Below are 71,691 nucleotides of genomic sequence, written 5' to 3'. Positions count from 1 at the left end.
AATTTGTTTTGAGAGGAGAAACAATCTTAATGTCATTTTCCACACCGGCTTTGTGGTTTATACACTGCACGTGGGCATGATCACCCGCCTCCATCTCTTGCAGCCTTCCCATGCGTTAAGGCATCACATGCAGTTTGTAGACATATTATTTCACAAATAACAGCAGTGTGAACATGCGATTTCGTAGATGAGAAGAGTGATTTCAGATTTTGTTGGGAGTGTGTTCAGGACAGGCTGTCTTTCCTTCAGTGGAGTGAAGCACTGGCAGGGAGCATTTTACGCATTGGAAGTTGTGCATGTGCCGCATCTGGAGCTGTATGAAGTCAAGGAAACATTGAAGATGTTACGCAGGTTGCATAATAAATGAATTAAATAATTAAAATGGATTAAAGAACGGGGCAGATTATGCAATCGATGGAAACCCATAGTCTGTGGCTGTGCAGCGCTGCGCTTTGCTGCGGAGCGGCCGCTGCCAATTGGTTGGCGCACACACTGGGTCTCTATGCCAGCTATGAATGTAGGTCACATTAGTCCTGTGGGAGGGGGGTGAGGCGCCCAACGCTGCTGACTAGAAAGGCAGAATAAAAAAACCCCACCAAAATAAATCCTCGCCCCGCCATAACAAAGAAACGAGTCAGGCATGCAGGAATACAAGAATGGCACACTGATAAAAGTCCTGCACACTTAAAGAAATCTCATTTCATTTATCAAAACTTATGCAATCTAAAAAAAAAAAAATGTAGTATAAGCCTAGTCCTTTACTGATCTGCACTGTTGAGGCAACTGTGTTCATTGAGGTGTGATTAAAACCTGTCCCTGTCTAACTCAATAAATGACCTGGGAGGGGAGTTCATTCTCAGGAGCGTCTCCATTCTGTCCTACTTTGTGGCCTCTTGACTTTTCGTCGTTTCCTGGCACATGTAAGATGATAAAAGATGAGGGCCGTGCTTTGTTATTGTGCTGTGGTTTGGAGCCAGCACAGAGGCGAATTACAGCATTTAGTAGGCCACGGGAGCACATGTGACTGGTGCAACACATGGACTGAGTCACTCAGCTTTTTTTTTTTCCTTTTCCAGAGAGGGGTTATATGGCAGTGTGTTCGTGGAACAAGGATCTAGCTGGGATAGGACTCCGCCTTGCTGGCATGCTGCCTGATTCCTTACCCCCCTCCCTTCCCCTCTCCTTTTTCTTGAGAAGATAAAGTCAGGCCCCAGACTTGGAATTCAAGCAGACCCCACCCATGACCCCCAAACCTGCACCACGTGCCATACATTGCATTTTTTCCGGGGTGGGATCGGGGGGAGGGCAACAGTTTCATCATCCCCCTTTTTCTCTGAAGCGTGAGCCACCCCCCCTCTTTTTTTATTTTAGACCTGCTTCCATTTCCTGAAACACTCCACAGAAACACGTGCAGGGGTTTGAACTCAGTCCACTGTTTCCAAAGCTCATTGCCACATTTAGACTCTTGCGGCGTGGGCCCTGTGGTCGTGCGAACGAGTGCAACTTGGATTCTTTTACTGTGCTATCATTCCACAAGTGCCACAGAGACCTAGTGATGACACGTGAAGAGTATATGATAAATTGGAAAGAGTAATCTAGGGCAGGAATGTGTGCAGAGGAGCAGGGCTGTGATACGCTGTAGCTTCGCTTGTTTCAGTGGGATGTACTTGTGCATTTGAGCTGGAAAAGGTGATTTATGTGTGCAAACAAAACGGCTGCAGTTTTAACTTGCTTTTTGGCAGCGGTGATTTATTCGCCATGTTTCTGCTGTTGTGGCTTTAAGCAGCTGCGGAAACGTAAACCTGTTGTAATTTTGGTGACAAAGAGGGTGAGTGAAATGGATTTACAGGCTGAGCTGTGAAGGAGACACGTTGGAGGTCGGTATGATTCAGGCTCATTCAAATGGTTGGATATGGAGGGGTGTTACAGAGGCAGAGGGAAACACACAGCAAAAAGCCAGAACCACCACTGTGACTTAATTAAAGTGACTGTAGGAGAGATGTGAAATATACGCACTCAGTGACGTCAATCACCCTCCTTTTGTTACAGAACGCTGTTTTCTCACCATCTGCTTTTGGCCATGTCCAACCACTGGTTCAGAGGACGGGAGAGAAAGTCTGATATGATTGGTTGCCCTTTCTGTTTTCCCCCCTTTTGTTGCTATGGGTGACACATTCCTTCTATTGATGCAATACCAACATTGTCGCAATTGCCTCTGGTTTCCCCCCTACCCAGCTACAGTGTAATCTCATCTCCAGCCCTCTCTTTGTTTTAACTCTCCCTCATTGATTCCCTCCATTTCTTTGTCTCCGCTCCACTTGCTCTCACCTCCATCTATATTTAGACAATGCTCTAATTCTCTGTGCCTCCTTGTTCTTTTTTTGTCTTCCCATCTCTTTTCATCTTTTTTTTCGATCTGTCCCTTGTCTCTCGCCGCCTCACCTCTCCGCAGCTCGACTGACCTATATTCCAGCGAGCCGTTCAGTGGAAGCAGCTAGACTTCTGTTTACAGAGTGCGGTCGGTCGCCAGTTTCTGGGTCAGTGGGACATGCTGAGAAAAAAAAGTCTCCCCCTTCATTCTTTCTCTCTCGTGCCCAACAGCCACATGTCAAAGGCTCACGAGGATAACCTTAAACCAGACAGCAAAGCAGAGGGGAAAATTCTGGACACTTTTAAACAAATATGGCGTGAATGTAATGTAGATTCTTAGATTAGATGTGATTCACTGGAGAGAAAAAAAATTAAAACATGTGTTCATTGTCTGCATTTCAGACATAAAAAACTCCTCTTCTGAGAATCTGGGCTCAAGTCCATATTCATTGCGAGGATATGCCTGTAGTTACGTAATGGTGTCAGATCCTGAGGAAGAGCAGAGTAGAACCAGTGCAAACACCTCGCCAGATTATGAGATTACAGGTTCAGACAGTGTAATAGTGTTTATGCAGTCTAACCCAGAGTACAGATGTTGAGTAACGTTTTTACTGCTGCAGGTAAAAATGGATGGGAACTGCTGTGACCCTATTATAATGCATACATTTAAATAGAAAACACCAATACATATGCGAGGGAATACATTTTGACATGTTTGACCTTCGATACTCGAGTCATTTTGCCAATCTGATTATGTAGGTTCATGGCAGTCCAAAGTGCAGAGAAGGCCATTTGTTTTTCTCTTACATGTCTGAAAGTCATGTCGAAACACAATAACAACATGTGTGACCTAATTATTTTCCAGGCAGAGTCTGTCCTGTGCTAGAGAAGCAGCTAAATGCAGTATATCCTGTCTGAAGTCAGGTAATCACCAATATCATTAGATTCATCCTTGGGGAAACATCAATATTTGTACCAAATTTTGTTGTTGTTTTTTTTTTACCCTAGTTGTTGAGATCTTTCTTGAGTGGTGGACCAACAGATGACTGACATTGTCATTGTCTACAGCCATGCTGCTAACATGGCTAAAAACAGAAGATCCTATTTAAGAAGATTCTTTGTCTTTTTTATTTCTTTGGTGTTATGCCATAATAATTATTCTGGTTTTGTCTGGAGGTCCACCTGTTCAGCTCATTACAGAGGTCTCGCTGCTCTATTTGTGCTCTGAGTCACCCATCTCCATAGTTATGAGACTTTCCGACCCGCCTCGTGTTTCACCCTAATGTTAACAGGCCGAGTTTTTCCTGCCTGTGTCCCGCCTCCCGCCTCCTTTCTTTCCAGGCGCCCTTGACCTATATTTATCAAAGCCCCACCTCTCAGCTGCCCCCACACCTCCAAATCTCTCGCCTCAGTCTCAGCGTCTTTATCCCTGACCTGCACTGGCTGCGTCTTTTGTCTGCCTTATCTGCTCACTCTGCATCATTGATTTGGCATTGAGTTGCTTTGGCGAAGAATGCTGCCACATTCCTGTGCGGATGAACGCATGGGGGTAGTGGTGTTTCAGCCGCGTTTGTGGATGGGGTTTCTCAGTGGAAAAGGGGGTTGGCCGTCCCTCATAGAGGGATTTTCCTTTTCGTGAAATGTTGGAAAACGGATCCCGGGAACCCCACAGCCCCACATCTGACTCACCCTATGCTCAGTCTGGCCCAGATACTCATCAGGCAAACAAAAAAAGCTAATCCTTAAACAGTCTAGGTTTGTGCTCTCAGCATGTATCACACTGATGCACTTTCTGTGGTGTGATGCTATTTTTGTTGCCATATATTCCATTTCTAATTACCGGCCTTTTATTTTTGCCTTTAGCTGCCTCAAAAAATGTGAGCTCAGATAGTTGTACATGTTTAAAACATTATACAGATGCCTTTATAACTGCTGGGTGACAAGATGAAACAGGACCGTCAACCTTGCAATGAACTCAATGCCCTCATTACATCACAAAAGTCAACATCAACCCACCAGGCTAAAGGTCAGGGGTCATAGGCTGCAGACGGAGCAGATCAATAGCGGGGCCTAAAGGTCAGACAGTGAGGTCTGGTGACCATTTATTGGTTGCCAGGGGTGACAACATCATTTAAAGCCAGACATGCCAAAACCGCAAAAGAAAGCTGCTGGGATGTAGAAATGTGTCTTTCATCATTTTGCCTGCTTTAAAGAATAACAAAATTAGGAGAAATGACAAAAAATGCCTTGAAAGATTCATTTTAAGTCCAATATGAGAATGCATCATGGAGCACCAGCAGTCCACATGGATTAACATATCTTTTTTCTTCTGTCTTTATCTCTGCAGCCTTTCATCTTGCAGTCAACCGCAGAGAGAAGAGAGACAGACAGAGGGAGCGAGAGCGAGGCTCCCCAAGAGACTGACACGCCGAGGTAGACGGGCCGACCTACATCCTGCTGTTTGCACGGAGATCTAGGACACTTCTCTGCAAGCTTAGCTCAGTGTGCCGTTTTTATGCGAAACCTTCAACAACCAATAGCGGAAAAGCAAGAGGAAAAAAAGACATTTAATTTTTCCAATCAATTTTAAGGACATTTGTGCTTTTTCAAGACTGATCTGATCCACTAAGGGTCCGTGATACTTTGAAGAGTCTGGAAACTGAACCAAAAACCCTTCAAGTGGATAAATGAGGGTTGCTAATGCTGAGCTCCAGCTGTTCTTTATCTTTTTGACTCATTTGGACACTTGAGTCCCCCACTATCATAACTACACCGAATCTGCAATAAACAGAACACATACTTTGGGAGAAAACTTTCAAAGGTTGTTTCTGTCACACCCCCTCCTCCCCTTCACCTCTGACCTGGTTTGCCCAAGAAACATTTCAAACTGGCTGCCACTAGACAAGAATGGAAAATCTGACTACAGCTCTCAAGACATTAAACAAAAACTCAGGGAATGACCTAGACTGCCTTGAGACTTTCAATGGTTATAAAGAGTCTTCTTCTGTCCAAGGGAGTCCAACTCGTATGGGGCGCCTCATCAAGCCCAAACCCAACATCACCTGCAGACGAAAGCGTGAGTTCATTTCTGATGAGAAGAAGGATGCCTCCTACTGGGAGAAACGTCGCAAAAACAATGAGGCCGCCAAGCGCTCCCGGGAGAAGCGACGTCTCAATGATATGGTTTTGGAGAACCGTGTCATTGCACTGAATGATGAGAATGTGAGGCTCAAGACAGAGCTGCTCCAGCTGAAGCTGCGCTTTGGCCTCATAAGCACTGCCTCCTACATTGAAAAGAGCCAGCAGATTGGTGGAGGCAACAACACGGGAAATGGAGGCTCATCCTCCTCCTCTACTCAGTACTACTCCAGTGGTTACTCGAGCAGTTCTCAGGTGATGATGAACTCTGATTCCTCAGAAACGGAGCAGTCGGGACGCAGCGAGGGCCCCAGGCAGCTGGTGAAATACTCCCCACGTGGCTCCCTCTCTGACATGTCTGATGGCTCCTCCAGGGACAGCCCTGAGCCGATTCCTTTTGAGATCAAACAGGAAGGTGACAGGCTGGAGATGGACATTGCCAATGGCACCACCACTCAGATCATGTTCAACATCCACCGTGGTCTGGCCTCTGTGCCCACTCACCACCAGATCCAGCAGCATTCTCAGGAACTGAAGGCTGCATATCACAGCCAACAGCAGCAGCAGCAGCACTGCCTTCACCAACAACAACAACCCCATCAGGAGCCTGTTACCGCTATCAACACTGTCAGCCAGCCTGCCCCTCACCCACCTGCTGCCCAGAGAAGTGTCATTCTGTATGGCTCCAGCAGTGCCTCCTATCCTGTGGACGCCCTGGCGAGGCCCCAGGACACTGATCTGCAAGCAGCCCAGAGGCAGAGCAGTGGCAGCAGTCGACTGTCCCAGTCAATTACAGAGAGCTCCACAGAGACGCTGGCTGAGGTGACAAAACAGCTGGAGAGGAAGACATTAGAGTCCCCGCCATATGAGCTTGCAGACAGCCGTAATGAGGCTGGAGAGAGACAGGTGTACAGAGTTTGCCACCTTCCACAGCAAAACCTGCAACAGGAGCAGCAGCAGCACCAGCAGCAAGAGAGCGATTTGTCTGCAGAGCTCCTCCACAAACAAGTGGAGGGGGTCAACCACTCCCACCTGTACCATCATCTCCAGCAGCCCCATCATTCATACCTTAGTGCCCAAGATGAGGAGCCACCAGTGCTTACCTATGAGGGTGGGCCCAGGAGTGAGCCTTACTACCAAGGCCAATCAAGTTCCTCTAGCAAGGACACCTCATCCAGTGATGGAGATCCCCGCAGCTCTGACAAAGAGGCCTCCACGGATGATGACGAGTCCCCCTCCTCATCCTGCTCAGATATGGGCAGCTACCACAACCAACATCCTACTGGTGTCCACCAGCCTGCTTCACCTCTGCCCCCCTCCCAGACCTGCTCTCAGGCCCAGGGACGGGATCCCCAAGGGGAGGTGAAGGGCACAGCATTGCCTCACAAACTCAGACTCAAACACCGGGCCATGAGCACCGGGAGCAGCGGCAACTGCTCCGGCCAGGAGTCCCCAACAATGCCTCTCTCTGCCACGCCACCTCCCCTGCCCCAGCATCCCTACTTGTCCCTAATGCCACAGCAGAACAGTAAGGCAGAGAGTCCAGGTGGAGCCTGTAAACAGACGGCCTCAGGGGAGGGGGCCAGGAAGGAAAGCGGGAAAAAGGAGACAGGTGGACGACGGAACAAGAGGCGAGATTAGGTGACTTGAGCTTTTAGAACTTGTCACAACTTAAACAAAAGACATTTCTCCTCTGAACACTACCCTGCCATCATGCCTTTGCCCTATAATCAAATCCCCTCCTCAAGCCCTTGGGACAGGAAGCTGGGCTTTTCTAAACCCCTACCCCCAATATCACCAAAAAGGCTGGACATCTTGTAGGGCTGTACCATATTTGTATATATTGTACAGATTTGTCATTTCTTACATCCTTTACATACTTAGAGAAGCACTTTTGTTTATGTAATGAGAGGAGGAATGGAACTGCCTGCTTTTCTACTTTTGCCATCCAACAATATACAGCACAGTGCATCAGCATACATCAACATTTTGATCACTTACAAACAAGAATGTAGGAAAACAAAAAGTTTTGAGCTTTATCAGTACTATGAATTTGGTACATATCTGACTGTAGACAAACATACACATGTATGGCTATCTGCCTTAATTAAAATCAAATGCAAACATACACTGGGGACATCCCCTCGACCAAAGAAGCACCAACACTACAAATAATAAGTTCCATACCTCTTCCCAGACCCTACCTCTACCAACCCATACTCTCCCCAGCCATCTCCATTATTTCACAAAAGATCGCCATCACCTTTATTTTTTAAGCACTTGGTTTGTATATTACTGTGATATATGAATATATGTATCTATTATAAATATATATTTTACAAAGAAATTTGAATACAAATTCAACAAAAATGCGACAAACCTGCAATGGTTAAAGAGGGTTTTGAAAGTGACCATCTTATTATGAATCACAATTACTGTACAGCCACATTGTCCACTGTTGCTACAGGACCCATTCGAATTCAAACACCTCTCTCTTGATTGTTAAGCTTTAGCATTAATCATTTGTTAATGCCCTGTTTACACAGAAATGGCCGTCCAGTTTGGAGCGCCAACAGCACTGAATGGAGAACATGTTGTTTCCTGAGGCTAGGGCCTCATTAAAATGTTTGGATTTCTTAACCTTTACCCAGCCTTTAAATATTCGGTGGAATTCACCAGCTGCAGGCTATAAGCCTTTAGTTTATTTGAGCTTTATCAACCATATATTGTTGTTGTACCCATTCACTGGCCCAGTGTATTTATTTCCCTCTTCTCCACACGTCCATCACTGTAGAAAAGCCCACAGGAACATAGACGGAGAATGTGTACAGACCTTTTTAGATACATACTTCAGCCTTGAGTTTGAACTGTAATGCAGGCATGGGATGCTTGGAGGCAAAAGCAGGAGGTCACATTCATTAAAACACACTACAATGCACTGAGTTCTGATCAAATTCCTCTTGTGTAACAAAGGAGAGCCCTCCATAGTTACTGTACATTTGTTGGACATGAAATTAGGTTTTGTAGTGTGACCAAACATGGCCCTTTAGGCCCACAGATCCCAGATAATTGAGTTACTGTGAAATAAAAGCTAATGCAAAACCAAATTTCTCCAACCCTCCAATTGGTGCCAGCGCTACAATTCCCCAACAACAATCTGAGCATAAATTAATGTAGAAAAGGACGCCCCTTGTTTCCCATGTGCCTCCATTACTCATTTCAGGGGTTATTCATCCCTTTCTCATGGTAGTTCTGCTACTGGGCAGTGATGAATTGCCTGCACTGGATATTAGTTTAACAAAAGTCTATGTACCATGTTTGGCTTTTTGGTGCTTGTGTATAAATGTAAAGCTTCCCCCACCCTCTGAACAACACTGTAATGTTGATTTCATTGGTTTTATATCCTCTTTTTTTTCTTCAAGGTGTTGTTCTGTTTCCCTCTATACTGTGTCTTTTCTCCTATTGACTGTGATGACATGTATTTGCCTCATTCCTCCTCCCTCCTCCCCCCTTTTCAGTGTGTATTAATCAGTAATGTTTGTGGTTTTGCTGATGGTTTTACGAAAACGACAAGAGGACAAAAAAAAGAAACAGGCAAAGATAGTGTGGTGTTTAGAGATGGGTGGTGGTTGGTCTAGTTGGTCATTACCATCGCTTCCTTTTGACATGAATATGTATGTAAAGACACTAATGTTCATTGTGGAAGATGGGAGCATTTCAAGATCGAAAAATAAAATAAAAGAATGTTGACCCTATCAACATATCATGAAAACAACCTGTTTCCTCTGTTCTTTCACCAGTGTGGCACAGCACAATGAAACCTGTTTGGATGTTATACACATTTGTTACTGAATCGCCAACCAATCAGTCCAAAAGCAAGACTAACACTGAGTTGGGCGGCCATTCTGATCAGTCCAAAGCTCTTTGGTTTTAAGCAACAGTGACTGTCTGTAGGCAGCACTCACAAACTGGAGGCCTGGCTCATCATCTTAACTACGGTGACGATGTTCTATAAACATTATGCCAGAACCATCAGTTAGGTAATATATTACTCATTGATGGACGTAACAGAATGACTCACCATCAGTGACCAAACAGAATAAACTAAGGCAATAGAGAATTTTAAACATACTTGGTTTTAATCTTTTCTATCCCTTGAGATCACTTTCGAAGTTTCTTGATACTGTATGCCATAAAGACATGGCCCTGTTTCCTGTAAGGTTGAGTATTTTTGAGCTTTTCTCAAAAACTTAAGATTGAGACAAAAGCAAACCTTGACAGGCACACCCTGTTTCCATTGTGCAGAGATATAGCCTTATATAGAGCTTACGATTCCCCATGGGCGATGCACTCTTTTTGGCATCTGAGGCTAATCTGTAATGAGAGGAGCTTCGCGTTGACACACTTTGCCTGGTGGGGCCAGCAAACTCCCCAGCAAGCTTGTCTGATGTAACACTGACATACTTCTACTAATAGACACAAGCTCAATGCATGAAAACACCATCAAATATTGTACTCACATTGGGCAGGAACCCTCTCACACACTCTGATTATAGCCTCTGCATTTGAAACTCGTGTTTGAACCTCTGATGAGTCATTACTTTTGACACACTCCGCATGACCTTGAGTGGACATTAAAAGGACACCGTGAGCAGCTCAAAATGAATCAAATCACTCCCACTTCTAAAAGACATCTCTGCTCGAACATGAGACACTGGACTACGGAGCCAAAGGACCACTTTAGTAGCAACTTGAACAGGCGTACCCCCCCTCCGAAATCCAGAATATTTATAGCAGAGGAGCAACACAGACTGGACCATGTTTCAAACTAAATGGCCTACATCTGAACTGAGAGAGTCAGCTCGGTGTGATATGCAGGACAAAGCCGGGGCAGAGACAGTCTGAGCCTCTGCTATACTGCTGCTGCCAGCTCAGCTGTCCCGCCAACCTCCTGTCCAAGTCCCCCTGCATTCTTTGTATTGACACAGAACAGGCTGCTGTGTTATCAAAGTCCAAGTCCAGACTCACAGGCCATATGGTACTATATTGTTGGAGTATGTAGATTGTCTATGCATGGTTAATAATCAACTAATATCTTACACAACTGGTCCCGAAAAATGATCCAGTAAGCATATGCAGTGCTTCGCTGTGGTCCTCCTGCTCTCTTAAAAACCAAAATGGGGTGATGTTCATAACAACATAAAGGGCAAAGGGAGGAGTGGTGGAGGGGGGAGGGGGGGGGGGGGGGGGGGATACAGGAGGGGAGGGAAGTTAACCCAGTGCACTAACTTGATCTAAGCCTGCAAACAAAGCACCTCTTTGAGGCTGACGCATCAATGCCCTTCACAATGCTCTCTGTCACACACACACACACACACACACACACACACACACACACAAGCAAGTACATGCATGCACACGCACACATGCCAAAGCATATTCCCTCACACGTACAAAACTGGGGAAAAAAGCACATAGACGGCCATTCCTATACGATTATGGCTGTTGGGAAGTCAGTAAACATGGAATTCCTTACAATAGCCACCCGACATAGCATCCATGAGATTGTGCCAAGGTGACACTCCCTGCAGCATTTTGCTGTGTCTCCCATTTTCCTGATTTGACTTGAACGGCTGCTGCACTGGAGCTTGCATAAACAGGTCAGGAAGAAAAGTAGGTCAGTGTGCGCGGGAAGGGAGGAGAGAGAAAAAGGAGAAGTAAAGAGAGGGAGAGGGAGTGGATGGATCGATGGAGGTTATGGCTCCATCCATGTCACTCTTGTTTGTCTCTGGCAGCAGAGATGCTCTTGGCAAACAGAGCAGAAACAGGGCTCTCGTGTTACCTGGTTCCACTGGGGAAAGTTTAGGTTAGTGGAACAGGAAAGGGGGAGGGAGGGGGTTGATGGAGAGTGAGAGAGGAATGAGAGAGCAGAGTGGAAGGCAGCAGGGAGGGGGGGGGTGGACCCCAGGACTGCAGAGACCTGGTTTGTTTCCAAGGTGGCACACTAGAAACTTCTGACACATTTCTGAGGCAGGTTCCAGGATGCCTGCAAAGCCAGGTCACATTCAAGTAACACGACCGAAGAATTCCCCTGCCAGCATACTGTGAAGTACAGCCATGACCGCACTTGCTTTGTCTGTCATTACATACTGCAGCAGGTGTACAGTGACCTGCACTGGATGCTAATAAGGAGCAAACCCAGGCAGCAGACCTGTCAAATATTAAAATGTTTCCCCCACTGATCTCTTTCTTACCTGCACCTGCGTACATTATTCTATAGCTTCTAAGCAAACACGCCTGTGCATACAAACTTGGATTGCATGGGCAATGTGTACATGTGAACAAACACATGTGCACAGTATGTTAAGTGATGATGTATATAGTTTCCACACTGATGTTGACATGACCTACTTCTTTATCATTCATAAGCCTTAAGGCCAAATTACCAACATTTCACTATCTGACACTAGAAGGTGTCATTACAAGGTCTCGTAGCCTTACAGTACAGTAAATTAAACATTATCATTAAATGAACAATACATAATGGATTCTTAAGAGAAGAAGGGTGTATTCGTGGAAATGTGTATTTGAAGCCAGTCAGAAGAACAAGCAAATGAAAATGTAAAGACCAAAAACTGCTTACATAACTAGCTCATAGCTTGAGGCTCAGTACACATCTCATTCCTTGTTTCGAGGAGGGTACAGGCAGCGGGAGTGATGTCTGATCAGAGGCAGCAACAATAAAGAGGCAAAAATGTGAAGGAAGAGCAGTGAGAGGCAAACTTAGCAGTGGATAAATACAGTAGAATAAAGTGAGGGAGGAGAGAAGGACACAAATTAAGTTTGAAAAATAGTTTGATTATCATAAATCTACAACATTTTATTCAAGTTTCTTCAGTGTGCAATTTCAGTGGGAGATAAACTCTTTAGGTGAAAGTAAAAACACCTCTCGATTTAGCAAAGAGCAGCAGAGAGAGACGAGGTGGATGACACATTGAACGCTCCGTGCAGTTGTTCACCCACATTCAAACTGGTCTGAAGCGGCTGCTGGAATGAATAGAGCTGCGACAGGGAGTGGCCTTCCCTGGATTTAGTCCACCCCCCCCACCCTTTTCACTGTCTTCATCATAAACTCTAGGTCATGCACACACATGCACGCACACACACACACACACACACACACACACACACACACACACACACACACACACACACACACACACACATTCACCAAAGAGTTGACCTGTATCCTCAACTGCACCCCCCCACCCCTACCATCAAGTACAAACTGACTTCAAAGTGATGTAAGAGGTACTGGCGCAGACTCTGTTTTGTGCATTTATCCCTGATAAATGGTTTATTTTCCTTTTTATAGTTTGTACAGTAGAAACAAAGCAGCAAAAACATGACAATGCAAGTTGTGCAGGTGAGATTTAGAAAATGCGGCATTGTATGCAAATATGAAAGAAAAATATTTTTTTAAAAAAGCAAATAAGCGATCAAAAAGCAAACAGAAAATAGGCGACATACAACAAAAGCTTCAAAATAAATTAAACAACGTAACTAGGGTGTGTGTGCTTTAGTGCATGTGAGGGTATGAGTGCATATGTGTGTGGGCACATGTGCTGAAGCACACGTGTGTTCAGTCAGCACTTTACAAAAGACACAGAAGGACAAAGGTCAGCTAGAGTCAGATATGACCAGTTCAGATAGTTTAGTCCACCAGACAGTTGCTTAAGCCTATATTTAAAATTCTTGAGAGAAGTGGACTGAGAGGCGATTTGAATATAACTGGTCCACAGCTGAGCCGCCTTTGTATCTGCTAGAGAACTGACAGAGCCCAATACAAAACACTGGGAGGTGTCACCCTTTGGTATGTCTCGTGTACTAATTGTGTAAGTCACCGGCATTCCATGCATAAACAAACACAAGCTGAGAGCTCGAAAGATTTCTGACAGCGTATGTGTGCATGTCTGTAGCACCATGTGATAAGAAATGGGAGCAGCCTGTGAAAAGAAACGAACAAAGACCTGACTCATCTAACAAGTAAGTTAATCCCCAACCTCTGATTCACTTATCGCTATATTCATGTGACCCACATTTCAACAGCACCTCCAGTCCTCATATCTCGTGCTGGAAAACCAAACGCCTGAATTACCGCCCACACCTGCAGTGCAGCGGGATCCCCACTACTCGTCGCCCCCCCATAGCAAAGCAGAATGCAAATGCAGCAGTGGATCCGCTGCTGACTGGCACACAGCAGCTGACCTGGGCGAGGGCCGTAACTGCAATGTCAGGTTCTGCCAGCAGCCCAGAGAGAGAGATGGAGAAAGAAAAAACAGGTGTATGAGCATGGATGTGCAATAAACAGTGTCCAGTGGGTGAGGAGGCACATAATGCACGATGATAGAGGCCCAGAGGGAGACAGAGGGGGTGGGAAAACATTTCAGGGAGTAATAACAAAGAGTCGACTGTGTCGTTCTCCCCATGGACTTCCTTCCTGTTACACCACAAGGCCATTGACTGACTGCAGCCAGAAAAAAACAAAAAAAAACAGAAAAATCTGTTCAGCATATCACCTCACTGCAGCCCCACCCAAACACACACTCACACACACACACAGCATCCCCACCCGCACCTCCATGCCAAACAGAGGGTTAACTCACAGAAATGATGTAAGAGGTGGGGGGTGACACAAATACCGCAAATTCTGTTGTTTGTGCATTCATCAGAGCTCTGCTGCACCCGCACTGCAGCTCCACCCCGAGCCACCTACACACTCACTGCAACACCGTGTGCCACCGCCCAGTCACTTTCTCAGGTGGAAATGATCAAGAGTTAATAATATATCTGAAAGGGGTCAGTTGAGCAATACTTGTGTTGAACAAATGTAAAACATTTAGAATCCACATACACGTCTAAACCAGCTATCACAAGCTGTCATGTGAAAGGCCAAGACAATAAATCTAAGAATGAAAAACACAGTGTTTGCCAGTAGTGAGGTAACATGCTTTCACCAAGATTACACAACTGCAATAACACTGAGCACTGAGCACTGATGCTGCTGATGCTGCCTTGTATCAAATGATCTGACATCTGCTGACAATAAATATGAAAAGAAGTTGTTTTCAACTTTCAACTTGTATTCATTGCATAGAAATTCAAAGAGTTGATGGTAAGTGTATACCCAGGGCTCCTCTTTAATTGCAGCTGAATCAGAGAGGATTTTTGAAGTAATTTTTATTTTGACAACTTCCTGGTTGAATGGTTTGCTATAAGGAACAAAGCACAATTAAGTAACTGAAGAGGAATGTGTTTATGTAGTGTGACAATAAGCCATAAAATTATTGCAAAATTCAGGGAAATAAAACACTGACATGGTGAATATTTGGCCTGTGTGTGCTGCGGCTAGAGGAGAGCGCACATATAAAACAGCCAGTGTCCTGAATGAAACTGTGCTAATCTGATGTAAATATTGACTTGATGGCTATCAAAGGGCTGATGACTCACATCATAATGAACCTTTTACTGGTAATGTGTAATGAGTATTACAATATTGCGGAAGCGCAGGGAGCCACGTGCAGATAAAGTGTTCCTGCATTATAAAGCAAACAAAAAGGTAGTGCCAAAGCCTTTCACGTGACACCTTAGAAAAACAACACTTGGGTTGTGTTAAAATCTGTTTTTAGTTGTTTGGTGTTTTGTCTACTATGAAAACACAGCTACTTTTCCCTTTTGGCTGGAAATACTGTATCCACAGAGGGCATATCAAGCCATCAGTGTTGTGGTGTAGGCTGGAAAGCACTGAGGAAGGTATTACACAATGCAAGGCAACCTGCTGCCTGTAGTCAGACTTGAGTAACATAAAGCTGCGTGGTTACTGTGGGATCCAGGCGGGGCGACTGTGGAATGTTTATTTTGATATAGAGGGCTCAGTTGGGGGGCCCATACGGTGTGTGACTGTGTGTGTGTGTGCGTGCATGCATGCATGGGGGTGGGTGGGTGTTTATCTGTGTGTGTGTGTGTGTGCATGTGTGAGGGGAGGGTTAATTCATGGCAAATTACCCTCACTTGCCTTGCCTCTGTTTTTGTTTTCAATTCCTCATCCATGGCTGAAAATTAGGTCAGCAGTCACATGTGATGTGTTCCAGCCAGAGGAGCGCCGAGAGACGGAAAGAAGAAGAAAACAAACACGAGACATTCTTAACGCTTTTGACAGATAATTCTGTGTGTAACTAAGCTTTAAACTCTAAATCTTAATCTTAAGCTTCATCAGCTTTACGGAGACTTTCTTTAGCCAAATCTTCTTCGCCTAAAACAATGTTTTTTTTTATTAAATGAAGTTCACGGAAGTGGCAGTTGGCCATGTGTTATGCTTATTGTTGACTTTGCATGGGCTCCAGCCTTAGTGACCTTGTGGAAATTCACAATCACAGGTGTTGGTGGTGTGTGCACAGGCAAAATTCCTGATATGAGTGTTTACAGGCAATCTAAGTGGCAAGAACAAGGAAACAAAGAACAAAACATGAAGCAGCACAGAGATGAAATCTGAATGTGTTGTCTTCACATTCTTTAATGATGCATATTTGAGATTAGTGCGAACAGACATCTCCTCTGAAAGGAGCTGCATGAACACAGGCAAAGAACACCACACCCATGGCCCACATTGGTACACTGACAAAACACATGCACACAGATTTGTAAAATAGTCCACCATGGATTGTGCTTAACTCAAGGACTATTTGCTGTGGGGGCTGAATGGATGATGTCAACAAAGTGCCAAAGGTAACAAAAAGGGACAAATGATAAATGCAGTGACGCAGCTGAATCAGAAGCTCTTGCTGACACTTGTATTCACCGTAATAGCCTAGTTCCAAATATAGAACTGAATAAAATACCAATATTTTTTTTTAAGTTTATTCACATTTTTTAATGTGAGTCAGCTAACTCACGTGGAGTGGATTAGATGTAGAATAGGCACAGCATTGATATATCTAGATTCTGACCTTGCACTCATCAGGAAGCACTGTGCTGAGCACAGTGCTTCCTGATGAGTGTGGGCAGTGACAATAAAAACTTTTCCCCTCAAAGAGAACATAGACTCAGAGTCTGCAGGTGGGGCTTCTGAAATGCTATATATAGCATTTCCGATCATTTCTGAACCTTCAGTCTTTCAGCTGTGATGTGTGTCTTCACAGACACGTGGAGTCACTGCTTCTTTTCACCTGCAACCAAGAAGCTTCACCAAAAGAGTAACTGTTGCAGTGACCACACCCTGATCCCTCACCTCCCAACCTATGAGCATGCTTACTTAATGGAGCTTTCTTGATAATCATACCAACCTCTTTTGTTTCACTTCATGCATTCAGCCTGAAATCATGTTCATGCTGGCTGCTATAGCCATTGCTACATAGCACTGACTGTATCTTAACATCTTTCACTTTTATCAATAAATGTGTTGATTTAGGAACTGTAATTGTTTGTCAGCTTACAACAGCCTCCACAGCTGTGTCCACCTCATCCTTGCTTGCAGCCATTTTTCTGCCACTATTTTTTCATGATACCTAGCTAGCCAACATGCTATGTAGAAAGATGATGTGTCCATTCTTGATCCTGCCTACAAAGCTCAACTATTTCTCCATCCACAGGAGAAAACAGCTGCCACTGGGCACAGCACCAGACCTATTTGAATCGCTAAACAAATCTGATATGTGGGCAGCGATTTCGAGGTCTGGAAGCAGGCTACAGGCTTGAAGCTCCTCAGCCAGGAAGTGGTCATGCACTGTTTACAGCAGCAGAGACGAGGCTGTACTAAGGCAGCATACGCTCATAATGTCAACCTGCTAATATTTAGCAGGTATAGTACTTATGATATTCACCATCTTACTTTATCAGTTAGCATGCTAACATTTGCTAATTAGTACTGGTCACATCTAACTCTGTAAATCATTTTGTCTTCTTTCATCAATTTAAAAAAACATAAAACTGTTAATTGCTAAATTGTCATCTGGTGTAATTGTACATCTTAACGTTGCCTGACAGCCATAATTTGAACCAAAAATAGGTATTAGTAAATCAGCCCATTGTGGGTATGCACACAGCGCTAAAGCCTGCACACGGGAAGCAGCTGGCAAAATGTAGGTCAGCCCCTCCCTCTTTCTTCAGCAGGGTCCCGCCTTGTTCTCGCCCTTCCACCAAATAAGTTTTCAAGCAGTGGAGCCTCAAGTGAACCCACACGTCACAGAGAAGCAGCTGAGGCCTGTGAGGCTGCGGGGATAACGGGGGAAAAGGGGTGCAGTTGGGGCGGTTGATCAAGAGGACAGCATGCTTAAAATTCAGATTTGGCTCTCCTAACATGGCTGTGCCACTTGGCAACCCCCCCTTCCATTTTTCCTCCCTGACTTCTGAGGAAACCTCCTGTCTGCTCCAGGAATCCTGACCATATACAGCAGCATGCGGGATCACAAACCGACAGACTAAACTGTAGTCACATGTCTCAGCTGGCTTTGATTCCATGCCTTCAACGCCTGACTACAGGAATGTCATGTCTCTGCTGCGACCCCTCTTAGGGGAGCGGCCGTTATCTGTCAGCAGATTCAGTTAGTTTTCCCCGGTGTTAATGCAGTGCCATGACTATTTGTCTATGAGGCAGAAACACGGTCACCTTTTAAGGAGACAAACACAAAGGTGGTATTTGATGTCTGGCACAGGAGTGGTGGGATGGCGTCAGGATAAAAAGGCGAGAGAGGGAACAGATGATGGGGTGATTTTTATTTTCTCTTCAGACTGGAATGTGAGTGGTTATGCCGTTTGGGGCCCCCTGGCAGCAGCTGACTGTGCCGGTGTGGGTGGGTGACTACAGTCTTCCGTTATGAGTCTGCTGTTCAGGGCAGTGTGTCACATACTGGGGGAAGCACACTTTCTCTCCATCACACCACTGGCAGATAGCACTGCAGCTAAGAAGATTCACACAGCAGGGAAGTTAAATCAAAAGTTATGCATCAACATCTGAGCAGTATGAAAATATTAAGGGGGAGGTGGAAGTCACTGAAGTCATGTTGATGAGTCATTGCCTTTAAGATGTCAATTATGACATGTTTATGTGAATCTAAATGCAGTTAGATGCTGATAAAGTAGCTCACTATTGTTGCTTCTTGGAACATTCAATGATTTTAACATGTTTGTACTGTTCCAGCCAGATTTAAAAAACAAAGCTTGCACCTTGACCTCCGCAGCAATGAAACATATTGGAGTAGTGACAGAAGTGTTGCTCACTGCAGCAAGGCATCACCATCACCGCAGTTCACATTAGAAAGGAGATATGGTGGGAGGGGAGAGGAGATAAACCTGCATGAAGGGTTTCACAGAGAGATAACTAAAATATGATCCGAAAGCAGAGAAGCTAAACTGCATTCAGTGGCCTGTTACGCAACTTGGTACAAAAAGGACCTTTTGTATTAGACTGACAGCACAGAACAGTGCGATCTAATCCACAGTGGCCTTTGCAAAGAAAAGAGAGGCTCACAGACAAATGCAGGATTGAGTTGTTTACAGTGTGCCTGTGACACATTGTACAGTGGTTATATTTCTTGGCAAACAGGCAGACTGCTTATTCAATTCAAATGCATAGATAACACCACGACCATCCAGTGACACACACATGCACACACACACACACACACACACACGCACACACCGCCCTGCTGACATATATCTTTTGCTCACGTTGCCTGTCGCTTGCTCTCAAGTCGTTGTCAATCACACAGAAACACGTCCACAGCTCCAGAGTGTGTCAGAGTGTAACCGATGCTCCTTCCTACACACAAAGCCGCTGAACCTAGTTTCTCATCCAGTTCGATCCAGTTTGTCACAAAGCAGCAAACAACAGGCCTCAGGTGAGTGAGACCTGAGAGCATCGTGAGTGGACATTCCAGAGAGCCTTGTGTAAGATTATTTCTTGGCGATCAGGTGTCAGAAAGACAAAAGAAAAGACTGGGCCATTTCCTTAACAGGGTCAGAGGTCAAAGTGACACAGGACAAACATCAGTGGAGCCACACAGTGAGGCATACTGGCCAAATTCTTGCCTGGAAGAACAGAAATACTCACATACATAATTTAATACAATCCATGTACACCAGCAGGACCTGCAGACACCTGAACAGTTTGCTCCCTAAGGTTATCACTCTCCTCAACAACCCATTCTGACCTGTGACCCTGACCCTAACCCTAAGGAAGGCACGTCAATGTGATGTGATTTCAATGTCAACAGTTGTTTAAGAATAGCACAGGAGTCTAGCAGGGAAGTCCTCCTCTGTTTCTATCGTGAGATCCAAATGAACACATAATGGATTCAGGTGCAGAGAGTGTGTCCGTAGCTGACATGTTTCAGGATATGTTATCCGTCCCGACAGTGGCGATGGCTTCCTGCCACAGACAAAGGACTGGGCCATGAGCCTAGATTCCTCGTTGGCCTCCATGTGGATCTGGTTTATTGTGCCAGCCAGGCACTCAGACAATGATAGGCCTTGTATCTCAGTCCAAGTCTCTGTAGCTGACCATCGTTCTCTATCACATGCTCTTCTTCTTCCTCAACCCCCTCTCTCTCAGTATCTTGCTCCCCCTGACAGGCTTCCCCTCACTCACCCTGGTCCAAAAAAGATACATGCTGTAACAACTGGTCATTGTCCACACAGACATCTGCAAGACCTTGGAGCACAGACGCGAGTTACTGTTTTGTAAGAGAAAGAAATAAAAACAAAGCCATGATAAGGGTGCAAGGACCTATTGTGAAATAAGTCAAGTATCTTGTAATATCTTGTTTGGTCATTTTGTGTTCAGTGGGTCTGCTATGCAAAATGCCTCCACAGCTGAGGCACATAAAAGACAAATGAAATAACATCACACACGGCTTAAGTCGGAATCCGATTGAATGAATTATTATCACAAAGTAATCTATGACAATTAAGATCTTAGACTGCACTGGTACACTCCCATTTTAACTGCTGCTCACATAAATTAGGAGTGAAGTCATTGGCTGATGATGATGATGTTGTCCTGGTCCTTCCACACACAGACAAATGAACACACACACACACACACACACACACACACACACACACACACACACACACACGTAGGGCCTCTTGAGTGAACATAAAGCATTATTCCACTAACCAGAGTCTGCTACTATTATTATTAGCATTAAGCAATCTATAACAATTGTAATAAAGAGTAAAAACCTATGTAGAAAGTTTTCTTCCACATTTCTGACTGTATCATTCTTACTGTCTGACTGTCCTCTTGTCTTACAATAAAACATCAACAGAGAGAACCAGAAAAAAAGAGTTCCTCGATCCTCCTGCGTCTATATGACAAGTGAATCTTCTACACCAAGGTCTTGCAGATATCTGTGCGAATAATGACCACTTGTATATGTATTGTCTTCATGACTATATGCGGGACCTTGGCGGAAAGACGCAAGCCCTTGTTTTGTAAGGATAAGACATTAAAAAGTAACTATGAAGGCACAAGGACATTTGGTAACTTAGTAAAAACAGTTTTGGTCAGCATGGACTACAATTTTACAGCAAGGGGAAGTTTTCAGTGGCTTTGTTTTGCCTTCATAGGTAATGTATACAAAAAATTGCCTACCTGAATAGGAAAAAAGGAATGTTAACGCAGGGAGCAAATGCAGGCAAAATTGTGATCAGAAAGCAATCAGATGAGACAGACCACATGTGGTGGTGGTAACGTATCCAGTGAAAGTATCTCGACATCTGCTGGATAGATGTCATGGTTCAAAGATGATAGATCCTTATGACTTTGGTGATCCTCTGACCTTTCCTCTGCTGCATCACGAGGCGCCACATTTGTGGTTTTTAGTGACATTTCTCAACAATTATTGGTCAACAATATATTTTAGCTAATACTGGACCAACTATAACCAAACATCTGCAAAACTACTCAACAACTTCCTCATCAGCCTTAGCTATACTACTGTGTTTAGTGCTACTTAGCAAATGTTAGCATGCTAACATGCTAAATGAAGATAGTGCACATGGTAGACAATGAATGTGGTAAGCATCAGCATGTTACCATTATCACTGTGAGCATGTTAGCATTCTGATACAAGCATTTAGCTCAAAGCACCACTGGGCACTGAAACTGGTGACACTTTGCTGTATTTGAGGCATTTCTGGGTGTCACCTTTGGGCAGTGGGTGTGTAGCCCCCAGCCAATAACAGCGGGCATAGTGTGAGGGCTGCAGCTGGTACACTCTGCTGAGTTCTGGCAACCGCAGTCAGAGGGCGTACACTCCTGGTGTCTTTGAGCCAGGGATGAGGGACAACCTTTGAATTCTGTGTTTCCATACTGCAACAAATCCTACTCGTTTTGGCTTTAAAGTCATTCACAGTGTCCTTAGCTAAGGAGCACACACATCCGACCTTTATATGGAGCCATTACTGCCAGTTATTACAATGGCCTTGCTATAGTCCTGCCTGTTTTACTCTTAGTTTCACTTCCTCAGCATTACTTATGAGTAGTGGTAACTAGGTACCTACACCAATTGTTACTAATACCAGTATATTAGGGTATTGAGGATGGGCAACATGGATTAAATGAATAGTTACCACTGCATTATCTTCATGTCAACAGGTGACAACATTTAAAACATCATTATTACATACAGGATTTTTTATGTTTTAAACTGGTTTTGAAGAAATCAGAAGCAAAATAAGTCAGAATTTGTATTGGTAAGATTTTCCTCCTGCTTTAGTTTCATTAATTATGAATAAATGAATCATTGTACCAATGAATCCATACACACACATGCACGTGCACACACACAAACACACACACCTGCAAACACAAATCCAAGAAGAAAGCACATACTTCAAGAATTTAATATCAATAATCAATTCATGGTCTTAACAAATTGAACAAACTACTATACTATACTGACAGTACTACTACTAACTCACACACTGCATCTTACGGTCCCTTAAACCTCTGGGAAAAAAAAAAACAAATATGCGTGGGCTTGATTTCATGCCACGTGAGTTGTTGGCTAAGTAGGTCAGTCAGTAAGTCAGGAGTGGCAGGGAAGGAGTGCACAAACACAGGCTGACTCCATTACCTCATACAGTGGATTAGTGTCAACAGGCCCAACCATCTGTCTAGAGTCGTCCTGGTTCAAGTGACCGTAAGGAGAACAGCAGGGATTCATGTTCCTGCTCTCCGGTTTGTCCCCATAAAGCCACAAACGTACCTGTGAGCAATGCACACAGAGATCCAAGTGTGTACCTATGTGTATTTGAGAATGAACACATACATATACACACAGAGAACATGTGCTCGACAGCACACTAAGTAAGGCCAGTAAGTTTACACCTGTAGCACTCAATGCTGAATTAGTGTGAACGGTCAGTGGACAAAAGGACTACTTCCTGTTTCTTTTATAGAGTGCCAAAGGACGAACTGAACTGAGAGACAACAACAGAGAAGGAGGGGGGCTTCCTGGTGCAATAACCTCATAAACAACCCTTCCAAAGTGTGGTGAGTGCTGACAAGCATATACAGGAAGTGTCCAATTACAGCTTCTCTGGTTATGCCAGTAAAATGCTAAAAGTTGCAATGAGGAAGTTTTTTGGTTTACATTGGTGTATTATTATTTTTAGGAGATTTTTGACCAGTTGGTGGCAGCAGAAACAAGTTGTAAACACACTAACAGCTCATCACCCTTTAATTTGATATGGTGAATGTGTCAGCAAACAATTGTTTATTTGTGGAGCAACATTACCATTCATTTGGAGTCATGTTTGTGTTCACTACGTGATGACTCTCTTTTAGCTCTATTTTTGGTCTCCACCACTACTTGATGGAAAGATTTGGCTCTGTAGCTACTAAATGCTCCACTCTGTTCAGCAGTTAGTTGCTAACTTTGTCTGTCTTCAGTTTGAGTTGGTAGAGTACAGTGGGTTTTTAGAGTTTTTTCAGTTCTCACTGTAAACAGCTGCCTGCTGCGGCTGAAAACACTGATGAGAGCTGTGAGAACGAACGAGAACCACAATAGTAAAGCTGAAAGCCATAAAATCAAAACAACAAACACAAAGAAGCAATAAACTCATAGTGCAGAGTCTGGGTTATTCCTCTGTGGGTTTGTCACTATGAGCGACCCCTTTCACAGTAGTGGTCCATTGTAAATTCAAAAATATCTATGATAGCTGCTTTAAAAGCATGCTTTTTGAACACTACAGTGATGGCAAATATGGCTGAGAGGATCAAAATAAATGTTAGGAAAATTGAGAATTGTGTGAATTCCATTGCTTTGTTACCAAAGTACCTAACATCCTTCTGAAGCCTTTCTCACAAATGTCTTTAGTCTTTTGTCATATTCATCTTTTATATAAATGGTTTGGATGATCTAAGAGGGCACCTTTTATAAAGCATTTAAAAGTGTTATCAATGTCAATAAATAAAGTTTTATGGTTCAGTTATAAACGTTAATAAGAACAACCTTTGAATTGCAGGGTTGTGAAGTATCTATTTGGCTAATTGGACAATATGATCACTCAACTTATGGAAAAGTGCTGAAGAGAATTTGGACCAAAATCCAGTTATTAACAACTTATTAAAAATTTATTAGAGCTAGAACGATTAGCTGTTTAAATGATTAGCCAATCGACAGAGCATTAATCTGCAACAATTTTGATAAGCAATTATTGGTTCAAGTTGTTTTTCAAGCATTAATGGCAAAAATTCACAGCTTCCATCTTGTACAATGTGAAAGTAATCTGGGTTTCTTAGTCTCCTGTAGTAATAAACTGAATTTCTCTGGTTTTTAAACTGCTGGTTTGCTAAAATAAAACATCTGTAGACGTTACTTTGAAATCAAGGAAATAATCGGTAGACTAATTGATTCTGAAAATAATGGACATTTGTAACCCTAAATTTAATGGATTGCTAACATTTACTACTCCATTATTAACAAATAGAAAGGGCAAACACTGATTAAAGTGATTTTTCACAACCAAAATTTATTCTTAACAATTTCTTACATTTGATCTACAAAGCTTCAGTACATTATTTATTTACCATTAATGACCATAATATATTCTGTCATTACAAACCCCTATAAGAAGGTGGAACCAATCTATGATCACTGTTAAGGATGTCTGTCTGAAACTTGAGTAACTTGTAGAGTCAGCTGGCAAATTCTTTCATCATCCTTAACCGAGAGCACACTGCCTTGATATGTTGTGAAGAGAAACACACCCCAACAATTACTTAACTTGTATCAAAGATTAAAGAGGTGCTTTGGCTTCATATGAGAAGATGTTTATGTCATGATTGGGGAAAAAAATGCTGTTAGCTGCCTATGGAGATGCTTACACAATGCTGCATTTAGCAGCACTGGGTCTCACTGGTTGTCAGGAAAACCTGGAGCACACTTGAGTGCGCACCGACAGTAAAAAAACAACAAGAAAACACAAGCAGAAGAAATTAAGTCACTACAGTCTAGCAAAAAACTGCTCATAAAAGTCAAAGAGCCTTGAGACAGACTGAGACAGACTGAGAGAAAGACAGTAGTAAGAAGGCAGAAGTGGGCTGTAAGTGTACACAGGGACAGCAGAGGAGTCAGTTTACATTAAGGGCCTCCCTGCTCCTCCCCGCCACTCAGTCCTTCCTCCTCTAATCCAAACACCTGGAGGGAGGAGGGAGGGAACAGCGGGCCCCATGTGAGTGGTTGCTCACATGCAGTCTGCAAGCAACGTGTTACAGTAACACCTTTACTGGGGCCAAGGCGGGCGGTTACGTAAAGTACAGACACACACACACAGACACACACAAGGGCATGGGATGAGGTGGTCGGGTTAGCAGGTGGGTATGGGAGCAAATTGGAACAGAGAGGATTTACAGTATCAGCTGTTGTTTGTGTTTCCTGTTTCACTGCTTACACGCTGTGTTTAAGTGTGCCACCGTAAGCTCCATGATTGTTAACACACCAAGTCGACTGCCAAAGCAGCATAATGTGCGAGTAGTTAACATTCAACAGGTTTACTGGAAGTGAGATGGTTGAGGAGGAGGTGACAAATCTCAAAGTGTGATTACAAGTATCTAGCACAAATAAAAATGCTAATTGTACAGCCCTACAAAGATTGAGACATTTCTTTAGAAAATAACCTCAATTCTCAGGGTTTCACGTCGTAGTTCAAGGTTGCCCTGTGTCTTACTATGATTGACGCAACTGGAGTTACAGAGCTCAGAGAGGCAGGCTAATAGAAAAGAGACTAAAGCAGAGGTAAACACACAGGCTGCAGACCAGAAGATTTCTGCAAGTGAGGACAGGGTAAGCTAGGATTTGTGGGTCACTGAAACTGTAACACCATGTTTTTCAGACCCTCTCATAATGCCAGCGATGACAATTAACAGTACAGTTCAAACACTTCACTGCTGGAGTTACCTCCAGCCGTGGCCATGAGCAAATTAATGTTAGAAAGCAGTTCTTTGTTACAGTCTCATCAATCGGGAACTCAGTAGCTATGATACTAATGTCATAAAGATGAGCTGGGTGAGAGGCTCAAATATGACTCTCACTCAACACGATTTTCTAAGAAGCCCACCCACTTCTAAAAAAACCCAGTGGAATTCATGGCCAAAGTCATCTCAGCTCTTAAGCAACTCCTGCGCAGACCACTCCTTATTAATAGCAGCTACAGCATGAGCAGTTAGGGCATGTTTGCATTTAGCTCCAGCAAGTCTCTGCCATAAGTTGCAACAGAGGCAATGAAAATGCTCCAACAGCAGGATTAGCCATACTTCATCTGGACAGGAAGTGGAAATAATAAAACTGCATAAAGGGAAATCTGGTTAAAAAAGTTCTGTTATGTTATGAGTTATGTTATGTGTCCAGCTTGTTTTTCAAGAGAAACTAGGTTAAGGACAGGTACTTATAACAGGGAATAATAATGGTTGCCATTGTCTGTGAATCAACAGGCAGAGCTGACGAAAAGGGTGGATTCCTGGTAAGAGAGTGAAAAAAAGAGTGGGAGAGACAGAGAGGAAGGGTGAAGGGCAGCACGTGAAGGCAGGGAGTGTGTTGTCTGAGCGCCATGTGCTTGGGCCAAGCGTGTGAGTGACTTGAGCGGTTCACGTCACTGCATGACTCATACTGGAGGAGGCTGGCGCTCCACACATCTCCATTCACATACACACAAACCCATCCACAAAGGTAATGTGTGCAAGTGCACCAACTGTCTAAAAATAGACAAGCACACACAGACATATACAATAAACATGAGACACACTTGCAAAAACACTTATCAACACAAACATGCACACTAACCAGAGAAGCCAGGAAAGTACGGGAAAGACATTATCCTCTCCTGCAAGTGACTGAGCAAAATAATGGCAGGAAGCGCATTGAAATCTATCCTGATTGGCCAGAATATGGAAGACACCGGACTCTGGTGCTGACAACTGGTATAATTCGGGACAAAAGCTTGGCTGACTGAATAATCACGTACTTCTGCACAAAAATGAAATAATGATTACTAATAAGGAAGTATGACACGGACGGAAATGTTCTCATTGACTGCAGATTCTTTTGCCCATATGTCATAACACTGACTCAAAAATCACCAATGTGGGTTTTACCTAAGAGCAGCTATATACAGTTGTATGCAATATGGGAGTGAATACTACTCTTATTAGTATCATACGCCTAAATGTGCCCAGGTCCCATGGGCACAAAGTATTCCAGTAGCAGAGACTTAAAGTCATGAACACCACAAGGCTACTTGTTCCTAAACATATAATGTAAACCAAATATGGATAATAACTCCGCCTGTTCAGTTTTTGCCAGGAAACGACATCTGTATAAAGAAAGGTACCAACTGTAATTTTAAAAAGTCTGATCTCAATACCTGCTGGCTCAGTTTCAACTATTAAATCATTTATATAGAGTGCAAACAGTGTAGGGGAAAGCCATACCCTTGTTTCACACCAAATAGTGCTTAATTAGCATATACATTAGCACACACCCAACTGGGGCTTGATACAGAGCTCTCAGAGCCTTGTAAAATTTCCCATCAACACCAGATTTCAATCACTTGAATCTAAGATCATCATGGTTTACACTATTGAAAGCCTTCTTCTCAGTATAAGGATGAGTGAAGCTTGGCATTCAAAAGAGTCACCAAAGCATGGAGAGAGAAGCAGCAGCACATCATTAGTGACATACATTTATGAATCGAGTGATTACATTTTTCTCAAATTAGTAAAATATAACTGTACCAACTCCATACATGAGTTTTCAGTACATGACAAGGGAGTTGTGGAGAACACTAATCTTGGCAAGAAGAAGGTTGACGAACATGATCAACACCCTACATTCATTTCAGAGGTGAAGATGGAAAGTAATGCATAACTCACATGGGTGGCAAAACATCTGTATGTGAGTTTAAATATTCATGCAAACGCATAAATGTCTGCATCGGAGTGGGGAGTCATATTTAGCCCTTCATGCATATGTATGAGCGTGCACACATATGGCACAACCAATCTGCACCCTGCCAAGAATATCTAAGGGTGCATGAGTGCAAACAGGCACTACTGTCACTCATGGTGATTCAGTGTTTGTATACATGGTGTGAATTTTTTTCTGTATGTGTGTGTGGGAGGGTGAGGGTCTCCTCTTCTGAAAATGGGAAACAAGGTTTGTCAACCATGTGTAGAGCTGCACATTCAAACGGAGCTTCAAGCTGGTCTGTTACAGTCCTATACAGCCACTGGCACATGTGTAACATCTACATATACTACTGCTAGAGGCTGCTCACTGATATGTTACACACATGTACCATCACACACGTGCACACATACCTCCTTTCCTCTGGTTCTGGGCTGTACAAACAGATGAATGCCTTTCTCTTCCACAGGGGCCGAGCCAAACAGGTGAGGCAGGGGTGCAGCTGTCTGTCGTCAGCTGTGTGAGAAGCAACTATAACAAAACAACAGGCGTGTTTAGAAAAGGTATGGACAATTCTTCTCCTTTGACATGCTCAACCTCATCTTGGCGTGAGTAAATATGAAGGATCATGAGCTAGAAAAGCTACTACCTACACAACAAGAGCATCCTCACGCAGCTGCGTTTGTAGTTGAAACAAAGATCTTCAGGAAATGTATGGGTTACTTTTCTTCATGCTAACATGTTTCAGTGATTTTATATAATTTTTTTAAAGTGTTAAAATTTATATTGGAAGTCTATGAGAGGAATGTTTGAAGGTTGAAATCTCAACAGCTACAAGTGCCAAAGTATTCATACTTCATGGACAGACACCTCACGTGGAAATGCTCAACATATGACAACATGGTGCCACTAGCACCACCATGTGCTCACTTATTACATTTTGGATAATAACTGTAACTCTGAGGTGTAGCAAAATGATATTTGTTTGTTCCTTGGATGATGATTTGACTGGCACAGACCACGTCCATTTATGTTGATGAAGTTCTTTCGCCATTTTAGATTCTTTGGCCAGCAACACTTTTTGAGCTCAAACAAAACATTCCGTTTTTTGGGCATCACTTACTGTTCGTCTGTAACTGGTTAGGTCATAATGCTAAATTGGATTGGAACCAAGTTTAGGACTGTTGTACATACAGCCACACTGCACAAGCTTGTAACATTACATTGAAACATGATATTTCTACAATTTTGTTGACTTTAACAAAGTGAAACTTGTTAAAAAGTTCTCCATAAACATGTGTTTGACATATTTAAGCACGGCACCAAATTCAGCAAAGTTGTACAGATGCTGCAGAAGCATTCAATACAATTTCACCGGTCAGTGACACTAAAAGTGTTGAAAGATGGCTGCTGTAGCAGCAGCTTGCAGCTGGCAGCAGCTGGGAGCGGCAGCTGCAGCGAAGAGCTTCGAGCTCTCACACGCATTTCTTCAGGAAATGCACATTCGAGTTATGTATATACTACACTTCCTCCTTACGCAATACACAGGATCTGATGTCATCACAACTTGGATGTTACAGCTGCATGTAAAAAGCTAAGGGGAATACACTGAGCCTTTAAATTTAGACAAGGCAAACTGATGACAACATTTTATGACCATATGAAGATCTTAATATAATATTTATGAAGAAAGAGGCCACACACAGGCCAGACTGAGTGGAATTGTGACTCAACCACAAGTTACACACCTCATTTTAAATGAATACAAGCAGGCATGAACTGAAACATCTTTGGCTTTCTCAAAACACTCTTGGGGTCAACAAAGGTGAAGATCATCGATTTTATTGACATGCAAACTCCATGGCTCATCAATCCTCATTACAGACCTGTTACACACATTTCCTGGACAAATCCAGATAAGACCTTGAATGTCTCATCTGGCCACCAGGGCGCTACTCCAATACCAGGTTTGATCTCTCAGGGCGCAGGGCCGTATTGATACAGTGTGTACTTCCGTGGCTACATGCTGCTCACACACACAGCCAAGCTCATGGCCGGACGTCACAGGCATACATAATACATGAGAAAGTATGAGATGAGGGGCAGTGTCCTGTTTCTCCTCTAGAACTGCTGACCTGTGCATCCCCCCCTCTCTCACATCATGAGGCAAGTCCTTATCTAATGAATCCAAACCTGCATCCCTCTGCTGAGTGTGCATCTACTGCAGCCAAGTGCACTGAGTGGGGAAATGGGCCGGCAACACTCAACAGAAGACAGAGTCTGCTGCACTGATCATCTCATCAGGTGAGCAACTAAGCAGCTGCTGAACTCGTCCCATGGAGAAGTTATTATGCTTTCATATGTAGAAGTGGGGTTATACAATACACCTCCATTAAAAGCTAAAGTCAAATTCAGGTTTGCAGGAATGAGCAAATGATGCCCAAAAATACCTCACAACAACACTTTGCTGCCAGATGTATGAAGGAACCAAAGGCTCTTGCAGAGTAAGCTAACGTTAGCGCTGCCAGGAGGCTACTGCCCCCCCGCGGCGGCTCGGTGTCAATACAGCTTACGTTTGAATGAGCCCCTCAGTGGCTGAACATACAGTTGTCTGGTGCCATCTAGTGACAACATTTCCACGACTTTTACTGTCAAGGGGTTCCTGAACACGAGGTGAAGTGATGCGACCTCACCCCCTTTGTTTTAGCTTAGCTAGTTAGCAGCAGTTAGCACTTTGTGTTACCTTTCATAAGCAGTGTCCTGCTCCGCCGTTGGCTCGAGGATATCACTGGGTCGGTACTGACACGTTGTAGCGACATTTTTTCAACGAGGTCAAAGTAATTCGACATAAATGTCGGCACTGGTGTATTTAGGTGTGTCAAACCATGACAGAATAACTTTGACGCAGCAGTGAGACCGTTGGCTGTACCACGCGCGTGGGACTGTAGGGGTCAGTGACGTCATGCGAAGCAGGAAATCAAATCCGGGAAATGAAAGGTTTCATGCAGTGTGACGGAAGCGTTTCCTCTGGGAGCAGCTTTTCTCTGTTGTTCAGTTCAAAAAGAGAAATAAAGTTGGTGGAAAAGTTAAAAGGACTTCCCGGAGTTACCCTTAGGATATTTAAGAGTGTTTGGTAAATAAAAGCAGACACATAAAAGGATATATTCACTCCCAAAACAGACTCAACCCTTCAAGGAAATGTCTTTGCAGACTGGGGAGAAAAAAAAAAGTTTGGCTGCCTTCATACAAATGTTGGATCTAAGTTGAGAAAGTTCACTTCAACACTCTACAGAATATCCTTGTAATTCCCATTTAGCAATCTGTCACACGTGTGTTGCCTTGACTGTATTATTTTTGAGGTTCAATAAACAAAAGAACACATGGACTACATTTAGTGAAATATTGCACCACATGCGTATTCTCTTACATAATAGCAGAATAAATTGATTTGGCTGGGGTATTTTCAGGGCTGTTCCATTTGAAAAAAAAAAAAAAAAAAACACTCCACATGTGACAATGAGTCAACATAAACAGGGAATGGAGAAGAAAAAAAGCCCACAAACAGACATAATAATGCCAAGTTTAATTATTACCATTAACTTGAGTTTTTTTAGCTGTGAAAAATAAGAAACTTTATAACAATTCATAGAGGAAACACTTTACCCATGACTGACCACATTTGGCTGAATAGAAACCAGTTGACAGTGTAATCAATACAATGTAGAAATGCACATCAATTCATGGATTTTTTTTTTTTTAACTGTTTAATTTGCTTTGTTTTACAACTGTGACATTCTCTTCATAAATCACAAGAGTGAACAAAAAGCAGTAATATTTACAGTATAAACCCAGGAATACCATCCATTTAGGTCTCAACTGCCAGGAGAGAGGATACGCAGAGTGTGAGGAGATGTAAGCTTTAGAGAAAGTGTTTAATATCATAAAAAAGCCCAGATCTGCTGGGACAGTGTAGGCAGAGGAGGTCAATGAGTTGTCTGCTGCCTCCCTCAGCAGCTATCTGTGCCCTTGAGCAAGGTTCTTGACTCCCAGATACACAGAGGAGACTTCTGAGTGATAAAACTTGTGATTTTACAAAGTGTGTCTGTTCATTGTGCAACTCTTCCTCTTTGCAAATCCTCTGTGGAGCTCTGTAAGAAAATGTGATTATTATCTCCCATCTCACTCAAATCTTGACGTCAACCGAACTCCTCATTAGGCTTTAAATCAAGCCGTTTAAGCACCAATGACATCCAGGCTTCACAAGTCTGAATCTGTTAAATACAGTTCTTAAAAAAAAAAAAACAACTTCCATTAACATTTTAAATATTCTCATCATTTATCAGAAAATAAGACATCTTAAAGTCACAACCTCACGAATCAAAATAAACTTTGATTTGATTGTGAAAAATTATGTTCCTACCAGTCAAGAGACAACTTAAAGCCACCGAGTGAGTCGTCACATTGTGTTAATCAAATGAAGGTGCAATCAACAGTGGGATCAAAGTGAACCACAGTAGTGAAAATAAATACAAAACATTAGAAAAAATCTAAACCCGGCAAGTCAAACTTACTCAAAGCACAAACACTGAAAGCCCACACCTCAGTTCACCCATATTGTCATCTCATCTAAATACAGTGGCCATTTCCATGTGAACATCGTGTCCCGTCCATCAAAGTCTCTGCTGCCGCCATGGTTACCCAATCTCAGGAATGCCATCCTTCCAGTCCGGGCAGCCGGTCACACACGATGAGTATCACAGCAATGACGGAGGAGCCACGCTGAAACTCCCCGGGAACACTGTGATCCCTGGTGCGATCATCCTCGCCCACTCGTCAGATGGCACTGGCACAGCAACACATAAGCGCACCAGGCGATATCATCTCGAGTGGCCCCAGGAACTCATTACAGGCTACATGCCTCTCACGCCGCATCTGACCCCCATTCCCTTTTCAACACACGTTATTAATGGCACCCAGCTGTGCGGGGAAATGGCCGCTCCATTTCTCAGTGTTCACATATGAATAGGTGACTGATGTTGGCGTGCATTGCTCTCTGGGGGAGAGTGTGTCTCACCCATACAGTTATTGGAGGTGAGATGTAGCCGCAGTGTCAGAGTTAAAATCAGTCAGTACAGTCTTTGCACATGCATCCATGCACTTAAAACAATGGCAGTTTCAAGGGCCGTTTTAATGTTTGCCCTTTTAGGACTCATACTAAGTTTATTCCAGTAGGAAATAAAAGCATGTGTGATGCCAGTGTTTTTTAAGTTCCACCAGTGTCTGTTGAGGTGAGCATTCTTCTTCATAAAGTGCTTTTGCATCATCTTACCACTTACTATAAAAACATCACATTTTTACCTGTTTGACATCCAAGGATGAACTATCTCAGGGGAACATACTTTTCTTACAAAACAACTATTAAAAATAAAGGAACGTCCCTTGAGCTCAGTTCACTTGCAGGAGCAGAATTCATAGACCGGAGGTGCTACTTTGTGTATCGTCCGAGACTCGATGTGGCTCTCAGTGGTTTCTTCTGGCCTTTGGGGAATTGGCGCAAAACAAAGTCAAAGTTCGCCGTTGTAGACATGGCATAGAAGACGTTGGCCTTGTCTGGTATGAGCAACTCTGAAACCAGAGAAACAACATGCATCATCAGAGAGGTTTGCGTTTTCTTTCAGCACTATTTCAGCAATTCTTCTGATGGTTGAGTCACTCTATTCTGACCTCTGTCCTGGGAGATGACCTGCGTCAGGGTGAAGTCCTGCCAGTTCATGTTCTCAAGGTGATGCTTCTCCAATGCCCTTTGAATCACCTGTGCAGTTTTGTCCTGGCTGGTCAACTAGGAAAGACAAAAATTATAAATGCTATAAAATACACTTTAATGAAGATCCTTATATTAAAGTTCCCTCCACTTAAAAATTTGATTTGCTTGTTGTTATTTCACTTGGATATTTGAGCTTCACTGTGCAGAATGACGGATGTAGAGGAAAGTTTCTCTGTGCTCGCCACAACGCCAAGAGGTGAAGCTCTGATGCTTGAGGATAAACTCACCAGGATGCTTTTGTACATGTTGCCGTTGTTGTGTCCCAGGTCCACGCTCACCCTGACGATACAGGAGTCGGCCACCTGACGGTTGTACACCGGCAGGGAGGTCATGGACACGGAGCGTTTGTGGTGGGAGGCCAGGGTGGGCTTCGGCCGAGCCCCGCCGCAGGACGTGGCCGGAGAGCAGAGATCCGTCCGGCAGTCAGAGGAGGAGCCGGAAGGAGTGGCGGAGTCTGGAGAGGAAGCCGCGGAGGAGCGTGGGGAGGATGAGTTAGAGGAGGACGAGGAGGAGGAGAAGGCCTCAGACACATTGTTGCAAGAGCTGTGAAAGGACTGCCGGGAAGATGAGACAGAGAGAATACTGATGAGTGCCGCTGGAAATATTGTGTTTGTTCTGTCTCAGAATGGATTGTTCTGCAGAGATCGACAAAGCTATTGAGCAGCAGTGAGAGCTACTCCAGCTCAGCTGAGGACCCACTCAACTGAGATTCCACTTGTTGAGGGCTCGTGCTAGTTTCGATGGCCTTTCAAGAGGATCTTTTGTGAAGGGAGATTATATAAGTTTCCAAGTTTTAAAAGCAAGTTGGTGTATTTTACTGCGCATTAGAAATGCTTCAGGGGTTTGTTTGACTGCTTAAAACAGGAGGATTGTTTGTGGAGTGAAAATAGTGGATGCTGTGCTGAACACAGAGGCCCATTCAATGACGGCACAGCACGACAAAGACGCCAGTGTTAGCACAACCGAGGACAAACGATAGACAGAAAACAAGCCTATGAGACATGAGGCAGAGACACGCACACACGCAAACAGCTGTTCACCTGCAGTCTGATGGAACAGGCTGAGTTTGGGGAGGAGAGATCCTCCATCTCAGATCCACTGGATCCAGAAGATGTCACGCTGATCTGGTCAGCAGGGAGTTTTTTAGATCCATCGCTCACCGTCAGGAGACTGAAGACAGACATTAAACTTGAGCTTGAATAAAAGAAAAGCCAATTTCATGTTGATAATAATGCTGGTTTATATGAATTCATTCAACAGATACTATTAACAGGTACTGTCAACAGTGACTGCGTGACCTTCACTGTTGAAGTCTGTGTGCACAGTAAAATGTGCATGTGCTGTGTGTATTTGAATATTCAAATGAGACCACAGCGTGATACTCACGAGGAGAGTTTTTTTGTGAGTGTGCGGTGGCTCCAGGGGGTTGGCGAACACAAATCCACTGGAGGCTCCAGCTGCCTTGACAGCTCATAGCTGCAAAAGAAAAGAAAAAAAAAGAACAGAAATGAGAACTGAAATCCTCTGAAACTGTGCTCTTGGTACTGATCTGTCAGTCTACAGTGAGGGCAGAGCAACTTCTGCCTAAAGGGTGTATCCAGGAGTGTGAAGTGTATTGGAAATACTCCATTTTCTTGGTTTTGAATGTTTGTCAGCAGAAATAACTGTTATTTCTTATTTCTTTCGCTCAGACAGTGACAGGGTTACAGCCACGTCTCAGGTGCCATTACTCAGTATGGCGGGACATTTTGATGAATTATCGTGCACACTAGTGGTCTACACGGTCTACACGGGGAATGAATTGTTTAATGACAGAAGAAGAATTACAGGGCAGATTTTACAAGGCACATTTTAGATTACGTAACTAAACTTTTATTGAACTCCCAGCAGACTTCCCTCTGCTTGTGACAGGTTTATTGTGTGATGTTATGTGTCTCTTTAGCTCACCTCTCCTGGTCAGTGAGCAGCTTGTGTCCCTGCAGCCACGCAGCGATTCTGGGGTGATGAGGCAGGTTGTACTGGGAGCAGGACGCCTGCAGCACACGGATCTGCGACAGAACCTCAAACTCCTGTAGGGAGAGAGAAATGTCGCTGAATGAACAGAGAGAAGAAGACGATGTCCTGACATCTGTGTGGTTGCATAACCTGCCTGGAGCAACAGGGTACAACAAAATGGTATTTCAAACAGTTACAAAGCTGCTGTAAAATGGTCCTTAAAGAAATGAGCAAATGTTCAAAAGGGATCACCAAAGGTCTTCAAGCTTTCAGTATGTCATGTACTAAAAAACCAGTGTCTCCATTTACTTTGACAATGCAAATACACCATACACACCCAACCACAAGCATGTACTGCGCTGACAGAACGTTACGGGGACACCTTTGTACTTTATGTTTGACCACTGTGGGGAAAAAAAAGAAGAAATAAAGGGGACTACATAAAAAAATGGCACAAAGAGGAACAACTTACCCTCCTCCTCTTCTCAAAGTTTATGAGTCCACCCTGTCAAAAGAGTACACGATTACTACAGTACTTTTTATATATATTATTTATATATATTCTATTTATTGCATGTATCACTCATATATCAGTTAGATCAAGGAATGACCAAAAAAACTATTCATAAGCAGGATAGAAAGAATGATACATGGACTTTACTACAGTACTTGAGTAAATAGAGTTGTTTACATTCTACCATTGCTAAATTGGAAATGAATGCACTATATTGGTCTAATATAAATATTAACCTTAGATGAGCAGAGTGAAATAGAGTAGACTTTTAATTCCTATAAGGTATGAAAGAACATATTTTACTGTACAGTATCTACTTAACATTGAATGTTAACAGTGTCAGAGTCAGGAGCTACATTATGTACCTCCACAGTGTCTGGCAGAGCAGTGTCCAGCATGGTGAGGACGGTCAGATAGGTGCCCAGGTAAGGAACCACTCCACTGGAGGTACTCTGCAGAGACACATGTAAGCACACTGCCTGTTAGGGTTACAGCAGCAGTTTCTTTTCCTCGCTGTATCTCATTATTTGTGTCTTTTAAATACAGTTATTAACGTTTTTTTATTGCTTGAGACTGGACGACATTCACACAAGGCGAGTCCCAGTTAGCAGCACTGTGGGTTCATGTTACAGCCCAGGAGAATGTGCATATGACTCATAAAGACCCTGGTCTAGTCTATTATTACTGTCCTATAATCCTGGTGATCAGAGGCCATTTGAAACTCACTCAGCACCGAGCAAGGCCAAAGATAGGTTTGGGTATCTGCCATGACAGAAATACTCCACCCACGCTGAGGTAAATCAGCTCTCTCGGGGCTTTTGGAGTTGTATAATATAGGAGAGATTTTGCATGTGTCTTTTTTGAAAAGCTGAAACTAAACCCTGCCTCAGGCAACAAGAGTCTAAGACAGTATCACATGAAAAACGATCACATTTTGCAACATTCCTGCAGTGAAACGGTACATTTAATGCAGCAGAAAAGGAGGGTCGCACTCAACCTCTGGGATATATGGGGCACTGGGCTTCATCTCACGTCTTCAAAACATCTCTCTTTTCTCATGCTGAGGTGTGACTTACCATCTGTCTGGGGATCGGACACCGCTTGGATATCTTTGGAGAGATGTCATCCACAGTTGCTTGGCCTCCGTCCTGTCGAAGTAGGTCATACAGAGCTCCAGTCAGTTGAAGGTTATATGCACATACAGTGCACTGGCCCATTGTCAAACATAAGCGATTCAAATCAAAAATAACCTGACATGATTGTTTTTTTTCTTCCGCATGCACGTGTGTTCACATGTATAAATGCTCAATTGTGCACACGCACACACAACGATGTGAGCCAACTGTAAACTGGCTTATGAAACCAATTCTTTCACACAAGAATAAGATTTATTACACATTAACTTGGATATCCTGTTTAATAATTATCTCTTGAAAGGGAGGGAGGCCACATCCAAGCCTTTCCTCTGAAGTCTTTGTATGCAATGTTGTTGGAAAAAACGGCGATTAGGCTTTAAGTGAATGTAGGATTAACCGTGTTTACGGAGATAAAAGCTTCCTTTGGGAAAGACCACACCTGAGCACTACGACAGCGAGAAGTGAAAAGGAGGAGAACAACAGCCAGCCAGACATGTGAAATGATTTCCCAGAGAAGAATCTCTTTGAGTGTTATTGTGAAGCGGCAAAGACAGGTTCAAGTTGCTCGGCAGTTTTGATCTGTCTGTGATCTATTGACTCTGGAGTCCTTTCACTGTAACTAGACACAAGCCACCTCTGACGCACTCGCCTAAAGGAGACAGCAGAGAAGAGAAAGGGAGCGTAACGTGGCTGAGGCCTCTAGTTTCCCATTAAACACTCTGTTAAACATTTCTGTAAATATTAACTAAAAAAAAAATGAATTGTTTTAATGATTAAAAAGAGAACTTCATGTACTCTGAGTGCTTCAAAGGACAAGCGTTCGCAAACATGTTTGTAATATGCGAAAGACTGTTTGTGCTATGTTCTTGATCTACAGTCCATATCCTGTTGTGGTTATGGTCACATTTTCTGTATTAAAAGACCGACCTGTAATTCCAGTATTCAGATCACTGCAGGCACCCCCCCCCCCCCCCCCCCCCCCCCCCATCTTAAACTGACTGCAGGGACTGTATGTAACATCTGCAGTGGTTGTTTGCATTGGTAAACATTAACCCTTAGATGCACAGGTATGGGAATTTATATATAAATTACATATATATATTTACGCAGCCAAACGGTTTTACTTTTAATTCAAGTATTATATTATCTAGACTTTTCACCTCAGAAAAACAATAATATTACATAATTGATAGCTGTTTTCCATGTAATTTACACCCATGTGATGAGTATCTGCTACAGTATTAATGCAATAACTCTACTTTATAGCTTGTGAAGTAACATTACCGCACTTGTAGATAGACTGCTGACATTAGTATGATAGCTAAGTGGTTTTAGCTTAGTAGCTAAGTGGCATTATGTAGAGAGACAGGCTCTACTATTTGCAAGTGCAAATGTGATGACAAAAATGGTAAACAGATATTACGAAAGTCAAAGTGTGCTCATGTGGAACACAGATGAATATTTTGAGAACAATTAGATTAATATGGTTCACTTTTGGCCCACTTCTGGAAGAGTATAGGTTCCAGTGGCCGATGCATGTCCAGGTCAACACTGTAAACGCTGAAGTTAATCTAGCTGGGTTTTGGGTTTTGTTTTTTTGCAAAACGAGCAGTTTTCTCCTCACCTCCACCAGGAGCTCTCTGTTGGTCAGAACACAGTTCTCATCAGGAAAGGTTTCCCAGAGGTTATCAAACATGGCCATGCTGTCCCTGCACAAAGAGCACAGACAATATGCAGTGAACACGCAGACATTTAGTCCAAAACACTTTAATAATTAACTATTTTACACAACAAATGGTGTTAATATTTCACATTTCACTACTTGGCCCATGACCAGATTTTTATGGCATAAAGTGAACAGCATGAAGTTATGCTTCAGTTATCCTTGACATTGTAATGACTTACCGCAGTTTATGACCTGACATTGAATATGGGTCATCTGAAAACTAGACATTTGCTGATTTGCTCTGTCACTGACATAGAATTGCACCCAGTAAAAGGTTCAACGTCCTCATTAAAGGACAATTATGTAGAACACAATATAAACATAACCATAGAGACAGACAAAAGTTGTGGCCTTTGGCTATAACCCAACTCTACCTGCTGACGGCAGCCCAGGTCTTCCTCAGCCTGTAAACTGCATTGGACTGAAGGGCCGACAGGATCGCCTTGAGAGAGGAGAAGTTCTTCAACCGACGACAGTCCTGCAGAAGAAACAGCTTGCATTCAGTGGATTCACCTCATTCCAGTAACCATGCCTTGTGTTGCTGATGATGACGAAGCTCTTATGAAGTCTTCTCCAATACCAGCATACGTACATGTGTTCTCATTTTAACACTGGCATACACTGACAGACAAACTTGGATGAACTTAATCCTCAATCAGTTTTTGACTGACCTGTGCTACTCTGATCCACATCTCTATGATGCGGGCCCGTTGAGCTGGTGTAGTGGGAGGCCGGCGGGAGGAAGTGGGACTGGAGGTGGCGTCCGTCGGCAGGCACAGCAGGGACATGATGACCTGGTTGGTAATGGCGTTGAACTGTGTGATGGTGGCTCGGATGGTGGGAGACATGTTTTCCTTCTTGTCTCTTTGCGACCACACACAGCCCAGACACTGGTAAGGCACCACCTTGACAAATAGAGCCTGAAACACCATGGAAACCAATCGTCAGCCCTTAATCAGCGATGTAAAACAACAGAAATTTGTGAAATGAAATATGTCCTCCCACGTACAGAGTCCATTCGGGTGAGCTGTTCGGCAATGGCTGCGGCGGAGAAATCCATGATGCCACCTTGATCCAGAGAGTTATCACATCCTGAATCCTCATCACCAGAACCCTCCTCATCCTGCTCCAGGTCTGCCTGGGCAGGACTGACATTTGTCTCAGCTTCTGAGAAAGCACAGAGCAGGAATCAAGCAAATGTGAGCATGGCTTTACACAGGAGGATTTTCACATTGCTGACAGCTGCCATGATGGTATGGCACACGGGAACAGGTCTTATCACTGTCTATTATGTTACGCGATGGAAGGTCACCTTCTTTCTGTAACCTCTTGAGCAGCGCCTCAGCCTGTGAAGCCAACGAGCAGAAGTTGGGCTGGCTGCGCATGTCCTGGTGAACTGCAGAGCTGATCCTCAGGTGATCCAACAGCAGCCTGAGTGCCGCGTGCAGGGGAGGATCTCTGAAGTCCTCACTGTATTCATCCAACCATGTCTGGACAAAGGTCAACAGAGGGCTGAGGAGGCAGTGGAAGAATCATTATAGTTTAACTATTTAAAAGACCCAGAGTGACACACTGGAAATGAACCACATCAGGGTTCAAGCACACTGAAACGATGCTCAAAAGTCATCCACCTACCTGTGGAAGCATTCACTGTTGTCCAGATCTGAGTCAGCGTTGTCCCTATAGGAGAGAACAGACTTAGCCACGTACTTTTCAGGCTAGTTTTTGTACGTTTCCAAATTATTATTTGCTTCGGCACTGCAGCTATGCTAAATGAGGCCTTGATTCATGCCAACCACAGTCTAAAACTGCTCAGTGGATAATTGTTGTTGTTGAAAACCTCAAGATAATGAGCACCTGCTAGGTACTTATTATTACATCAAAGCTGGTAGGAGATGGTTGCTTTGTCAGGGAAACAATGTATAAAAAGGTCGTGATGTATCAGGGTGACTTTGCATGTGCAACAACGTGTTGTTTTCCTACAATCAAGCACAAAGGGGGTGGAGGTTCATGTTCAAAAAGGAGCCTCGTGTACTTTCTGATCAGGGGAAGACAACCAAAAAAAGACTAAATGCTAAAATGTTAGCAGTTGCAGTGGCTGAAAAAGAAAGAGAAACCCAAAGCAGCCAGAAACTGAAGCAGAGTGAGTGCGAATGTGAATTTGAATATGAATGAGGGGAAACTGAAATCAGGAGTGTCATTCAGTTCACCATTAAAGGAGTAATTCAACATTTGTGATTGACACCTCTCAGGCCTGTATGCTAAGTATGAAGCTACCGGCAGCAGTCAGTTAGCTTAGCATGAAACTGGGAAACAGCTTCATATTTACTCTGCAGATATGAGAGTGATGTCAATCTTTCAGCTCACTCTCAGCAAGAAAGCAAAATGTCCCAAAATGTAAAATTATTCACTTAAGAAAAAAACCAAAGCAGGCATACAGAGGGACAAAGGGTGACTGTACCTCTGGAAGAGCAGCTCTGTGAGCTTTGAGGAGCTGGTGAAGGTTCTGTAGGTGGAGAGGAAGATCCTGCCGTAGTCCTGCTCCTGGCAGCCAGGGTCAAGGAGGTGATTCACAAGCAGGTCCAAGGTGGCGGCCTTCAGACGGCGCACCTTGCACGTTCGATACTGGACAAACGCACAGCACGGACTCGTCTCACTGGGGTTGGAGGAAGGGACGGGCTCCCGGCGCAGAGTGACCCCATAAACTGCACCGTCCTCGAACTCCTCGCCCCACTCCTGCACTGGATTCTGGGGATGGTAGAGGTGGGAAAAAAATGTTTAAGGTTTACACCAACACTCACTCTGAGGGCGTGGCAACCATCCAATGTCCTGTGTGTCGAAAATATACAGGTACGGGTCACATACACAAATACATATCTAGTATGTTACTGGTAACAACATTAGGGTCAGACTGGGCAGTGAGGAGGTAAAAATAGCAGCCTCTATGGCCAAACAGCCAGCTGAACTCACACACACACACACACACACACACACACACACACACACAAACAAGTGACACAACACCACTGAGACACACACACTGATCCCATGTGAACCACAACAACAACATATTGTTTGCTTATACTCATAACCATCATTCCAAGCCCACAGTGACGTGACTGTACAAACAGATTAGCGTGTACTGATGATAATTATCAGATGATCCACTTTACATGCTGCCGTTAGACAGTGCTTAGTCTTCAATTCCACAAATTTCCCGCTGCACGGCAACCTGAAATTTCCCAGAGTGTTGCAGGTTCACATGAGTGTTTACGGACAAATACGGGCTTATCAAAAGGTTAGCACATCCAATAGTACATCAAAGCAAAATACCAAAACAAATGCAAAACAATGCCGAAATGTCAGCGAGCTCCCAGTTTCAATCGCCGTCACTAATCCTCTGATGACCACTAAAGAAAGAGCCCTGGACGCCTGCAGGCTGTCACTTCAGACATACGGGCTTTTCATTACATATTCAGACAAGAGGTCAGACTTTGTTTGACTTCAGCGAGCTCAGTGTTTAGAGTGAGACAACACTTGACACAACATACAGAGAGCAGGGTTTGAATCTGAATGGTGAGCGTCTTGTTCAGGCTTTCTGCTTTATCTGAAGTAATAACAAGACAACAGTAATCGTTGTAACAAAACTGGAATGGTTTCTCCTTTTTTTCCCCATTTTTGTTTTTTTTGTTCACCTTTCCATAATCAAAATAAAATTCAGCTTCGTCCTCAGACACACACTCTGTATACCCTTCATATCTACCTCTCCATAACATGCACTCAAACCTGAAGACACCTCTTCACATGCCCTCTTTGAGCTCCATTAAAGGAACACCCAAAGTTAGAAATCTTGTGAGAGACACACTAAAAAAAAAGCAGTCAAAATCTACTGAGGCTGAGACTCCCTGACTTTGAGTCCAAATGTGCTCAATCCTACATGTCCCATAATGCAGCTGAACAGCATCTGTCCTTACACTCTCCCTGCCTGGAAAAGCCCATATCTTTCAAACTTCACGGCCCAGTTTAAAAAACAGTTTTTCAGAATCTCAAAGCCTGAACCGAGGAAACCCCGATGACATCACCGCAACATCATCAGGGTTATTTTGTCAGACTTTAGAAAGGTCCTCCAGAGCGACAGAAGACATGAGACATACAGGGGTTTTCACGGGATGAGCAGTACTGCCCTGAACAAGTCAACCAAACTTTATGTGTAAAGTCAGCAGAGAGATCCTTTAAATGTGGTTCATCATAAGACCAAACGTCAACAACATGTCATGCATGACTTCAGTCTGATCCATCTGGTTTGTACTCAAAAGCTTCACAAATCTACACAGAGGCCCTGGAATGAAAGCAAATAGATGTTCAGGTGTGTAATCACTTTGTTAATCCTTAAACATCTTCTGCTTATCTTAAAAAAAAAAAGTATTTGTGAGCTTCTAGCTTTATATCAAAATCCTGTTTGGACAAAATGGGAACACTGCAAACATCACGACACACTGCCTGTGCTCATAATATGTATTTAAATTGAATTATCTACATAGGAGGACTCATCCTCTTATGTAAATGATTATTTAAATGTCTTTATGTAAAAGACAAACGTTAGCGAGTGCCGTCCAGTATCACACACAAAGCCTTTTGTCCCTCATAGAAACTAGGATCTCTTGTTGGCTCCACAGATGGTAAACTGTGCATTGTGTCCTACTGTTTGTGTCAGCGATGGTGGTACTAAGCACTACAAGTCAAATTTGAATCAGAAGTAGAAAAATGAAGGCTTCTCCTTGGTGGAGCCTTTAATATGAAGGGAATAGCAGATCAAGGAGCAGCCAGAGGACTCATGTGTCCTAAGGGACAGAGTTTAACGCGGGGAAGTCAACACGGTTATAGAATCTTTTGCATTTACATCTTTTAAGATGTTTCTCAAGCTGCTCTTTCCAAAAGACCCTGTGGCTTTCCAAACATCTCCAGGTAATTATTGCTTCAGAAAAACTTGCTCTGTGAGTCAGCTGTTGATACATGAGAGGCACACACAGCTGGAGCAGCCTGTGGACTGCAGGTCCCCTGAGACACACTGGGGACAGATTTACTGTGGGATACATGTAATCGACAGAGATTATAAAAGGAGGTATTTGCATATGAAGAGGGACTTGGAGACCCAGAGATCACTTCACATACTAATGAGAACAGTGACATTACAGATCCCTGACCAGCTCTGAGTGGCTCCATGGAAATAACATGCATTATAAACAAAGACTGCTCAGCTGAGTTCATGTATGGATCACTTTATTCTGGGATCACATCAAACGTTTCTTACCATTGTCAACTCCCATTTTCCCATCTCGTCCGGTCGCCTAAGGAGTGTTTTCCATCTTGACAGGAACTGCTGGACTGAAAATCAACTTCCACCTTGTGTGGCGGTGCGTTTAAGGCTGCATCTTCACTTAATAAAGGCGTTTTTTTAAAATTACCTTGTTCGGGACTACATGCACGCGCCTGTATTACAATTAGAAAGACGGCTTTCTCTGCAAAGTACGGGCTACATTTCACGCCTGCATAGAAGAGTGGAGGGCTGTTCCCATGTGACGGTCTATGCCGGGGCGAAGCGGACCAGATCTGAGCCGTTTCCTCCGCAGAGAGCAGCGGGGCCCGCCGACAGGTCTCCTCCCTGAAACTCACCGGGCTTTATAGTGGGAGGCGACTCCCTGCTGCAGGAGTGACAGGAGGTGTGTCTGTGAGTGTGATTGTGTGTGTATGTGTGTGTGTGGAGGGGGTGTCAGTACAGTATGTCAGTGACATTTTAAAGCAATGGGAAATACAATTATTCCATTTCCTGCCAAGTGCAGATCACTGATCCACTCTGTAGGGTGTATATGAAGCTGTATGCTGTTAGCATAGCTTAGCACAAAGACTGGAAGTGGGGGGAAACAGCTAGCTGCGGTTCATGTCATTCATGTATGGGCATGCATCGGGGTCACAGAGGTGACCATTGGTTTCTCTAAAAGATAATTAACCTGCTGTGTTTGTAAAACTATGGTGGCCCTGAGGTCAAAACACAGAGACATATCACATACTGCATTTCAGAAACAGTGAAACACACTTATTCTGATCTTTCCACAATCCACAAACTCTTCTAACCATGTGGCTGGACAGAGCATGAAAACACGGGCAGAGATCTGATCGTGTAGTCTTTGAGGATTCGTGTTTTGAAGCGACCTAACATGGCAGGTTAATTATCTTTAAGAGAAACTGAGAGTCGTGTCTGTGACTTGAATGAAGCGTATGCTTACGCATGAGAGGCCCAAACTGGGGCTAGGGACCAGTCCAAAGTACCTCAAATGTTCACTAATTAACACGATACACCTCGTCTGTTTAATCTGTACAAAACAAGTAAAAACAACAGGTTGTGGATTTTCTGGGGGGTTGTGTAAAGGATTATTTCTTAGCCAAGCACAATGACTCCATGGAGTCTCATCTTCACCAATACATTATACCAATACAGTTCTCAGAAAGAGCAAAACCACATACAGTTAAAATGAAATGTCAGAATTTCAAGATTTACATACAAAACAATGACTTTGTAAAATGTCTTACATTGTTACAGATTATACCCAAAACTATACAAAGCAGTTAAAATTGGCTCCACCTCAGAACAATAAAGTTTGCTTAAATGTTAAAACCACCAATAATAATGATCCAATAATATAATACTGACAGAGTGAATTCTTATTTTTGATGCTTTAAGTAAATACTGGAGTATTTTCCTTGTTCAGTATTGCTATTTTTACTGAAGTGTATTATCTTAATACCACTTCCACCAGTGTACAAGATACAAGGTTTCTCCTGCTTCACTGAAAAGTTCATTCTCAGTATTTGTGAACTGCATGCTGGACCATGATCGGCTTCCAAACTGGTTGTCACAACATTAAGCCCTAAAATCCTGCTTGTAGGTACACGTCCCAAACAGGGATTTAAGGTGAGCACAGAGAAACTTTCCCCCTTCAGTAGATGAATTTGAAAACAGCCTTCAAGTGTCAGATTCATATATAGGACATGCATTTTTCTGTACGGTGAAGCAACAGTAAGCAAAACACATTTTTGAGTGAAGTGGGACATGTTTGTCATGTTGTTGAACGGCGCAGAGGGAGTGTCAATGCACCTTTCCTGCACATGATGCGTATTTAAAGCGGTTAAAGCTAAAAGTCTGAATGTTTTCTCCTGTTCCTGGTGCATTGATTAGAGAGCTTTTTGAAATACAAGAACAGCAGCAGACAAAATTCTGAAAGTTTAAAGCAGCAAAACAGTGTGAGGATCATATGACTGTCGCCTCTCGTGATCTACGGCACTGATAAGATGACAATAGTATGTTACGGTGGAAGCTGCAGATTTCTATCTCGTACACACTGAGTGCGTGAGTATGTGTGTTTATGTTTCCGGCAATACCTTCACAATCTGACCTACAGCCTGCAACACGGGCTTTTCCAAGACACTGAAAACATGCTTTAGTCTTCTGTGAGAGACAGCTGTTCTTTCCTGACTGTGGCATTTTACCATGCGTCATCCTCACAGCCGATGTGAAGTCCACCTCTTCTTGTCCAAGTGTAACGGACAACAAACACATCACACGCTCTTTATTTAGTCAAGACCAGACTTGTCTCACGGGGTGAATTACCGAACCACTGAGCCACATATGCAAGTCATGCAATTAATGAACGGCAAATGTTTTATCTTGGGTTTCAAGTGATGTATTCAGTACTCAGGCATCACACAGGAGTCATATTCAAACGGTTTGTTTTGAGCTCTAAAACAAGTGACGCAAGTGACGTTCATGTTTCCTCTTCATCTAAAAGCTTGGAACAGATTTGGTTTCCATCAATTACGCTTCTGTATTGAACCCTCTGACGCCTTTGGGTGTGGTTCTTCCCCCAAGTGCCTTTGGAAGGGATGGTATCATACATTAGCCCAGGCTGCAGGCATGAATGTGGCTCCATACTTTGTATATAATAATATATTGTTCAAGTTCACTTGAAGAGCATTTCTGAAGGTCTGAGCAGACATTGCTCATTTTGATTCTTGTATTATGTATAACTATTATGGGGCTTTTGTATTTAAAAAACAGTCAATCCAGTTTTTTCCTGTAAGGATGAATATTACCGGTCGAGTTGAAGGACAACTGAGGTACCGTATGAGCAACACAAAGAGTCTACAGCCATGCAAGCTGCTCTGTAAGGCCATACGTAGATACAGTGGAGTTTTGAGCTAAATGCTAATGTTAGCATGCTAACAATCACACTGCTAATATGCTGATTTTTAGCATGTATAATGGTTACCATGTTCACCACCTTTGTAAGCTAACATTTGCTAGCAAATACAAAAATTGGACAAACAAAATATACATTTTGAAATGATGGTGGAACTAAATGAAACATGATGATGATTGTCACTAAGAATCAAAGAGGTCAGCCTCATGGTGGTGCTTGAGGAAAATCACTAAAGTCAGTTGGAATCATTATTGTGGGCCATGAATGTGAAAACTGGCTGTTGAGAAAGTTCAGCCCGGTGGACCAGCCGACTCCCAAGAGCCATGTTGCTAGTGTAGCCAAAAAAAAAACAAACAGTACACATTACGTAATTCTCAGGTATTTCGCTGTTCAACACACTCCCACCTCTGCATGTCACCTATCAAGAACAACAAATTGAGAAAGACTCAGTGGTCCACTGAATATTTCCATGTCTGCTTTCAGCCATGTGAACACCTGTCAGGCATCACATGGCAACTTTTGGCACCCGCAGTGTCTTGGCCAGGGAGGAGCGTTCATGAATTTGACACACCCATTATGATCAACAGTATTGCCTGACGGACTGACATCAAACTGCCTCAGAAAATCCATGTAATTCAGGAATTCAAAGACTTCAGCACAAGGCTGACACACAAAGGTTACAGCAGGGTTAAGGAATGCAGACAGACAGTTCTTTATCAACACATCACAACAGACAAATACCTTTTGAAACCCTGAGCACTCCTCAGCCTCGTGAAAACACGTCTGGCAGTGTGTTCATCACTTCAGGACATTTGAGTTTGGTCTGAATTAAAAGTTCAACTCACAGTTCAACAGATGCAGCCATGTTTTAAATATTACACCAGTGTTAGGGGAACCGCACCTCAATTCTTTAAAACTGTGCTAGTCAATATTTTTAGAGTAACACTTAAGTAAAAACCTGCCCTGTGTTATGTGGCAGATGTCGCTTGTAACGACAAACCCGACAGCAGTTCCCCTCAGCTGTGCGGGGCGTTTTAGGGCATTTCAGGGCATCGTTTTAGTTTTACAGCCCCCCGCGTTACGATGTGCTTTCTCTCACTGCGCTCATTGTTTCAAGCTTTAGTAATGAGCTCTTTTGAGTAAAAAAGCTCTGATAAACCCTCTGTTTAGCAGACAGCTGACAGACAGTTAGCAACCATGTGATGAATATACATTTAGCAGCTAAAGAGCTTGATAGAAGTTGGTAGAGACCAAAAAGTTAAGATCCACTGAAATCTGAAATGACATGTCTGATTGGATGTAAACCTCTGGAGATGAAAGAGGTAAAACATGACTCATACCTCATGAACTTCATTACCAACCTTTATTCAACATAAAAATACTTGACATTGAAACATTTTGAGAGCTTACCAAAGGCTGCATTGCTTATTGTTGCCAAGGCCACAGTGGCACATATCAAGTGCATACCAGTCCGTCTCAAGAACTCCACCACTCCTGCTGATGACTCAACCACACAGGCTGTGCAGGTGTTCTCCATGGAGACTGGAATGAAAGAAACCACTCACTGACCACCAGGCCTCATTGACCACTCAGGACCTCTGACGCAAAACTGCAAAGAAAACAGCATCTTTTGTGGATGGACTCTTGAATTATCGCTCACTGTTTGACTGCAAACAAAATGAAGTCATACTCCCCCGGGAACGCTGAGGATGCTAATGACATGGCTGAAATCCTGAGTGTTTACTGTGCTGATGGAGTTTATTGTGCAAAGGTCGAGGACTGTCTCCACTGAATGAACATAACCTTTGGTGGAGGTGTGATAACACATCAACCCGTCCTTTCAAAGCTACCTCTACAAACCACAAAGAGATTGATTCCAGTCCAAAAAAACACAATAAAAGTAGGTAACGTTACACAACATTAGCCTGAGGAAAAATCTTATTCACAAAGAGCAGAGTTAAGCCAGTGGAGCAAAGCATATAGCTACCGTGGCTAATGGCAAACATAGCAGACCCTGTTTGACCACTGATGCTCACTACAGGTGCATGGACCTTTCTCTAAAACAACATTTATTTAGGAATCTATTCATTTTATTAATCGTGACTCTTTCCCTCAACATATTTGACCATTTGTAGTAGTGACTAATCTGTTAGACCTCTTTTAGCTGAGACAACCTGCATTCCATTCATTTCCCACAGTATTAAATGCATTTAGTCCCATTTGTGGTCACAGAAAAATACATATATAGAAGACAAAGCAGCTGATTATATTTAAGGGTAAAGTGACAGTCATGTCCACGCAAGTGATGTGCTGTTCGGTGATATGACTGTCAGATAGATGATTGTAATCTAAACAAGGTGAAACTTTCCTCAGGTGGCACTTACACAACACCAGCATGGAGGCCACAGTGCAGATAAGGCTTTCCTCTGCTGTGCTGACTGACCGACCTGCTCTGAGCACAGGCTGGGCACTTTACATACAGTGGCTCACTCACGCCACCTCATGGTCAACAATAGAACAGCAGGTACAGTCATATGGCTGTTAAACGTGTTGTTGCGAGTGTGTCATGTAGAGGTAGATGAGTGTACCTGTGTATGCAACATGAACCTGTGTGTGTTAAGCAATGCGATGGAATGCACTGCACCTGTTAGTGCTTTCATGACAAGTCGTGTGGCTTTGAGCACAGATGCAGGTTATACTGTAGAAACCTTACAAAAGGAGATATATGTGTAATTAAAGGGATGACAACATAGCAGCTGTCAATAGTTGATCAATATAAGCATCTAACTTGTTGGAACGAGCCCTCTGTGATGATGCTGAAAATATTTTTGAACCGAAAGAAAGAATCAGGGTTTAAAACTTTAATCTTTGGGTGGTGACTTTATGTTGGACAGGTTTCACTGCTCAGCACATTTGTGATACAGCAGGGAATACAAATAAGTTTGAAAATTACAGCACTTAAATGATGACATATGGTCAATAAAAACACACACACACGTCAGCAGTGTTTTGTTACTGACTAGAGGAGCCTTTTCCCACTCATTAGATATGGACTTTGGGTCGGCCAGCTCTCTGTGACACATGGCTCTTAAGACCAGCACCTGACAGCCACCTCATCACACAGATGATGGCATATAGAAGAACATCAATGCCAGGCTGAGAACAGCTCCAGGAGCAGTGGAAAGCATTTGGGATGGAAATGAAGAACTGCTTAAAGGAGAGACCGTCTCATACATTTATGTAGAAAACTATGTTTTATTTCAAAAGCATTCTCAATTCAATTGCACAAACATAAAAGAAGCACCGAAGGACAACCCTACACATCAATTACAATATCAGTTTCGCTTTTGTTCTTATTTCGAATGATCTGTGTATACTTGCTGATGACAGTTGCGCCGCAGCATCAGATGCTAATTGTCTCATTGTAGACGTAAATGTATGCATGAGTGGCACTTTAATGGCTTTGGTAACAACATGGTTTAATATTTATCAAAATATAACAAAAGATTACACATCTAAAAAGAAAAACACAGGGATAAAAGAGCAAGGAGTATGACACAGCATTATCATATTTAAGATTAACTTCATATAATGCTCAAATATTAAAAATAAAACAAGATGAACATCAACTCCATCTTTGATAAAAAAAAATGTACAACATACTAAAATCTTGTTTGGATATGAACCGGGTTCAAAATAGAAATGAACGATGTCTTAAAATCCACAAAGCTCTAAACTGAACACCAGACAACATGAAAATGGTCTGATTCATAACACAGAGACGTGTGGGAATGAAACAGTTGGCAATAACAAAACACAAAGGATGACACTACTGATTGTCACCTCCGGGCTCCTGGTGACTGATGGCATAAGGTGCTTGTCCAAGCCTGTTTCTCCTGAACAAAGCCACAGTCCATTTCAGGCCACGGTCTCACCTCACTCGGGCGCGTACTCTTGGACTGGCTTTACTCAGCCGGCTGCGTCTTGTTCTTCTTGTTCAGGACTTTGCGGAGGCTCTCGGGCATCAGGTAGGGTCTCTCTGCACTGCCATCATTCCTCTCAAGATCCTCCACTGGAAAGAGATTCAATAAAATTACATTAAAATAAAGACAAGTTTTTTTGAAACTTCAGAATTAATATTCATAACTAGTAAATCTGGAGGACACAGTTAGCTTTTAACGCATTTAACAAAGGTACATAGCTTTAATCAACAGTTCAGACAATCACAAAAAACATGCATTCATTTCAGGAGTTTAAAGTCCTTTGTTTTATGCAGTGGAGAGTAATCGCCTCAAATACTGTTTATCAAACTATACTGCCAAGCACACATAGCTTTGTAAAGAGGATGCAAAACTACACAGTGGTAAAAACATAACAGAGTACAAAGCTAACCTCAAGAAATTCACCAGGATTCATTTATACAGATATAAACCTGTTATGGCTTAGTGTTATCAGAAATTAAAGTGCCTCGATAGTGCAGCCTGCTAAAGAACTAGCACTGATGATTCTGATGGCGTGAACTGTAAACAATTAGATAACCTGAAAATGTGCAAACAAACCAACATTAACGGTGTAAATTAGGCACATGAACGGCTTCAAGTTTCTACTGGCCAGTGGCAGTGGGAGGGACTACTGAAAGGCTAAAACAGAGTTTAGAAATGTCAGTTTACCTCATCAATACAAATTTCCAGACATAGAGATGAACATGTGTCCAAGAGCACCAAACTACAGACATTTCAAGCACTGTGTCATTAAAAATGAGGAAAGACCCGTCTGTTATGATGTGAAACGTTCTAAATGACTTAAATCATCTCACCTTCAATGACAAACCATCATTTCACCATCCTAATCATGCAACAATTTCCCATTTACAGTAAACTGTGCACGTTAATGTGCTCATTCTGAGACATGCTTGATGTTCTATTGACCATTTGCTGACCCACTTTGTCCCTGCCATGCGTGTCCAGTTCTCACTCAGATGCAGTTTGAAACAAACAGACATGTAGACAAAAGCAGGCTTCTCATATCTGTGACTGAAAACATTTCCGTCTGAAATGGCACCGGTCACTGGAAGACTGTTTGTTTCCAACTCATTTGTTCTAAATACAAAGATCCTGTGAAAGGACCCTAAATACTGTATATATTTTCTGATTACCTCTGTGATGTCGTGCTGAAAGACTGTGGCTTAAGCTGCTAAAAAAAGATCTATATTCTCACCTGGTGATAAATGCAGAGGACATGGAAATAAAGGGACAGGGTTGTTCTTGTATTGCAGTGTAGAGCTACAGTCCTAGTGTCTGAAACAGAACCCTGTCTGGCTGCTTAGCGTACATACTTATACAATCCAGATGTAAGATTTATGCTTTGTTGCTAACAACAATACAAGCTTGTATGTTTAAACAGTTTGTGTTACTTTCAATGAAAAGGCTTTTCAGATGAGGACTAATCAAAGAGTTTGACGGACATAATGCCACCTCAATGAGCCTGGACAGGTGTGTAAACTTTCCTAAATCCCACAAAGGGCTGGACCAAGTCTCTACGTTAGTTCACACTGAAACGGCATCACAGACCAGCTTCCAAACCATTGGTTAATAGTCCAGGCTTTTTTTTTTAACATTACCTTAAGTACAGAAGATAATGTGGTATGAAATGCTCATGCTCGTTGAAACAGTGGGTTAGTACGGTAGGTAGTAAGCGAGTTAGCCAAACATGCTAACGACTGCATCTTGTTAGAGCAGTTGAATCTGTTCCATAAACCCTTGCTTTTATGTCCCAAACTCTTTCAACTCTTACTGCACCTCCTCTGCATGTGGACAAATCCAAAGCTTGAAAGGTCTACTGTGCCTAGTTATGGTTGCTAAGCTATGATTGGACAACCACTGTCTGGGGGAGGGGTTTAGCAAATGGTCAATCAACAAAACAACTGCTTAACATATTGTTCCCAAGTCTCCTTGTGTTGAAGGACAGATGAAATCGGCACCATTCAGCTGTGAATCAAGGAAACACTGAATCCCTGCCACTTTAAGGCACGATCTGCCTCTGTGAGATGAGTGGTTAAGTGCAAAGAAGAACATCCAATGGGCAACAACAAAGTACCACCTCCTTACAATCACAATTTAAGACTATCTTTAACTATTACAGTCAAAAGGTGTTGCATGGATTTTGTTACGCCCGTAATTCAGTGAAAAATCTGATCACACTCGCAAAGAGTGTTTGCCCACAAAACGCCTCTAAGTCGCGTCCTCCTCCTCAGCCTGCTGTCGTTTGAGCTGGACATCTTCATCGTCCTGTTGCTGAGCAGAAGACGAAGACGGATCCTCAGCCTTGTTCTTCCACAGAATCTCATGAAGAGTTGAGGACATGTAATAAGGCCTTGCGGCTGAACCGTCATTGCGCTCCAGGTCTTCACCTTATTGTGTGTGTGTGTGTGTGTGTGTGTGTGTGTGTGTGTGTTTGTATGTGTTGATGGATGGAACAGAAAATTAGTATTGAAATCAAGGTAAAAGAGGTGTTATAGGTCCAGTGGGAGGGGAGGTGGTGAATTGTGGGCAGTGAGAAAAAAAGAAGGGAGAGACAAAGAGAAAGAGAGTCAAATAGCAAGCAAGCAAAGGCACCCAGAGGCATTTCAGACAGTTCAACACCATGCAGCAGCAATTTCCACCTGAACATACTGTCAGCCACAGACTGTTATTTTGAAATGGTGGTGAAATTTTCAAGTGTGGCACACCAAATTCATGCAATTCAGAATTAGTGACAGCCCGACACCAAAAGAATGTGAGATTTTAAGAAATGAGGAAAGTTTTGATCATTAAGCTTTGCATTTTACATCGAGCCCTGCCTTCAAGGCAACATATCTGCAATGCTCGTTTTTTACATATAGAGTCCATCTGACACTTGTGTTGACAATGTCTAACTGACACATGGAAGTCAACAACGGGCTGAAAGGGCGCTACTTACAGAAACAGAGGAAAAGAGTGTCCACACACATGGCATACACACTGAAGAATCCATGGGCAATGAGGTAGGAGCCAATCACCACAGTCTGGTGAGAACAACAAGAGGCACACGCTCAATCAATCAGAAGAAAAAAAATCCTGTGATGATGTTTTTCCTGGAGAGAAAAAGGACCGTCGGACTCACCAGGATGGGCACCCAGTAGTAGTGGAGATTGGGAGCTGTGTTCTCAAAGGCCTTCACTCTCCCAGAGAAGAAGAAGAAGGCAAAGATCCCTGTGGAGGAAAGACCAGAGAAACCTCACACTTGTAATGCATAAAGGTCTAATGCTGAAGCTTTTATGGGCACATATATCGCATGCCTTTTCTTCAGGAGATGCTTCTTTAGTCTAAAATACTGTAAATGCTCAATGGTATATTCAAGCATGATGAATACAGGTGATAACCAGACTCACCCACGAGCCCAACAATTAGCAGTTTGCCCAAAAACAAGAGGAAATCTGTCACTTTGTCCAAGACAGCCACCCTGAAGGAGTATAGAGAATCACAATCACATGAAATTAAACATGAAAAAACGTCCAATTAGTGAAAAATTCTACAATCGCAGACACCACGGACGCTCACCTGATCATATTCCTCATGAGGAGGAGGAAGGCATCTCTGGCAGAGGTGCAAAAGTTTTTGCCATAAATTGCCACCTAGAAGCCAAACACACTCATTACATTCACACACACAACATTAACACAGCTCTAGTTTAATGATAGGGTACTGAAGTAAATGAACAAAGCACACACCATAATGTAGGCATTTCTGTTTAGGAACTTGATGAATTTCTCCAGACACCAGAAGCAGCACTTCAGACAGCACAACAGGAACTTGGTACACTTATTGTGGGCTCCTGTGAATGATGATTAACACATAAGTGAACATTTAACCCACACTGGAGATGAGTCCTGCAGGTCTCCAGTGTTGGAGAATACAGATTTACCTCTGACCTTTGCTATTTTTGCATGTCACTACTAAACAAACACAGACGATGGACTATGGATTGTAGCCTTGAGCGTAAACTGAACTGTGGTCAGAAACAGTAGCCGACCTTTCAGCTTGTGGTCCAGATACTCCAGCAAAACCCTGATGATCTGAATGATTGAGAGGATGAGGGAGCCGAAGGCCAGAGTTCCTGTATGATACCTGAAACAGGATATACGCGACTTTCAAGCAAGGTATGAGAACAGCATGTGCTATATCAACACAAGGGAGTCAATGTGGAAGAAAATCAACAAATGTTAGGAGTGAGATGTGCCCGAACTTCCTCCACACACACACACACCTGAGAGATCTCCCGAGGGCAGAAAATACCGGGAAGGCAGGCATGTCATCCGGCTTGACGAAGGCCCAGTAGTACGAGGCGAAGGCCCCAGCCAGGGTCATCTGTCCCAGAGCCGTGACAAAGTTGGCACACCAGAAGAAGAGGAAGACGTTGTAGAACTGCAGGCCGATCAGGTATTTGTGGTAAAAAGTCTCTCCGCCGTAGAAGGCAAAAAGGCACTCGGAGTCAGGGCACTTGGCTTTCATGGGACTGGTCGTGTAGTTCTGAGCACAGAGACAGGTTATATAGAAACGTTGTAAACACTCGTGTGTATAACTCTCATGTGATGGCACCAAATAACTTTAAGGCGACAGATTCTGTTATGAAGTCAAAAAACTACATTCACAAGTGAAGATTAAAGGGACGAATCAGGGTTCAAAATGTCAACGTAACTAATAAACAGTGATGTTGTCTAAAAACTGTAGTCAGGTTAAAAAATAAATGCTGCCTGGAAGTCATTGAGTCATGAATAAAATAAGAAAACTTACTGCTGGGTCACAAGTTGCTCTTGAGTGTTCGCATTCTGACTCATTGAAAACTTTGTAGATGGGTTCATTTGAGGTAGACAAGAAGCTGATCAGTGCTGTCAAGGACAACGACCATACAGACTTTAGAAGACTGCACATCCCAACCTCATCCAACACCCCACTATTATGACATTACCTTACATTTCTTAATTAGGGCACACATTTATCCACAGTCACTTAGATGTTCCCCATGTATATGTGGGGAGCCACTGTTAATGGTTATATTTTGACATGTTGCTGACAAGTCATAAAATTTCTCACAGATCATGTTTGAAGCTGTTAGTCATCCTTAATGTCTTTAACAGAACGGAGCTATTTTCTTTGAAGGCACTCACTCACTGTAGGAGAGGGTGGCTCATGGACAGCTCCACAAGTGCTGCTCAGTATTTTCTCTAGCTGTTCATTTTTGACATTTTTGCAGGCAAGCCTGAATATCTCTGACTGACAGTGACATGAAAGGATACACAGCAGTAACTGCCCAGTAGGCGATGACCATGGCCAGCAGGAAGAAGGTGAACAGTGGGTAGAAAAGGGAAGACATCACATGCCCAATTGCTCTGTAAACACAACAACAGCATCACAACAAAGCCAAAAAAAACCCCACATCCATCATCACTATGAGTTAGATTTCAATTACTTCATCTGAACCGGTGCCATTAGTCTGACACTTTAATCCATTACCACAAAGACCAAAACGACTTTTTCAGTCAAACAATTTAACATCTTAACTTTCATTGATCTGTTTTTCCACTCCTCTCATCCTCTCCTCTATACGTGCCCACAGCTCTAATGTGAAGTCTGACCTGCTTGCTTCTTTGATGAGAGCAACAGCGATGAGGATCCTCTTCCTGAGGAAGATGAGCAGAAGGATGATGATGACCTCCACAATGGCCAGGATAATCACTAAAGGAGAAGGGTGGCAGAGGGAGAGGTGGTATGGGTGTCCCAGTTTCACAGCAACATGTCAGAATATATAAGGGTGTCGATGATGTGCTGTGTACTGACTGAAGGCCAGCCAGGTCTGTCTGATCTGCAGGTAGACCGTGAAGTCAGTCTGGAAGCCCAGTTCCTGCAGAGTCACATCAGCTCCTGGTTCTCCTTTCAGGGCAGCGTACTCCATGTAGCAGTGGAAGATGCCTAAAGAGCGCCAACAAACACACCGTAAACTTTTAAAATGGCAATAGAAAGCAACTGGATTCAAGAAAAATGGAACCGCTGTGCAACAAAGCAGAAACAAACAATGTGACGTAAAAATCTTCTAATGTGTTTGCATGAAAGCAATGGCACTTTTTCTAAAAAGGAAACTGGGCAGCAAACATCAGGGGTCTTTTCCAGAAAGTATCAAAGCTCATTCATCTGCAAAAACTTTTACATTAGAAAACATATGTGCAGCTGCAGTAGAAATTCTCCATTTACTGCTTATTTTATTCCAATGTTTACGACTTAGATTTTATATATTAATTGTACAATGTAAATTACATCTGTGTCTCTGTTAGTTTGGTTAGTTTGACCTTCAGTAACTACGTTTACATGCAGTCAAAAACCCTTGCATAACTGGAATATCAGCAATAACCCGGTTGCGCACGGCCATGTAAACACCTTGAATAACCGGAATATGCTCATATTCTGGTTTTTAAAAACCCGAATATGACCCCTGGATTACTCCTTTTCTAACCCGAATATTTGGTCATGTGTACGCCTATCGGAATATCCCCATCAAACGGAACATTCATTTGTGTTCTGCGCATGTTCTATTCGCAAGGAATCTTGGTCTTTTGAGTGCAGGAACTACTTGTTGAAAACATGGCGAAACGGAGGACACCACACTTTTGGAGCGAGGAGGAGACAAGTCACCTCGCAAGTGTGGTGAAAGACATGAATATCATGTCTTTTGTAGACAGTAGAAAGTACCAGGATAGCGAGATATACAAGAAGGTGAGTGAAAAGTTACGCTACGTTCAGCTGCGTGCGTCGACACGTTGTCCGTGCATCCCTGTTTTGATCAGGATATCCCAATTGATTACAATTACCATGTATACAGGAATAACCCTGTTTGCTCACGCATGTAAACAGGTTATTCCGAATGTTTCAGAAACCGGAATATTACCATACCCCGAATACTGACTGCATGTAAACGTAGTCAGTGTGTCCTCCTCCCTGTGAGAAGCCCTTATCACACACATACATTAGAAAGCTCTGTCTGTGGAGGAAGGGAGGAACGACAAGACTCCAGGTGTAACTTCCTCATGAGCGCTTGTACTGTTTAAGCAGACAGAATGAAAGGATCGCTGTTAAAATAACTTTCACTTTTTCGTGCCTGCTGGGAGGAGAATGATCTCACTATGAACTTCTTTGGCTGCACTGGATTAAAATGGAGGCTCTGCACCGTATTCACCAGCTGCCATGGTGAATCTTTGTATCAGAGGTCTGCTGATGACGACTTTCTTTGTGCTTTGTGCCACATGCGTCCCAGTATCATACTACAGCCTGAGCATGTAGTGTGCTCACACTGGGAAAGTGACTAAGTTAACTATAATCAAAGCAGTCTGCACAGATACTAAAAAAAATGCAGATGCTCTCCCAGAATGCAATGCACAAAGGAAATGGAGGGGCTGCTCACAGCTGAGAAAAATTAAAAAAGAACTGTAGTGGAAAAGGAGGTTGCACTTCAACAGTGGGATTCTCAGTAGAGTACTAAACCCAAAATCCAAGGAGTATATTCCAAAAAACATGAAAAGGTAGCAGCTCTGAAGTCTTCAAGTCAGGGAGGACAAAATACTCACATTTCACTTGTTTATTGTACTTGGCTTGGTTTTGCGATGTGAGCCAAATAAACAAGTGAAATATAAGCATTTTGTCCCCCTTGACTTGAACACCTGAGAGCTGCTACCTGTGCATGTTTTTTTTAAAGAACTAATTGTGTCTGGCTGTAAAACAGCTGCAGGAACATCGCAGGAAACAAATAGTATGTGGTATGACATTTAGACACAGCTTCAGAGTAAACACACTCTGTTTATTGAGCTAACCCTGATCGTCCATTGTGGAACCCACGTTACCTTCAGTTTGTTAAACCTGCTTTCTGAAACAGGCCCCTGGGGCACTGAACTACTGTGAGGCAACTATGACAAAGATAATGACTTTGACCCTTACCGTATCCTATGACCAGTATCACCAAGACGATCATGACCCAGACCATGATTCCCGCCAGGAAGCGCAGGAGAATGATGAAGAGCAGGCTGGTGACCATAGCAATAACCAAGCCACTAGAGAGAGTCAAGGGTGAGAGGAAGGGAGGTAAGCAGAGAGCTTGAGAGGTGAGACCAGCTGAGGTTTCATTCTGTCAGACACACTGGATCAAAGGGGAAAAAAATAGAAATCAAGGTGAGCGACTTACATCAGGATCCAGTACCAGGACTGTGTGTAATCCTCAAAGATTTTCATGACCACTTGACGAGCCTCAATAACCACAGTGGCATTCCTGTGGAGAGATTCCTGCATGTTTATCAGTTGAAGCACAATGAAATTCCTCCTCAGGTACTATTGGTAACATGTCATGTAGCAGGTTGGGACAGGCTGGGCCACAGCTACTTTTGAGCAGTGACAGAACGGTGTTATTCTGTGACATACTCACTTGACTCCATCCACAAGATCTTTAGCGTCTCTCATTTTTCCACTTCCATCATCAAATTGAGAGCTGTTTCCAACAGTTATCACCCCTCCTTTCTGGCCCAAAGCTGGGAAACACCGACGAGTGACTGTAGGGAAGTAGAGGAAACGCAGAAAAGTTAAAAAGAGGCCAATCAATTTGTTCTGAGAAGGAGGAAAAAAATACAGTTTTATATGCCAGAACTTTCCATTATGATGGATAGATAAGGATCCAACTCACAGGGTTTGCTGGGGGTCAGCATGGCGGGACAGAGACCTAAACTGAGGATTTTCGTTACACCCTGAAACACAGTATATCCAAAAGAGATCAGCAGGTGTGTGGAGAGCTTTGGACAACACAACACAGGCAGCACAGAAAGAAAGAAGCATTCAGGGAGGCTTAAATTCAGGCTTTTAACTCACCATTGTATTCGTCACACCCTCCTTGCAGAACTGCTTGTAGTAGTCAAAGTCATTTTTGTTGCTGTAGGCTTTGAGTAGTGTCATGAACTTTTCGGGGCATTTCTCCACACACATCTAAGGGGGAGGCAGTATTTACAGCAGGACGGTTACATTGAGTGCAGGAAAAGCATTCACTGGTCATAGTTTTGGATCGAAAAATGCAGCGCAGCAGGGAGACTGAATGCCAAGATCAGTGGTGTTAAAGGAGAACACAAAGCATGAGCTGCGTCCCAAATCCATTCTATACTTAGTAATTCTAAGCAGATTTTGAGTTTGTAGTGTGTTCAAACTGGGAAAAGTCACAAAAGTAAGTATACTCAAAACTAAGACTAAAACACTTCTTGAGCGTGCTGTCGATGGACATTTTTGTCCCACAGAGCAATGTAAACAGGAAATGGAGGAGCTGCATATAGCTGGGAGAATTTACATAAGGTGCGGGTGATGGTTAAAAAAAAAGTTTGACATGGCCAGTGAAGAACGCATGATGAGAGAAGAGTGGAGCTCACACCTGTGTGGTCGGACACTGGAACTCCAGCAGGACCATGGGGCTGGCACACTTCATAATGTTGAAGTAGAACAACATCCGCTTGTTCCTGTTAAAACAGACATACAACATGCTCAGAGGAAGAAAACGCTCACAGAAAAAGTGCATGAGACTCTACCCCGATGAGGGCAGGATAGCCAAAATCATTTGGTGAATAAAGTGAGTACTGGAGTGGAACATGTGACGCGTTTCAATTTTGGCAGGCAATATGAAGCTTGCAGCGGTCCACTCCTCACTGAGTGGACTCTCAAAGTGAGCAGGAAATTTCCAGCAGAGAAACGGGGATAATTATAATCTATACTTGGAAAGCAACTCACTCAAGAGGGGTCCCAGCCTGTCCACAGAACTGGCCTCGGCTGTCCGTGGGATAGATCACTTTCCTGGGGTCACCCTGTGACCAGGCTGAAAGCACAACAATAGAAAGTAAAGGTTACAAAAGGGTATTGTCTTGCTATAGGTTGGTATTTTTGACAAGGTAAACCAAACTGCAGTGCTGTTTACTTACCGAGAATTCCCACTGCAATATAAGCCAGTATGGCAAGAATGAATAGGATGCAGCACACAATGTCTGTGCAGCCCCTAGAATGGAGACAGCAAAGTTTTAAGGGTTGAAAAAAGCTCTTCGGAGCCACTTACACAATAAAAAGCCAGAAGTCACAACACATCTCCATCTCACCTGTTTTGGATGGGGCCCTTGAAGGTTGGGTCATACTTCCTTGGCTCGCCTACGTGACAAGAAAAAAATAAGTGTATTTATAACTCAGTGAACTCTCAGTGGCTGCTGAAAGCTTGGCTTGGTGAGAGGTCTGCAACTGTAGTTACAAACAGAAGCACCTTGCACACAGGCCAAGTCTTTAAAGAGATCTGATTGAAGGTTAAGAAATAGCACGCCCCCCCCTTCCTCCCATTCTTCTGTCAGATGACTTTTCCCTCCAGGCAGACACGCCTGGCAACCCAACAAATTCCTCCCTGGTGACTAAGCAGGAGCAAACCCATGTGAAAAACGCTGCCAACATAACTAAATAACCACTAGAGGGGGTTTACATCATTTACTGCAGTACATCTAGTTTGACAAGGCAATAATATTATGTTGATTTATGCCAAAAGATTGAACGAGATATGCTAAATTGTGCAGACTTTTTGAAAAGGTAAGTCGCTCCTTCAAGCCAAAAGAGCAGTCAGAATATGATGGTGTCACTTTTGTTTTTCTTTAACCGTCTTATATTCATTGTGATAATAAGACTTCCTACAAATGGACCATTGGAAGCAAAGTTTCCCATCTGGACACATTTATTTAACAATCTCCAATGCTTCTGTAGGATTGCAATGTTGTTACAAGGTTTGACAATCGGGATTGCAATGCTGTATTGTCATTTAAGATTCTGAGTCATCAACTGATGTTCTATGTTCTTACTGCAGGCTCAGGTTTATAGGTAAGTTTGCTGCAGGTTATCTGAGGTCAGCATGTCAGGAGCAGGAGGCAGAGCGTCTGTTCTCTAGGCAAATTCATTCTGCAGCTCAAGCTTAAATTCATCAGCGGTTTCACTTGGCAGGTCAGTGCTCATCAGGACAGAAAGGTGCCACATTATTAGTGAGGAGCAAATACAAATCATTGATCAAAAGTCACGCGATAGCTGGCTGAACACTCAGCGCTCCAACACAAAAATGGCGTTATATCCAAAATCACCAATATTTTCTGCATCGTGGCTGCTCTCATGGGAATTATTCCTCTTAATAATAGATTAATTGACAGAGTGTCTGTATCTCCTATTTTAAGTGCAATAATCAGAATTCACATTTGCAAATGGATCTTGAAAGCTTTTCACAGCTGTCCCTTGTTCATTCATAGCTCTTCTCTATCTTCCTTATGAGAGTTTCTTTCTCAGCCTCGATCTGCTGAGAACTAAAGGTTGAAGGATGGATCCCATACAGTTTTGTCTCTCATGGCACACCTGTTGGAAACCAGCAGTGAACACACAAGAAAGGCAACACACACAAAGTTGTGTACCAAGCTGAAAGACAGCACGATCATCAATACTACCACAGCATGTATGTACATGCGTCGCCGTGGGTCCCAACAAATTATAGTCTAGACAAAGAATGATATTCTCTGTGGCGCCTTTGCATATTAATTATGTATGTGGTTCAGAAAATAACGCTGCAGCAAGCATTTACCAGATCAGCTCTTAGAGAAGCTTCCTGTTACTGAGACCATGGGTGTTGTGCTTCATATACACAGCGTGATGTGTGTATTGAGGTGCTATTTTTGACAAGTTTCACTGTTTTCATATTTGACATCATCACTGATGAACATAGACAAGTGGAGGACTCTATTCGACTCCACACAGAAAAGGGCTAACAAGTTAGCTTCAGCATGTGGCTGAAGGAGTCAGTGACAGCAGGCTTAATGAAGCCATTTCAGAAGAAGAGCTCGCTCTTTCAATGATAGTCTGCACACAGCACAGTAATTTTTGTGCAAGAGAAAACTGAAAACTGATAAAAGATTTCCCAGCTCTCACACACCTGTACAATCAGCAGGGCTACCAGCAGTAGCAGGTTCAACACAAACACACACACCCATTCTTCCCCCCACAATGCTGACACGTTGATACTGCCTCTCCAGTTTCACTCAAAACAATTTACACACCTTGTAAGACTGACTCACATTTTAAGCAGTAAGAAAAACAAAGACTGTAGATCAACTAATAATCCTGTGCTTGTTTAATGGTTCTTCGATGGATACACAATGAAAAAAAGCTGCGAATCAAATTAAACTTAAGCAAAAGGAGCAATTACCATGTTTTCCATAATATTCTCCATCCTCGGGCATGTTGAAATTCCTTTCTGGGCCAAATGTTGAAATGTACAGAGAAGCCTTTTACTCTTCCACCTTTTATCAGGTTGACTTCTTCCTGCCAGTATAAATGAGCAAGAGTGGAGGAAACACAGGTACTGTGAGGGGAGAAACCAGTCCAACCTGTCCCTGAACAGCAGTGAGCGGGGCAGCCAGCAACGCTCCACCTCAGACTTCCCTCCACTGTTTACCCTGAAACAAATGCCTCTTTCCAATCTGGGCCCCACCTGGGCATCTCCCTCTTTCTCCTCCCACTTCCAAATGACCTCTTTCTGTTTTTCCACTTTGTTCCTGCCTCAAAAAGAAGAAGCCACCCAGCCAGGCAAATGAACCAATCTACAGGACGGTGCGAGTGAACATGTGAAATATAGGCTGGGGACTGCTGAAAGAAGTTGCTTTAATGTTATCAGAAACACGTGTTTGCAGAAAACAAGGAGAGATTCCGCCTGCGCTATCGCCTCCGGTGGTGTTATGCGTAGCTGCTGTGGAGGAGGAGTGATTAGGTTCAGGTGTGAAGGATATTTTAGCCTGTAAACACAATCACCTGCAGAGACATGAAGGCACACAATAATGAGCTCAAAAAACACTAATTCTGTATTCTACAAACTGCCTTTAAACTTCCTTGTGCAGCAGCACAAATCTGTTACTCTCAGAGTGATTGCTCCCATCTTGTGGGGACATGGCAGCATTGCACTGAGACACAAAGAGATTAAACACAAATCTTTCTTATGCACTAGAAATTCTGGATCACTCTATTCTGTATTGAACAGCCAAAGGCAGTAATTCAGTGAGACAAATTAATAAATAATTTCAACAAAGAGTCCACAGAAGGACTAAATGCCACAAATGCTTTCTACAGATGCTGAAACAGGATATTCAACTGGAGTGACTGAAAGTTTCCATCCATTCTGTTCTTGTTTTACGGCCAATGTTTCTGTGCAATGGGAATTCCCATCAGGGTCTCTGGCTTCGCTGCAATTTCCATAACAAAAAGAAAAACTTTTTCAAAAAGTGGCTCTGAAACGGAGACTGGTAGTTTCTCGGGAATCTGATTTCTTGTATGATGATACCAGGCATGACACAGCGGACAACACATCACAACGGTAATTCTTGTTTCCATCTATTGCCCTTTGACTGCTGAACTGTGGCACGTTTAGCAGTCGTGACCAATTAATCTTGAACTTTTTTCTTGGATTGGCAGACAGCTGGTTTGGGAACAGCGCAGTGAGTGAAGTAAGGTGAAGTAAAACCCACCGGTCTGATTTTTTACAGGCTAAATTAATTATTGAATCTTTTTTTTTTCTGTTGTTGGCAGTGAGCAACAGTTTTAATCTGTTAAAAGCTCTCTGGTGTCTCAAATCTAATTCCAGTGAACTACCACTGTGTAACCAGAAAACCCTTGAGCATTCACTAAAATCATTAAAAAACACTGATGCTACACATGTCAGAGCTTTGATTTAATTATGAAATACAACAGTGTTTCTAATGAGTCTCAACAAGGGCACCCGTTTACAGACAACCTGCACTTGTATTGTGTTTTTGTGTGTTTGGATTATTAAGTACAGTAATAATGCATCTATTCATTGTGTTAATATTCAACAATCACTGTTAGAAAAGGATGAAAAAACTGTTTTATTTTCACAGAAACAAAACAGAAGTGAAACTTCGTGTATTGTTTCCCCTTGCGTTTCTTCCTCAGGTACAGTGTTCATGAGTTTCCCTCAGTTTCCTTTTCTTACCTCCTCCCTTGACATCTTCACTACCTTATTCTATAAGAAATCTGGTAGACTTTTGTCATGGACAAACATTAACGATGGCAGCTACTGCAATGCAGTAATTAATGACGTTATGTGTTACACAGGTAAAAATGTCTGCTGTGTAACATTTTTGGTCATGGCAAACTGACTTGTATAGTTGCTTTTGTCAAGCATCATTTTTGCTTTGTGTAACAGAAGACCTTCACATATCACTGTTAAAACCATTCAACTCCAATTTCAGTAACACCCTTTGAAAGGCCATTGGTAAACTTGTGTTGCCATGTTTTTAGTTTTTAGTTTCCTGAGAAATACAAGAAGCTACAGTAAAGGTAAAAAAAAAATAGCTGAAGCAAGACAGTAAGTAAAAAAGGCCACAGTTCAAGAAATCCAAGGGCTGGATCTTAAAAGGAAGTGATATGAAAGCAACACAATACAGTAGGCAGACTGTACCTAGAGGTTACAGCTGCTGCCCTCACTGCACATCTACCACATGTCTTTCATTACAGCAAGAGGGCGTGGAGCGTTTAGTTCAAGTTCAGATCTATTTACGGTGTTAAAAGGGAAGCAGCGTCACAGGCACACACAAACCTACAGTTTGTATCCACAGTAAAATGTTATATTCTTACAACAAGATTTGGTCCATCTGTCTCATAATATGTGGGAGCCAAGCAACAGAAATGTTTCCTAGCGACTAAAAAAGTCTGGACACATCATATTTTCACACAACAGCCTCTACTTCATAATCCTCTAACAAAGTTAATCTTTAAAATGTGTCACCTCACAACAGTGTCTGGGTGAAACTTGTGCTCCAACTTGTAATGAAGTCACAATCAAGCCCTTATCTCAGTGTGGCTATTTCTGGAACTCAGACACATATGGAGGAAAGTGAAACCAAGATATACTTCATACATGTGGGCTAAATGAATTGGACACAATTAGAAAGACTACTCACTGGTACAAGGTCAAACAGGAAGCAAACACAAAGGCACAGTCCTGACTACAGTATAAGAGACATTTCAAGGAACATTTGAGGAAAATAACAGCAGCTGTTTAGGTTCCAAACAAATACTGCCTTAGTATTAACAAATGCATTCCTCATCAATACGGGTCAGCAAGCTCATCCAAGATCAACAGACACAGCTACTGATCGGCAGAAGAAACTGACTAACACGGCTCACTGGTGGTGGTCCTGCTCCCACAACCAAACTGCCCTGCGTTTGTACCTCTTCTTCTCCCCAAATCCTTTCCCCCCTGACCTTAATAACCAATCAGTCTCACACTGCTCTGAACATGCCTTTGTATTGCAGACTGCAGGCAAGTTGGCAGAACCACTCGGCAGTGAGCAGAGTCTCATGATCCAGTATGGGATGTTCGGGTATGATGAAGCACATTTAAGTGGAAGCAGACGGCAGCAATGGCGGAGCTGTTTTTTGGCCTTATGTTAGCAGTGGTGAAGGAAAACTGTAGAGTACAGGATGTAACAGGACAAAAACTGCAAACGTAGCTCAAATGATCTTTAACAAAGTGAACGGGCATGAAAGCGAGGCCAGAGAAGCTCGGCATCAGGTTTCAAACCTCCTCGCCTAAATACGTCTTATAATTACACCTAATCTGCACCAGGGCACAGCTGCCCGGCTGCTTCCAATCCTGTCATTGAGGTTTCTTGATATATCTCAGCCTGAAATTACTCCAACATGTGAAACTGTGCTGGATCCTACAGCGTCCCCTGAAAGCCTCTCCCTATGGCGTGTTTAGGTTACTGTTCTTGTCTCATTCTTTTTAAGCTGGTTTGCCTAAAGTCTCACGATGCACTTAGAAATCTGTGTGCTGCACTTTGCAGAGACACAAACCACAGTCATTTCTTAATTGAATTTAAAGCCAAGCCACAACCATCTTCTCCAGTGGTCTAAATAACGTTCCTCTTCTGATTCTCCCCATTTGCCATCTTACTCTGTGTCGAACTATCTGAAACTCCCGAGGATTTTGGTTGTGACAAACGAGCACAAAAAGTACAGCTCTGCCGTCCATGCAGGGTTGGTAATGTGAGTCAATTAGCCATCATGTGGCAGGAAGAGTGGAAAAGGGTGTGTGCAGACAAGAGGAGGAAAACATTATGTAAAAAGCATATCATGAAAGCCTGCAGACAGTGGAAGTGACTCGTATTGTTTTTCATTCCTACTTGTCAACATCCTGAATGAGGTAAACATGCTCAACATGCTGCTGCACGATTGTGTTGCACAGATGATGTTATAGGCCGTAAAGATGCTCCCTAAACATGATTTTTCTTTTGTCTGATTTTTTTTATGGCTCAGTTTTCTCCATGAAATGCACTGTTCCTGAGAGATTAGCAAAGAGCGGCATGGCACCCAGCATACAACAGGGTGTGTCATAAACACATTTAGGAGGGATACCCGGGTTAAGAAGGACATAATTACACCCACACAAGCAGCTAAAGACACACTGCTTTGAACAATATAGAGCCATTGAAATTAGACTGTAAACAAACATGTATCCTCTGCATGAAACTCAGCATGATGTTTCCAATATGACACTACCATGAGACTCTGGAGGCATGCAGACCCTCCTCACATGTTTGAGGTATTTTCTAATAAGCTCTATACATAGCTGGGCGTCAGCTAAGCTGCCATACCAGTCTGAGGAATGTGGCAGCAACTGGACAAGCACAGGACAAACTGGGACATTGGACAACCTGACAGTGTTCGTGTACCACCGGCTTACTTGAACACAACCTGAATTTTGAAAACGTGACTGACGACGGAACTTTGTGTTCAGGCATTGTCGCTGTTGGTAGAAAGCGACGCAATTTTAGGCACAAGGTGATATTTAGGCTGAGTTATTAAGTTGACATGGCACGAGAGAAAGTGGTCGAGCTAACTGACGTCAAAAAAGCAGAAAACAAGAAGCGTAATAATGTAAATTGTGAAACAATTTACATTATTACAAGAACAATTTGTGCTTGCGCCAAAACTTCACTAGCTAACCTCAGTTCAGAGATGAGACGTTAAGAGTGGTAGCTGTCCCAAGACAAAATGAGTGAAACGTGCCCGTGTTGGACTTAATAATTACCATATTTCGGTTTCTCCTCCAGTTCCATGATTCCGGAGTGTTTCTTCTTGGCCAGAGGCGACCACTACAGCATATTTCCAGCCCTGACGGAGGCTTTCTTGTAGCGCTTCTGTCAACTTGGACACTTCGAAGAAATCCGCTCCAAAATCTTGACTGTCCTGCTAACGTTTAAAGGGAGAACCCTGAGAGGAGAGCGCTGGCCAATGAGGAGGCAGGACACCGTGATTGACACGGCGCGAAACCAATCGCTGAGCGAAGGCGGGGTTTATGGTCCTGGAGACTGGGTTAATTTCTAGTACCGTGAACTGATACAGGCGCATCTGTCCAATGAGCTGTTATAACTGTCCAATAAGCAGTGGCAATGCAGCAAATACAATTCATCTCAATATTTAATGAAACATAACGAGGTCTTTGTTTGACCATCATCACTCACGCGCAGTGGAAATGTGTCTTCATCAACCAAGCGTGCAGCAAATCAATGACATAGCATAACTTTTATTGGTCTGATGAAATTCGAGACAGCATTAATTATAAAAGCAATATATTCATTCATAATTCAACTTACAGGCCTCACATCGCCTGATCTCACTCTGCACTATGTGAGTCACGACAGCAGCTGCTAGGCGCGGAGGAAGAGGTAAGTTTCTCAAGTAAGATAAGACACCACAGTGTGAAAATGCTCCATCGCATGTAAAGACTCTGCATTGATGTAATAATACAGAAGTGTTTGAAGGAAACTATTTTAAAATAAAATCTTTCACTATGCAGAACTAGCCCTTTCAGAGTGTTGTATGAATATAACACTGAATATTAATGTAGTGCATGGATTGTACTGTATGATGGCCACATTAAAGGAAGAATCCTCCAATATTAAACATTAAGCTGAGTTTACTCACAGACAGAAATATTTACCTTTGAAAACAGTTGTAATGTCCTCTGTGGCTCTGCATGGAGCTGTCCACAGTCTGAAAAAACAACACAGATGACGGTTCTTCTTAAAATCTATCTCTTGTTAGTCTCCCAGCTTTAAGAAATGTAAATACTAAATTGCTAAATCGTTGGAGTAACATTTGAATAAACCACATGTTATAGTTTGTTCAAGATGGAGCTGATTTTAGCTATTTATCATAGCCAACTGTTGGATAGTGTAATGAATCATGTTGTGTGAGCTGGCCATTTTAAATCACATCTGTTAAGTATTACCGCTGTCAAATAAATACAGTGGAGATGAATGTATTTTATTACTTGTCATGTGGATGATGACTGTGACCTAAAGTGTGAAATGTGTCTTGTAGCTGCATTTGAATTTGTCAAAAAAAAAAAAAAAAACTCATTGAATGAGGTGCCAATATACTCCTTAGATTTTTCAAATGCAAAAGTCAGAACCTGAGCAGTTGCAAGTGGTCACACAAGTACATAACACAAGTCAGTGGTCAAAGAAGCATTCAGATCTATAGAAATGTTCCAAACATGCAAAAGTCTTGAATTCAAAATCATATTTTATTAAAAGTCTGCAAAATTTATTTAAAGTAAAAGTGCCCACTATACAGGCAAAACAGCCTTTGTCAGTTATATTGTTACATATGATAAAAGTGATGCCATGCCATGTAAGTAGCCTTTTAGTGTACGTTGTAGTCTGCCATGGAGCCAGTTGTAGCTTCTTTATACACTGTTGGGTAGTTTATTTCACAGTATAACAACAAATCCTATTCTATATGCTTAGTATAGATTGTCAAGTCTTAGTCAGCATGTTAATTGTGACCGAGCCTCCAAATAAATAATGTGGAGTAAAATGTATAATATTCCATCTGAAAGGTACGGGAGTAGAAGTAGTATACAATGAAAATAGTCAAGGAAAATACAAGTACACCAACTACAAAAAAATGCAGTTACTGTTACTTTCCACCATTGATACAAATAAATCATTATCTTTTTTCTTTTACCACCAACTATTTTTTTTATTTAACTCATTTGTAGAGAGCTTTTTAAGGGTTTTCAGATTATCACAATGACTGCAGTAAAACTGAGATTATTCTTTCCACAATCAAACCCTCATGGAGCTTTATTTGACTGAATGCTGCAGTCTTTTGGTGCTGTTATGTCTTGTATGACCTCATGGAAAATAGCAGTGCAAGCAGTATGTTTGAGCAGAAAAGAAACATCTTCTCCTTGAGTAACTCAGAAGGTGTAGGTCACAGCATGCAGTAGACAGGAGTACTGCTGTGGGAACTATTGAAATACTTAGTGTGTCTGCTGTCAGAAATGAGAGGCTGTTGGGAAATTGGCAGCTACCGTCACCCCCCTTCAACGGGGAGCTTTTATTCTAGGAACTGAAACATGAATATAGCCACAGATACCACTCCCCCTACATTCACGCCTCTGTTAATCAGCCAATCAGAGTCGACTGAAGCGTCCTCTCAAAGCAGACATCTTCAGTGATGATGTCTGCCCACAAACAAAGATTTCGAACATATTTTATGTCTTAGTCTCAGATTTTATATATACCGCCTTCACATTGCCAAAATGATTGATTCTGCACGAGAATAGTTGACCACTGTTTAACGTTTGGCACATGGTTCAATGGTGACGCCACAGTCAATATGGCACGCCCAGCTTGTGCGCTTTACGTGATGACGTCGTGTTGTGTTACTACGTTCAAAGTGACTACGTTGTCAACCTGAGAGGCAGACAAGGGAAGCTTGTTGTCCCCCTTCACACAGGTAAATAAATTGTCTTTATACTACCGCCACCGTGATTTTTACTGCTGCTCTCTCCGTACGGTACATTGTTCCTGCAGTCATTCGGAAATTTTTCTCTTAACACCTAAATTGCAAGCTAGTTGTCGCAAGCTAGTGTTGTTAGCTTGTTGCTACAGTAAAGTTATTTAAGGCCACACAGGTTGGCTGAGTTAACTTACCTTGGCTCCATTCCAAGTTGTGCTGGCTGTCTGAACTAAGGTCTGTTGCCTGACACTGTAACAGGTCTCTTCGTCAGATATTACAGTGAATAGTTTGACATGGATTAGTGATGAATGGAACCGCATCAAAAGCAGTTACTAACATACTG

The 71,691-nt window shown here is 42.9% G+C and overlaps 4 protein-coding genes across 10 annotated transcripts in view; 2 read left to right on the top strand and 2 right to left on the bottom strand.

Annotated features, from left to right (window-relative positions):
- The window catches only part of nfil3-2 (nuclear factor, interleukin 3 regulated, member 2), an 11,069-nt gene extending 1,792 nt beyond the window's left edge, over positions 1-9,277 (top strand). For 2 of the 3 annotated variants that reach the window (XM_076752021.1, XM_076752022.1), the window contains exon 2: positions 4,718-9,277. In XM_076752021.1, coding sequence (XP_076608136.1) covers positions 5,278-7,149 — 1,872 coding nt within the window. In that variant the 5' untranslated portion in view covers positions 4,718-5,277 and the 3' untranslated portion in view covers positions 7,150-9,277. Of the gene's footprint in view, positions 1-3,275; positions 3,295-4,717 lie in introns of those variants that run through there. The other variant, XM_076752023.1, reaches the window with a different exon arrangement.
- Positions 9,278-31,735: 22,458 nt separating this feature from the next.
- rgl3b (ral guanine nucleotide dissociation stimulator-like 3b) lies at positions 31,736-44,828 on the bottom strand. 2 transcript variants are annotated; one of them, XM_076753316.1, is made up of 17 exons: positions 44,484-44,828; positions 41,634-41,920; positions 40,808-40,852; positions 40,485-40,684; positions 40,182-40,339; positions 39,844-40,092; positions 39,547-39,650; positions 39,071-39,155; positions 37,387-37,458; positions 36,676-36,762; positions 36,269-36,301; positions 35,749-35,870; positions 35,188-35,277; positions 34,842-34,971; positions 34,029-34,355; positions 33,702-33,816; positions 31,736-33,602 (listed from the first exon to the last, which is right to left on the bottom strand). In XM_076753316.1, exons 1-17 carry the CDS (start codon positions 44,505-44,507, stop codon positions 33,463-33,465), a joined length of 2,268 nt encoding a protein of 755 aa, XP_076609431.1. In that variant the 5' UTR covers positions 44,508-44,828; the 3' UTR covers positions 31,736-33,462. The 2 variants fall into 2 exon arrangements, with proteins under 2 accessions (XP_076609431.1, XP_076609432.1); XM_076753317.1 differs by having other exon boundaries at positions 40,182-40,336.
- Positions 44,829-50,660: 5,832 nt separating this feature from the next.
- On the bottom strand, positions 50,661-68,809 carry LOC143334307 (choline transporter-like protein 2). 4 transcript variants are annotated; one of them, XM_076753048.1, is made up of 22 exons: positions 68,626-68,809; positions 61,604-61,652; positions 61,433-61,506; positions 61,245-61,329; positions 60,892-60,976; positions 60,345-60,458; positions 60,163-60,223; positions 59,908-60,031; positions 59,671-59,754; positions 59,427-59,539; positions 57,282-57,413; positions 57,080-57,179; positions 56,741-56,833; positions 56,238-56,322; positions 55,711-55,973; positions 55,477-55,571; positions 55,175-55,278; positions 55,005-55,078; positions 54,836-54,906; positions 54,568-54,656; positions 54,385-54,469; positions 50,661-53,836 (listed from the first exon to the last, which is right to left on the bottom strand). In XM_076753048.1, exons 1-22 carry the CDS (start codon positions 68,651-68,653, stop codon positions 53,658-53,660), a joined length of 2,187 nt encoding a protein of 728 aa, XP_076609163.1. In that variant the 5' UTR covers positions 68,654-68,809; the 3' UTR covers positions 50,661-53,657. The 4 variants fall into 4 exon arrangements, with proteins under 4 accessions (XP_076609163.1, XP_076609165.1, XP_076609164.1 ...); XM_076753050.1 differs by having other exon boundaries at positions 50,666-51,499; positions 68,626-68,761; XM_076753049.1 differs by lacking the exon at positions 68,626-68,809 and adding an exon at positions 63,724-63,958 and having other exon boundaries at positions 50,666-51,499.
- A 2,459-nt stretch (positions 68,810-71,268) lies between these two features.
- The window catches only part of LOC143334651 (glutaryl-CoA dehydrogenase, mitochondrial-like), a 5,796-nt gene continuing 5,373 nt past the window's right edge, over positions 71,269-71,691 (top strand). The window contains exon 1 of the mRNA XM_076753532.1: positions 71,269-71,345. The gene's annotated coding sequence lies outside the window, so the exon portion shown is untranslated. The remainder of the gene's footprint in view (positions 71,346-71,691) is intronic.

The sequence above is a fragment of the Chaetodon auriga genome, chromosome 16, assembly GCF_051107435.1.
Source record: "Chaetodon auriga isolate fChaAug3 chromosome 16, fChaAug3.hap1, whole genome shotgun sequence".
Classification (NCBI taxonomy): Eukaryota; Metazoa; Chordata; class Actinopteri; order Chaetodontiformes; family Chaetodontidae; genus Chaetodon; species Chaetodon auriga.
The sequence above is the reverse complement of the archived record's forward strand: the minus strand, read 5'-3'. Positions and strand labels throughout refer to the sequence as shown.

Bases quoted from the DNA above. Each gene is read 5' to 3' on its own strand.
- rgl3b (XM_076753316.1), bottom strand. From the start codon at position 44,507: ATGGGAAAATGGGAGTTGACAATG. The intron at 40,853-41,633 runs GTACAGTCACCC...TCTCTCCTATAG, and splicing joins ACAGAGCTGCTCTTCCAGAG to GGACAACGCTGACTCAGATC. The intron at 37,459-39,070 runs GTGAGGAGAAAA...CTACTTCGACAG, and splicing joins ACAGAGAGCTCCTGGTGGAG to GACGGAGGCCAAGCAACTGT.
- LOC143334307 (XM_076753047.1), bottom strand. From the start codon at position 63,757: ATGCCCGAGGATGGAGAATATTATGGAAAACATG. The intron at 56,323-56,740 runs GTATCCTTTCAT...AGCACTGATCAG, and splicing joins TACTGGGCAGTTACTGCTGT to CTTCTTGTCTACCTCAAATG. The intron at 55,974-56,237 runs GTAAGTTTTCTT...CTCTGTGCTCAG, and splicing joins GAGCAACTTGTGACCCAGCA to AACTACACGACCAGTCCCAT.